Below are 60948 nucleotides of genomic sequence, written 5' to 3'. Positions count from 1 at the left end.
CGTCCGTGGTGTTATTCTGTATGAACCATACACCGTTTTGTAGTTAAGTTTCAGTTCTGTGACAGTTGTTGTGGAACTACTTTTTGGCGGAAGGCACAGTCCATATTAAATGAATTTCTTAAGTTCTTTGATTTATTTTCTTTATTCATTTTGTTAAAAAGAAACTGTTGTATAAAAGCAATAGAACACTCAAGGTCGTGTGTTATCGCGAATAACATCACGGCTGTGATGATCTACGACCGAATCACAGCCGTGATGTTATTCGTGATAACAAACTCCCTCTTGTGTTCTATTGCTTAATCAACATGTATCTCAAACAATTGCAGTACATTAAGAACATTTCTTTTGTTTTAAAAGTATTTAAAAAATATATACTTTACTTATATTTATTTTCCCCTCTCTAAATGACTTTAACTGCCCAGTAATGCACAAAACTTTGGATTCAAACACTACAGCTCTGCAAGTTTAAAAAACAGGTTTATTTTTATTATAAAATCAGTACAGTATAATAACTGGAGTAAAGCTTAAAGCGAGAAAATACTCTGTTCATGCTAAAATAAAAATGATGTCCACTTACTCACACACAAACGTACACACACACAGTTAAAAAAAACAAAAACAACAAATAATATCAAAACAGCAGCTTTACAGAAACAGGTAAAAACATTCTTTTTTGTCAATGGAAATCAATGCATCTGTCAGGTTACGAAGCAGGATCGAGACATGGAGACGTGAAGTGCGGACGCAAATGCGAGAATTTATTAAAAGAACACAAAATAAACGACTAGTAACTCAAGAAACAAAGAAACACTGAATACATGGAGACTAGAAAAAACAACGTAACACATAACCTGACTGACGTACAACCACGGACAAGTGAGACAGGAACGAAGAGAACTATTTATACACACAGAAGGGGACAGGAAACAGAAAAAGAACACCTGAAGGCAGGTAACGAGGGGGCGGAGCTACAAATGAACACAGAAAAGAGGCACGTGAAGAAACATGCACGAAGGGAAAAGGTAAACAAACACAGAGAAAGACGAGCACAGACGGGAGAAAACAGGGAACAGGGCAAGGACGTGACAGCATCCCTAACATGCCAAAAATCATGGGACAGTGGACAGCTCAGAGGGCAGTGATGGTGACCAGCGGTGTCTGGCTAGAACTGTCCGTTTGAACAGACAAGTCAGTGCAGTGTTCTTTTTTTACTTTCTATGGGACCTGGAAAAAGTCACATGACATGATACTATTGCCTGTACCATGACTTTTGGCATGGCAGTGTAAAAACATTTCTATTGGTCCCTTCATCATGAAATTCTCATACAATCTAAGAAACATCTGTCTGACCTGTTTGAAGTCAAAAAGTAAGAAAGAAAAACAAGGTTTGGATCTTAACTAGATGATATGATTTATATTATACAGATCACGCAGCACTTTATTTATCCAAAATCCTGTCATTCGTTTATCCTTTCACTCCTTCCCTCTCGTCCTGGAGGCAGTTCTCAATCAGGCGCTGTAGATCGGAAAAGGTGGGCCTGTCCTCACTGGTGAAGGCCCAGCACTGCATCATCATACTGTACACCTGAGCAACAGGTAAGAAGAGTGTATTAGACTTTGAACACTGAAAACTGTAAGAAAAGAATCTCAATCTTCTACTCTATACAGGCTGTACATTAACAGTTGGATGTAAGCCAGTCATCATATCTTTTTCATTTGAATGATCTATGGTCTAAGACAATTGCAATAAACCTTTTTTTATTATTATTGTATTTTTAAAACTACACTTTATATCACTTAAGACATTGACCTGGTAGAACATCTTGTGTGCTTAGGGTCATTGTCTTGCTGCATAACCAGTGTTCTCAAGTTTCACGCTTTGAGCGTGTGACACACGCACCTTAGCGAGTTCACACGCTCACACGCCACACATGGCATTTCTCACGCTTGCGAATCCATCAGTTGTATATTGTAGTGTACTCAATGTACTCAACAACTGAAGAAGAACTGCGTGCACCCACCACCTCCACCCCCCCCCCCCCGCCCCCCAATCTAACTCCCACCAAACTTCGAAACTTGAGAGCTCTGAGCATGACCCACCTTCACCATCCTTTAGAATTTCTAATACATTTTAGAACTCCGGTTCCATCAATGATGGCAATCTGTCCAAACCATGATACTCCCACCACCACGTTTCAAAGATAGGTCCTTTGTGACCTCGCCCACTATTACACACCTTGCTCTTGAAGTGTGATCTTGTGATCTTTGTTAGTCAAAAACTCCTGGGGAGGAACACAATGGTCGTGAAATTCCTCCATATGTAGACTGTAATCAGTCTTACTCTGGATTGTATTCTTTCAATAAAACAGCCTCCGCCCACTCACACCTGCTTGTCATTAAATTAACTAAAAAACACCTATCCTAATCCTAGAGGTTCACATACTTTGCCAATCACAAATTTGAAATACTGGATAATTTTCCTCAATAAAAAAATTCACCATTATAATTTTTTTTCCTCATTTGTTTAACTTGGCTCTCTTTATCTACAGTCATATGAAAAAGTTTGGGCACCCCTATTAATCTTAATCATTTTTAGTTCTAAATATTTGGGTGTTTGCAACAGCCATTTCAGTTTGATATATCTAATAACTGATGGACACAGTAATATTTCAGGATTGAAATGAGCCCATGATGCCACTCTTCAGAGGAGATTTAAATAGGAGAACAACTTGCAATTGGCCACCTTAAATACCTTTTCTCATGATTGGATACACCTGGCTATGAAGTTCAAAGCTCAATGAGGACACCAAACCAATTTTGTGCTTCAGTAAGTCAGTAAAAAGTAGTTAGGAGTATTCAAACCAATAAAATAATAACGGTGCCCATACTTTTGCACCGGTCAAATTTTGGTTTAATGCGTATTGCACATTTTCTGTTAGTACAATAAACCTCATTTCAATCCTGAAATATTACTGTGTCCATCAGTTATTAGATATATCAAACTGAAATGGCTGTTTCAAACACCCAAACATTTAGAACTAAAAATGATTAAGATTAATAGGGGTGCCCAAACTTTTTCATATGACTGTACTTTTAGGACTTTTAGGGTAGAAACATACTTGCTGTTTGCCCATGTGTTCGCATAGACAATCGGCTGCGTTGTGAATGTGACTGAGAACATGCTAGGTGTTTTTTACCCTCATTGTGTTTATAGCTTATATATTATATATGAGATTATAAGGTGCAAAATCAATAAATGTCTATTTTATAGTCTATTTACATAAACAACATAAAGCATTTTGCGACACTAAAAAGGAACAGGGCTGTCGCCATGTTTTTTTCTTCTTCTAAATCAGTAGGTTTTGCCAGCTAATTGCTGATGTTGCTCCAGCAGTGCTAGCCCGGGCTAGCAGCAGGGTACAGGCTGACAATACTCACCTCTGAATGGCAAAAGAGCTAGCGCTTAGCATGGTAAGCAGCTAATGCTAATGCTGCTCCAGAAGTGCTAGCTGGGGTAAGCAGCCAGTTAGAGGTCGATAATACTCCTCTGAATAGCAAAAGAGCTAGCGCTTGGGACAGTTAATGCTAATGCTGCTTCATCAGTGCTAGTTAGCAGCAGGCTAAAGGTTGATAGGTTTAATAAATAATTATCTACCTTTACAGACGTCTTCTCCTTTTTCGTACATGACAACTGCATTAGACAAATCTAGACCTTGTCTATATTGCACATTTTTTCAAACACAACAATGAGCAGTGTTGAACAGACCCTATTCCTTATTATTTAAGATTTAAGATTAATAGAAACTGGAACAAAAGAGTTCCTATATCTATTCAGCTGGCATCTAGTCACCTGTACCTTCTACCCGAGGAGGAGGAGTTGGTATTCATGGTAAAGTACATGAGATGGATTATAAGGTGCATTATGTGACACTAGTAAGAAATAGGGGGGTCGCCATGTTTTCCTTCTAATTCAGCAGGTCTCACTGCTGGGTAATAGTTCGCAGCAGGGCTACAGGTCGATAATACTCACCTCTAAATGGAAAAAAAGAGCTGGCACTTAGCGAGGTTAGCGGCTAACGCTAATACTGCTGGAGAACTAAACTGAAAATTCAGTATAGCGCTGCACTTCAGCAGAGTGGCTTAACTACTTATTACAACAATACTGGTAAAATTCAAACAGGTAAGGTTTTTAAGTGCACCTTTTAGTGTAAAAAAAATACGGTAAGCCCCTTTGTTTCAGTGCCACTAGTCGAGTCTTTTGTTCGCCTTCATGCCTGGTTTGTGTATTTGGATTTTTTGTATCCATACTATTTTTATTCTAATTCTTTGTTTGCTTTGTGTATTCCCAGTGTGTGTGTGTGTGTTTTTTAAGCTCCTAGTCTGGTTTCAGTTCTACTGTTTCTTGTTTTTTTTAGTTTTGTTTAATCGATCCACAAAGACTAGCCTTGTCTTTGTAGTTTAGTTTGCTTTGTCTTCTTTGATTGTTTTTACGTTTCTCTATCCGTGTTTGCTTTCTGTTTTGATGTAGTTTATCTTGTTTGTTTAATAAATGATTGTCTGCGTTCACGTCCGTCTTCTCTGTTTTCGTATCCTAGTCCATGTAAATATTGCACATTTTCTTAAACACAACCATGAGCTGTGTTTCACAGATCCTATACCTTATTATTTAAGATTTAAGGTTTAAAAAAATTGGAACAAAATAATTCCTATAACTTTTTAGCTGGCATCTAGTCATCCTATAACTTCTACCCGAGGGGAGGAGTTGGTATTTATGGTAAAGCACACACTGTAAACCCAGAAGTTGTTTGAACTATATATAAAATATATATTTCTAAATATTACTCAACTATTTTGAGTTAACTGAACATCTGTGAGCACGTATACTTTTAAACTGAGATCTTTGAGTTGAACCAACTTATAATAACTGAGTTCAATCTGTTTCCATTGGCAGCTTCTTTTCCATTGGCTTCTGTCACAATCTATTTGCATATTGGGTGTGTTCAACAGTTTCTGACAGACACTCACCATCAGTGTGTAGTGATTCCCCCCGGGTGACCTATTATGATTAGCTGCTTGGATTATGAGTATTTAGAAAAATAGTTGAATAAAATAAAAAAGAAGACTAAATACAAATCTACAATTTTTATTCACCTGACCATCATATTCAAAATAGAATTTTTATGCAAAGCAATTGATATAAAAAAAAAATAAAATACTATCATATCATATATGTATATGTATTTGTAGAGTTCACTGTACTTGAAATTATATTACATGAATTTAAAATGAATTAAGTAGCTGGTTACAAAAGTTTTAAGTTTAATCAAATTAATGGGTTTTAAAGATGGAGGAAGATGGAGATGTTCTTTTTCCCCTTAATCTCCATAGCAGTCTTGACCACATACGTGAGCTGAGATTTTAACTTCACTGAAAGATTACCATACCATGACTGTATCCCATAACTGACCACACTTTCTAGAACTGCTTGATAGAACAGTAGCATTTTTTATATTATATAACTCCATAGCACCAAACTTTTGAGACTACATTCGAGATGAGGGCTGTCTAAACTATTGCTTTAAGGCCTTAAATCTTGTATATCAGTGTTTCTCAGTCCCGGACCTGGCTTCACCCTGCTCTGCACATTTTAAAGCCCTAAGGTATTTTAGAAATAGAATGAAAGTTGGCCCGCTGAACGCTAGCTGTCAGAAACGGGCCAATGAGTCTAAAAGCGGAGAGAGTGCGCAGTTCTAGTGCAGAAAAACAGGCCAAAGAGTCTAAAAGCGGAGAGGGTGCACAGTTCTAGCGCAGAAAAACAGGCCAAAGAGTCTAAAAGCGGAGAGGGTGCACATTTCTATCGCAAAAAAACAGGCCAAAGAGTCTAAAAGCAGAGAGAGTGCGCATTTCTAGCACCAAAAAAATGGGCCAAAGAGTCTAAAAGCAGAGAGGGTGCGCATTTCTACCGCAGAAAAACGGGCCAAAGAGTCTAAAAGCAGAGAGAGTGCGCATTTCTAGCACAGAAAAACGGGCCAAAGAGTCTAAAAGCGGAGAGAGTGCGCAGTTGTAGTGCAGAAAAATGGGCCAAAGAGCCTAAAAGCGGAAAGGGTGCGCTTTTCTAGCGCAGAAAGCGGGCTAAAGAGTCTAAAAGCAGAGAGGGTGCGAAGATTTAGCACAGAAAAACGGGTCAAAGAGTCTAAAAGTTGCCGTAATTAAGGAGTTTAATATTAGGAGACATCATGAAATTAAACATCAATTTGAAAAATCTTAGTTTACACAACACTGTCAAAGATAGATAAACATAATAAGTCAAGTAAAATGGTGTGTAAATGAAATAATCAGAAAAATGTATTATTTAAAGTGGTATATTTCATTATTAGTTTTATTACAGAGTCTGTGGCCCGTGACTTCAAATATATTTCTCCTTCTGGCCCCCAACAAAAAAAGTTTGGACACCCCTGTTTTAGAGGATTCCCAGCTTTAAAACACACCCTCTCACTCAGAATGTTCTGTGACTGAGCTGATTACATGGATGAGGTGTGGTGGGTGAAAGGACAGTCAGTAAATGTGCAGGACAGGATTGAGGTACAGTGCTGTATGCTGTGTGTGACTCAGGTGATATCAGGTGGTTTATAAGGTGTGTTTAGTGGTTTACTTTTGGTGGGCAGAGGGACGGTGCTGGCAGCCTCCAGTGCTCCTTCAGGACGTTGAACAGATGGACCGCCATCATGGGGCCATGGATGTCACTGCCTATCCTCTGAAGGGAGAGCTACACACAAACAAATACACATACACACACACACACACACACACACACAGTTACACATAAGGAATCATGTAGTAACTTAAGAGTAAAAAAAAAAACTAAATACTGAGGCTGGTAACACTTATAGTATCATAACATTTTCCATAGTCTTAGCGACTAGACTTGGGATACTTTTTGGCAATTTTTCTAATTGACCTTTATTTTTTTAAGTATTTTAAAACTATATTTAAAGTATATTTCAAAGCTTTTTAAACACCATCCATTAAATAAGTTTTAAAGCTTGTGTACTTTTGCCTTTTTTTTCTTACGTACTCGTTTGGGGTTCCGGCTCACTTCACAGAAGGAGAACAGCTCATGCAGAACAATGCCAAAACTCCACACGTCCGACTTGTGGGAAAATTTATACTCAGAAATGGATTCAGGCGCGTACCTGGAGGCGGAGCAAACACAGGTAGAACATTAAAACCCTGCAGTAATAAACTAATAATGGGTAAACACTGGAAAAACAGCTTTTGTTTTCAGTATTGTTTTTATAACATAAAACACTAGTTTAACCATTTAGTTACCTTTAATTTTGGGTTCAATGGCTTTGACTACACAGCCTACACAGTAGATTTGTGTTCTCTGGAATGATGGAGTTCCATCTAATACGTTTGGCTAGGATGTGTTGCAGAGTTGGGGTGAGTTGGGAATGTGTTGGGGAGTTGGAATTGAGTTGGGGATGTGTTGGGAATGAGTTGGGGTTGAGTTGGGGATGAGTTGGGTAGTTGGGAATGAGTTGGGCATTTGGGAATGAGTTGGGCATTTGGGAATGAATTGGGAAGTTGGGGATGAAATGGGAAGTTGGGGATGAAATGGGGAGTAGGGGATGAGTTGGGTAGTTGGGGATGAGTTGGAGATTTGGGGTTGTGTTGGAGAGTTTGGAATGACCTAGGGATAAGTTGGGGATGAGATGAGTAGTTGAGGATGTGTTGGGGAGTTGGGAATGAGTTGGGGATAAGTTGTGAATGAGATGGGGATGAGATGAGTAGTTGCAGATGTGTTGGGAAGTTGGGAATGAGTCGGGGATAAGTTGGGAATGAGTTGGGGGTTGGGGATGAGTTGGAGAGTTGGGGATGAGATGGAGATTTGGGAAGGAGTTGTGGATGAGTGGGGTAGTTGGGAATGAGTTGAGAAGTTGGGGATGAAATGGGGAGTTGGGGTGAGTTGGGGATGAGTTGGGTAGTTGGGGATGTGTTGGAGAGTTTGGATGAAATGGGGAGTTGGGGTGAGTTGTGGATGAGTGGGGTAGTTGGGAATGTGTTAGGGAGTTGGGGATGAAATGGGGAGTCAGGGTGAGTTGGGGAATTGGGGATGAGTTGGGAAGTTGGGTATGAAATGAGGAGTTGGGATGAGTTGGAGAGTTAAGAATGAGTTGGGGAGTTGGGAAAAAGTTGGGGAGTTGGGGATGAGTTAGGTAGCTGGGAATGAGTTGGGTAGTTGGGGATGTGCTGGAGAGTTCGGAATGAGCTGGGGATGAGTTGGGGATGAGATGAGTTGTTGGGGATGTGTTGGGGAGTTAGGAATGAGTTGGGAATAAGTTGGGGATGAGTTGGGGAGTTGGGGATGAGTTGGAGAGTTGGGGATGAGATGAGGAGTTGGCAATGAGTTGTGGATGAGTGGGGTAGTTGGGAATGAGTTGGGGAGTTGGGAATGAGTTGTGTATGAGTTGGGGATGCCACGAGCCAACTGAAAAGATGAGACTGATCAAAGAGCCTCAACCCACTGTAGCAAACTAACAGCTGGTTGAACCCCCCAAGTTTTCAGGTTGAAGTTTAGTAGTCCATCTGACTAAAATACAACTAAAAAACAACTAGAGCATAGTAAGGTTTAGTCACCAGAAGATGGGGCTTTCTCCAAACTGCGAGACCCGGTAATATTCCTTATCGTATGGGATGATCTTTGTCAGGCCGAAATCTGCGATTTTCACGAGCGTGTCGCTGGCTACCAGGATGTTCCGGGCAGCCAGGTCACGGTGGACGTAGCGCAGACTCTGCAGGTACTCCATCCCCTAAACACACACAAATGAGTAAAGTGTCAACAGAGTGTCCACATGCACAATCATCTTCCCTGAATTATTTATTTATTTATAAAGTATTGAGTAGATGCAACAAGCTAAATACTGACCTGTCTCCAGGATTTCACAGTGTACTTACAATTTTTTGGTTTATATAGATAGGGGCATGTGCAAGTTTATACCTTACAGATCTGAGAAGCGAACAGCAGCAGTCTCTTGGCGCTGACAGTGATTTTACACTTCTCCATATACCCAATCAGACTTCCGTACGGCAGATACTCCATCACCAGCCTCATACTCAGACGACCTGCAGCCGGGGGGAGGAGTCAACTCACTTTACTTCATTTACACCCAAATCAACTGATCTCTTTATTTCTGCTGTAGACTGAAAACATTTGGGTTTAACATTAAAAGATTAATATGAGACAAAATATTAACATTTCAGTTTTTATTTCCAGGTATTTACCAGTAAAATACCAGTAAATACAACAGAGAGACAGGGGAGGAATGTAAACTAAAGCTCACCAGAGAACCATAATGGTTATATATGTATATGTATATTCATTATAGTTCAAACTATCACACAGGCCAGATGTTTCATGCTTGGGGTCCACTTATTGCCGACCCCTGCCACAGAGCATGCATTTTACCTGCATTTTAAAGAGGAGACTGAAGGGAGTAAACCCCCAAAACAAATACAAACTAAAACAAGCTGGGAAAGCATCACATAAGAAGAATGCAAAAGTTTACTGACATCAGTGTGTCACAAGACTTGATGTTTACGTCTATTCACACTTGGGCTGCCAGCTTTATACATTCTTACCACTATAATGATAAGATGAACTGTACTGATATAAACACATGACACACACTTTGTGCGCGGTCCTCTAGATGTTATCTTTCATAATAATGAATCCTATCATGTTGCACAACATTTTACAGAGAGGCAGAACTGGTCTGGTGATATGTAAGTTATGCCTCAAATATTCACCCTCGGGTCCGCCAGCCTCAGGCACTCTTACCCCTGTTTTTTTTTTACAAGGAAGAACTGCATATCAATATAGTATCAATGAGTACAGTAATACAGTACTGCTTATGGATTGTTCTGTACACTGTAAACCCATACATTGCTTGAACTCAAATGATTTAAGTCTGTTTTACATAAAATTGGATATTTCTAAACAATACTCAACTATTTTGAATTCGTTGAACATTTTCGGGCACATATAAACTTTCAAACTGGGATAACTGCTTTTGGATAACTTTATGCCTTTACTCCTGGTGCACACATTTAAGCAGTTTTTAGCTTGTTTTGATGGCTTGTGATCATCCAGCTTCCTCTTGATTATATTCCAGAGGTTTTCCATTTGGTAAAATCAAATAAACTCATCATTTTTAAGTGATCTCTTATTTTTTTTCCAGAGCTGTGTATACGTATATTTTTGTATGTCAGATACAGTCACATGAAAAAGAATTAGCACGCTCTATGTTTAACCTTTATCTTTTTGGACATATATAAATATGTGGATATTTGTTTTTCAGGTGACTGTAGGTACATGTTATTTAGACAGGGGGATGTTAAATGTTGTATAGGTGGGTGTATTTGGAGCTGACCTGCACTGTAGCAGATTCCTCGGTACTGGACGATGTAGTCGCAGTGCAGAGAGCTGATGGTCTGGATCTCCTTCTGGAAGTCACTCATGTTGGTCTGCTTGTTGGGCTGCAGCTGTTTTACAGCCACCAACTCGCCCGTATTATCACCCAGCGGATCATAACGGCACAGCTCCACAGTGCCAAAGTTACCCTACACACACACACACACACAGACGCACACATACACACACATGCAAGCACAGTTTAATACTAAAATCAGGATAAATCAGGGTAAAAGAAGCACACATTTCACGGAAGCACAAGGTATAGAAGGTCTTTCCAATAGAGGCCATGCAGTGAAAGAAAGAACAAGGTACAGTAGGTGTTTCCAATAAAGTGGCCATGCAGTGAATGAAAAAACAGGCTACAGTAGGTGTTTCTAATAAAGTGGCCATGCAGTGAGAGAAAGAACAAGGTACAGTATGTGTTTCCAATAAAGTGGCCATGCAGTGAATGAAAAAACAGGCTACAGTAGGTGTTTCTAATAAAGTGGCCATGCAGTGAGAGAAAGAACAAGGTACAGTATGTGTTTCCAATAAAGTGGCCAGGCAGTGAGTAAAAGAACAAGGTACAGTGTAAGTATATTTTATTTTAAATACCGTGCTGCCCTCTAGTGGTGGCCAGCTACTGTACAGAAGGTGTTTCTAATAAAGTGGCCTGTGAGTGGAAGAACAAGGTACAGTAGGTGTTTCTAATAAAGTGGCCAGTGAATAGAAGCAGAAGTTATAATAGGTGTTTCTAATAAAGTGGCCAGTGAGTGAAAGCACAATGTGTTAAGTAGGTGTTTCTAATAAAGTGACCACTGAGTAAAAGCACAAGTTGTAGTATGTGTTTCTAATAAAGTGGCCAGTGAATGAAAGCATAATATAGTTAGCATGTTTTTTCAGTAAAGTGGCCAGTGAGTGGAAGCTAAAGTTAGAGTAGGTGTTTCCAATAAAGTGGACAGTGAGTGGAAGCACAGGTTATAGTGGGTGTTTAGAATAAAGTGGCCAGTGAGTGGAAGCCTATGTTAAAGTAGGTGTTTCTAATAAAGTGGCCAGTGAGTGGAAGCACAATGTAGTAAGTGTTTCCAATGAAGTGGTCAGGCAGTGAGAGAAAGAACAAGGTACAGTAGGTGTTTCCAATAAATTGGCCAGGCAGTGAGTAAAAGAACAAGGTACAGTATGTGTTTCCAATAAATTGGCCAGGCAGTGAGTAAAAGAACAAGGTACAGTAGATGTTTCTACTATGTGTATGCACTGTAAGTATTGTTTATTTTAAATACGGTGCTGCCCTCTAGTGGTGAATGCAGACTATTGCATATGTGCCCACCTTGCCCAGAGGAGATATAAAGCGCAGGTGTCTCTCCTCAAACACGTCCTGCTCCTGCTGTCTGGGCATGCTCAGTGCCCTCCAGAAACTGTCTCTCTCTGGCAGAGTGCCTGACGCATGCAGAATCTCGTAATCTGCAGGATTCAGAACTTTATGTCAGTTTAATTTCTTTTTTTTAATATCTTTATTTGCACAAGCAAATTGTGTGTGTGTGTGTGTGTGTGTGTGTGTGTGTGTGTTTGTGTGTGTTTTACCGGAGGTGATGAGGCTGTTGAGGTGGCGGATGATGCTCCTGGATGAAGGTCTGAGCTCAGGCTGGTACTCCATACACTGAGCTATGAGGTCAGCTAGCTCAGTCCAGTCCAGGCAGGGCAGCTGAGAGCGTCGCTCATAAAACTGCAGCTTCTGCTTAAACACAGACAAACCAGCCAATCACACACACTGCTCACTGATCAGCCAATCACACACACTGCTCACACAACCACTCGCTGCTCAGCCAATCACAAACACTGCTCACACAACCACTCGCTGATCAACCAATCACACACACTGCTCACACAACCACTCGCTGATCAGCCAATCACACACACTGCTCACACAACCGCTCGCTGATCAGCCAATGACACACACTGCTCACACAACCACTCACTGATCAGCCAATCACACACACTGCTCACACAACCACTCGCTGATCAACCAATCACACATACTGCTCACACAACCACTCGCTGATCAGCCAATCACACACACTGCTCACACAACCGCTCGCTGATCAGCCAATGACACACACTGCTCACACAACCACTCACTGACCAGCCAATCACACACACTGCTCACACAACCACTCGCTGATCAGCCAATCAGAGATTACTGACCGACCTGTTAAACTGATCAACCAACTTATGTTTGCACCAGAATAAATCCATCCATTCAATTCATATAGCCTGCCTGCTTATGGGGTCCATTCTTATAGATAGTTATAGAGTGTGTATAAATGTGTAGTGTTATAGAGCATTATAGAGTGTTACAGAGCATTTTAGAGTGTGTAGTGTTATAGAGTGTGTATAAATGTGTAGTTTTATAGAGCATTATAGTGTTACAGAGCCTTATAGAGTATGTAGACTTATAAGGGGTAACAGAGCATTACAGTGTTATAGAGTCTTATAGAGTGTGTAGTGTTACAAAGTGTTATCAAGGGTTACAGAGCATTATAGAGTGTTATAGAGTGTGCAATGTTATAAAAAGGTGAGTGTTATAGAGTATTATATAGTGAGTAGTATTATAGTGTAATAGAGTATTATAGAGTGAGTAGTGTTATAGTGTAATAGAGTACTATAGAGTGTGTAGTGTTGTAGAGTGTTATGGAGCGTTATAGTGTGTGTATGGGTGTATATTGTTATAAAGTGTGTTTGAGTGTGTAGTGTTATAAAGTTTGAATTAGTATCTAGTGTTATAGAGTTTGGATGAGTGTGTAGTGTTATAGTGTGTGTAGTGTTGTAGAATGTGTATTAGTGTGTAGTGTTATAAATTGATTATGTATAGGGTTTATGTATAAGGTTTATAGTGTATGAGTGTGTCGTGTTATGGACTGTGTAGTGTTATAAAGTGCGTAAGTGTGTGTAGTGTTATAAAGTGTGTATTAGTGTGTAGTGTTATAAATTGATTATGTATAGGGTTTATGTATAAGGTTTATAGTGTATGAGTGTGTCGTGTTATGGACTGTGTAGTGTTATAAAGTGCGTAAGTGTGTGTAGTGTTATAAAGTGTGTATTAGTGTGTAGTGTTTTAAATTGATTATGTATAGGGTTTATGTATAAGGTTTATAGTGTATGAGTGTGTCGTGTTACGGACTGTTTACTGTTATAAAGTGCGTATGAGTGTGTAGTGTTATAAAGTTTGAATTAGTATCGGGTGTGTTGTGTTATGAAGTGTGTAGTATTATAAAGTATATATTTGTAAGTAGTGTATAAAATGGATTATGTTTAGGGTTTATGTATAGGGTTTATGTATATTGTTTATATATAGGGTTTATGTATATCGTTTATATATAGGGTTTATGTATAGGGTTTATGTATATCATTTATATATAGGGTTTATGTATAGGGTTTATGTATATCGTTTATATATAGGGTTTATGTATAGGGTTTATGTATATCGTTTATATATAGGGTTTATGTATAGGGTTTATGTATATCATTTATATATAGGGTTTATGTATAGGGTTTATGTATATCATTTATATATAGGGTTTATGTATATCATTTATATATAGGGTTTATGTATTGGGTTTATGTATATCGTTTATATATAGGGTTTATGTATAGGGTTTATGTATATCATTTATATATAGGGTTTATGTATAGGGTTTATGTATATCATTTATATATAGGGTTTATGTATAGGGTTTATGTATATCGTTTATATATAGGGTTTATGTATAGGGTTTATGTATATCATTTATATATAGGGTTTATGTATAGGGTTTATGTATATCGTTTATATATAGGGTTTATGTATAGGGTTTATGTATATCGTTTATATATAGGGTTTATGTATAGGGTTTATGTATTGGGTTTATGTATTGGGTTTATGTATAGGGTTTATGTATATCGTTTATATATAGGGTTTATGTATAGGGTTTATGTATAGGGTTTATGTATTGGGTTTATGTATAGGGTTTATGTATATCGTTTATATATAGGGTTTATGTACTGGGTTTATATATAGGGTTTATGTATAGGGTTTATGTACTGGGTTTATATATAGGGTTTATGTATAGGGTTTATGTATAGGGTTTATGTATAGGGTTTATGAATAGGGATTATAGTGTATATAACCTGTCTGGGGTCGAGGCGCTGAAGAGGAACCTCCCCACCGTTAAACAGCTCCCACAGCGTCGTCCCAAAACTCCACTTATCACTCTGCTGACCCAGCTCCAGCGTTTCCAGCACCTCCGGCGCCACCCAGGGGATTCTGTCTAACACCACTGTACACACACAAACACACACACACACACACACACACATATTCATATTAATCTATAGATATGCAGAAGATATAGTGTCTTTTTTATTATTTTTTATTTATCATTATTTATCATTAGGTATCATTGTATCATTACCCTCTCTTCCCAGCATGGCCACACTGATGCCCGGGTCACTGAGCTTGATGAAGGGCGAGTTTTCTGAGTTTGCATCCCCTTCTCGAACCAGCAGCAGGTTCTTAGCGCAGATGTTCCCGTGCACAATGTTCTTCTCCTCCTGAAAACACATCGTAATATCCATATTATAGAGGAGAATCAGTCCGGATACTTTGATTCATAATCAAACTGCACTGAAAAAATTAATGCGTAAAATTATTAATGCAATTATTAATGCAATTATTAAAATTATTAATGCATACTTAAAAAAAAAAATCGCAACTTTCTGCATTTGCTTTTTTTAAGTAAATTTAATTTCATGTAAATTTAAGTAAATTCAACTCAGTTTCAAGAGTTAAACGTTACACAAAGTAAATAAGTGAACTGAACTTCAGTCAATCCTTTCTTTTAGTAAACTTTACTACAATATACAATATAACCTAATTACAATAACTTAATTTCTACAATATTATTATATATAATTTTAGTTAAAACACACATTCAAATATTTACACAATCTCAAAGATTTATTTTGTAAACAGACCAAGTCTCATTGTCTCAACACATGGATGGCATGTAATACATTCTTTTTAGTATACTAGTATAAAGAATGTATTACATGCCATCCATGTGTTGAGACAGTGTAATATGTGTGTTTTAACCAAAAATATTTAAATTTCAGGAATTATAATATATTATGTATCATAAATTATTTGAGTAATTTTGTATAAATTAAGTAATTGTAATTAGGTAGTATTGTAGGCAGAAATTAAGTTTACTAAAAGAAAGGATTGATTCAGCAAAAATTAATTAAGTAAAGTTTAATAAAAGAAAGGACTGACTGAAGTTCAGTTCACTTATTTACTCTGTGTACATAAACTGAGTTAAAGTTACTTAAATTGATCTGAAATTGAATTTACTTCAAAAAAGCATATTTTTTTTAGTGTACTATTTTAATTTCAGTATAGAATGATGGAAGGATGGATTGTGGATGGTACATGCAATTCATTAATTCATTAATATGCATTTGTGAGCTTTCTCCTCACCAGGAAGTTGAGGGTGGAGGCCAGCTGCTTGGCCACGTCCAGTTTCCAGCTGAGCGACACTGACGATCTCTTCAGGTACAGATCCAGAGCTCCATACTTCACGAACTCCTGAACCATGATGTCTGCAAACACAGCACACTGGACCTTACACAGGGGTCACCACTCTCAGACACTCTGAAGTGCTGAAGAGGGTCCTCCAGACTCCTGAGAGCTCTGACGGGTGGCTGAAGGCCACGCCTCCTTTCTGCTCTAGTTTTGAAGTCACTAATCAACAAACACCTTCAGACCAAACACCTTCAAACCAAAGAGGTCCAGCCTGTTCATATAATAAAACAACAATTGGATAATAAACAAACAAAAAAAATATATAAATGAAAAGAAACGACTGAGGAGAGTCCAACATACTTTTGGATTTGTGGACGCTCACTCCATACACCAGCAGCAGATGCTTGTGGGAAATCTGGCTCATCAGACTGGCTGCTTCGAAGAAAGACTGAAAATATATATATATATATCATCAAAGCTATGAAAAACCTTTACTGTACATTCAAAAACATAATGCATTAAACAAACTTAATATGACGATGGACCGTTCACAGGTGCACCACTGACTGAAATGAACCTAGGCAGAATTCAACAGTCAAATTGGCAACACAGGTGTCTCCTTAACACTCATACATCCTCGCTTGTTACACACACATGAACACACAGCATTGCATTCTGCTGAGACGCGTTGGACAAGTCCAGGTAGCTGCGCCCCTGAAATAGCAATCCGCCAAAACCAGAGCATATCTGGCACTTAAAGGGAATGGCAAGGGAAGCGCTGAATGTTCATTGCATGTCACACCCCATACACACCCATGATTAGAGAGAATAAGTACATGCCTTTTGCACATTTCAAGCTGCGCAAGTTGTACTTTTCCCATCGTTACGATAGCAAAGACACACTTACATGCCTCCTAAATCAAGCTGCATGATGCACGATTTATGGCTCATCTAAAGATCACTCAAATAGGTCTCTTAGAGTGTAACTTTGGGCTGTTTTCAGAATAAATGGGTCCACACCCAGGACTGATTCTGGGCTTGTTTTTTTTTTACACACACAAGAACTCCATCAATTCGATGCATCACTTTTCTAAGTGTAGGATGGCTAAAGTTCTGACCATTTGATGTTTCTTTTATGAATACTTAAGCAGTGAGGATCAGTGTTCAGGTATGAGAAGATGTTTCTCCATGCAGGCAGAACTCAAGAGTCCACAAAAATTTCAGGAGAACCAGAGACCAGTGCTCTGGATCACTCCCAGGCTCCAAAACAACCAAAAACAGCCAAATATACCAAACCCATGAAAACATCCTTAGATGCCATATTCTGCAATGAGAAAAAGTAATCACACACCTCCCAGCTGTTCTTATGTTCTGCATCCAGAACCTTCAGCAGGACCTCGGTGGTGTATGTTTCTCCATCCCGGTGGTGCGTTTTACAGCCCCTGTAGATGTGAGTGAAGGAGCCCTGACCCAAACTCTCCTTCTGCACAGAACAGAGAAGAACATCAGACACAGCTTCTCAAAAACAATGTTTAAGTAGCAGCTTAGTAAAAAATCAGACTGATCATGATTGATCTCTAAACCAGGATTTATTGAATAAGTTAAAAACATTTTTAGTATGTAACAGGAGATGCTAGGCTAATTTTGCTAATGCTAATAAACACTGGAAACACCAATACTGTTACCAATCTCAAGCTCAAGCATGTGGGATATGCAATGCTTTTCAAGTTTCTAATATGTAAAGGGGCGTGGCCTCAGAGATCAATCTTGCTCAATAGATTTTTTTGCTGAACCGATCCTTTAATAACAGTTTAATTTGTTAATTAATTGAATTTGAGTTAATCTCAGTCTTTGAATGATGCAGAGAGTTTAGTTTAGTTTAGTCAGGTGTGTTCACACTTTTTATTCAATATAATGTGTGTGTGTGTGTGTGTGTGTGTTCTGACCCAGATTAACTCCTCGTGTTTGATCATGTGGAACTGGATGTGGCTGGGTCGGTGTCTCTGCAGTGGGGGGGAGCTGGGGATCTCGGACACGCTGCTGTTCCGGATGATCACCAGGTTCGAGAGTTCTGCAGGAAACACCACCAAGCAGGACATCATTACAAAGACTCACTGTATATTATGCACTATAAGGCTCACCGTATTATAAGGTGCACTATTAATGATGGAGCACCAGCTTATGTATCAGGGGGCATTCTGCAACACTACACTGTAAACCCATACATTGTTTGAACTCAAATGATTTTAGTCTGTTTTACATAAAATTAGATATTTCTAAACAATACTCAACTATTGTAAGCTAGTTGAACATTTGTGGGCACATAAACATTCAAACTGAGATCTTTGAGTTGAACCAACTTATAATAACTGAGTTTAGTCTGTTGCCACTAACAGCTTCTTTTCCATTGGCTTCTGTCACAATCTACTTGCAAATTGGGTGTGTCCAACAGTTTCGTACACTTACCATCAGTGTGTAGTGATTCCTCCTGGGCTACCTTACAAATAAATCAACTTCCCCTTTAGTTGTAATAACTTTAATTTATGCTAACTCAAGTTTTTATTCCTGATTATTTAAAACATTTGAGCAAATCAGCTGCCTTAAAAAAAGTTAAGTAAAATCCGGTCTTAAAAAAAAATTAAATCAACCTCCCCTTTAGTTAACTTGATGTTCTAAGTTATGCTAACTTAAGTTTTCATTACCCATTACTTAACTTTTTTAAGGCAACCGGTTTCCTCAAATTTTTTAAGTAAACTCAACTTATCCGGTCTTACAGTGTAGTAAGGAACAGGGGTGTCACAATGTTGCCCTTCGCCTAAGTAAACAAAGTAATTCTTAAAAAAAAAAATTAAAATCAGTCAAGTCAAATGAGCACTGGAAATCTACACAGATTTTTCTCCTAAGAACTCCTTATTTCGGTGAGTAAAGAGCTTTATTTATTTAAAATAAGCTTCGATTTCCAATATTTTACAGGCTACAGGCCGATAATACTAATCTCTGAACAGCGAAAGAGCTAGCGCTGTGGTAAGAGGCTAATGCTAATACTGCTCCAGCCTTGGTGCTGGAGAAACTTTACTGTAACTCCTGTATAACGCTGTACTTCAGTGGAGTGGCTTTACTGCTCCTTAAACCTGACTGGTAAATTCATACATAAGGTGCACAGGATTATAAAACGCTCTGATGATTTAAAGTGTGCCTTTTAGTGCAAAAGTACCTTAAAGTAGCATTTTTATAACTTTAAAGAGCTTTGGGTGCCCATGACCCTTTCATTGGTTCGTTTGTTGCTCTTCACTGCAACAATTTATGTACTTTCTCACAAGGAAACACCAGGAACCAGGAACATCCCACAAGACCTGCCTGTTGTGGAGAAGTTCTGAAAATGTTGGTTGTTACGGTGTTGCTAAGTAGATGCTGTGGTACCCCATGTGCAGTAGTTCCTATTGCTGCTATGTTATCACTACGAGCTTAAGATAGTTACACTCCCCTTAAAAAGTAATGGAACAGTAAGGCCAATTTTAATCACTGTTTTTTTTTTCAGTTGGTGTTTGTTTTGGTGGGGTTAGTCCCTTCAGTCTCCTCTATAGAGATTAATTCTAGAGTTTGTCTAGGGATGTCTTTGCATCTTTTGCTGAAGCCTGTGTAGTTTTGCTCATTAAGTTTTGAAAGTTAGGGTTGTTTTTTTGGTCTATCCATTTAACACCTGTTACTTAGTACACCAGTGATGACTTTCTTCTTCAGGACTTTCTAAACAACTGCATTGACTATAGCCTATATTTGCACTACTGCATGTTTTTTAATCTATAGACAGTTTGATGGTTATGGTGTAACTGATTAGATGTTTGGTACAGTGTGTGAGTAACAGCAGGTTCAGTAGACATACTACACCTTTGGCTTTGGGTGGACAGCACTTGCCCAGAGTTACGGGTATGTCGGACAGCAGCAGCGTGTTTTGGCGGTAGAAGTCTGTCAGGCCTCTCAGGCTGCAGAAGGAGCTGTGGATTCCCGCCAGGTGAAACTTTTCATTCTTCTCAATCAGACAGTCCTTATAGTCCACACCCAGTGGCGTCTAAAAAAAACACAAATAAAACATGTAAGAGAAAAATGTTCATACTTACTGCTGCTTTCGTTATCAACTAGCTCTTTAGCACACTAACATATGAATAAATATACTGTATAAATGTAAAGGATGGGCAACTTTTAGAGCGGGTTTTATATCCATACTCCTGACACCACTAGCACCTCCTACTGGGTGATGCTGGAAACTGTCTGAAAACAATTTTACTCCAGACATGACAAGTGTGAGGCATAGCGTGCTGCACCAATCCACAAGCATTATAACACTCTGGAAAAAAAAAAACAATGAAGTGCTTCACGTGTTGTGCTGGTACAAGTGAATCAGACACGGCAGTTATCTTATTCCCATGCCTTAGTAAATCATGGCCACGCATAAGGATGTTGATACCATGCCTTACATAGTCGTGGCCATGCCTTAGGATCTAATTCCCATGCCTTAATAAGTTGTGGCCATGCCTTATTATAATTTTTTTAACATGGTGTCACCTTGTAGGCTCTGTATGGAGCAGTTTGGTTGGAATGTGTCAGGCCAGCCACTTCCTGTCTGCCTGCCATGGACGCTAATTCAGTGACTCAAAACTACACTTCCCAGAATCCAACTGTGCTCTCTCCCTGGTTTCTGCCACTGCGTCTCATGAACCCTAAGTGACGTTAAAAGTGGCACACAGTGTTAAATGTAAACAGAAGGGAAGGGAAAGTTATAACGTGAAATCTGCATGTACAGTATGTGCAATATGTTATATTATGCACTTTATAATATAGTATAGTAAATACCCAGCAAGTGCGAGGTGCAAGTGCTACCTGTAAGCAGACCATGAGGAAATATTTATCAAACTCCTTGGGACTGCGGCGCAGGAGGAACATGCCGTCTTGGGCTCCAGCCTTCCTCAGCTTGTGCACGGCAAATTCTGACCTGGAGACGACAAACGTTTAAAAAATATACACCATTAAGTCAGTCAATGGTGGGAAAAACTTCATTGGTCACTTTACTACTTCAGCTATCATTAAAAACATATATTTTTGAAAAGGGAAAGTATTTTTTTAGGTCACTTACGTGATAGGACCATGACAGTGGCTTTCGAGGTCCTGCAGAAGACTGGGTGGAGCAACCTCCGAGCAAAAGTAATGACTGGAGTCTGTGGTCAGTCTGAAATAGCCGTCGATTAGCGATACGAAGGATAGTGCCTCTGCCAGGGTCTGAAATTCAACTTCCTGTTCAGGAGAGACAGTTATGTTAGTTCAGCTGAAGAATTATTGCAGTTTATACCTTACTGATAACTAATCAGCAGTGAAGGTATAGCTAATGTAGCGAGCAATTAATAGACGTTTATAACTCAGCAATTGGCAGTGAAGCTATGTAGCTAATGTAGCAAAAACAATACAAGCTTATACCCTGCAAATCTGCAATGATTCTACGCTCATGTTCTAAGCCAAGCTCATGTACTTAAATACATTAGAAACCGAATCCCCTACCAGTTAGCATGATAGCTTTAAGGCTAATGTATCTTAAAACCAATGAAAGCCTTTACTCCACCAATTAGCACTGAAGCTACAAAGCTACTGTATATTGGAAGAGTATAATCCACTGATTAGCACTGAAAACATGAAGCTAACCAGCAAAGGAAACTTATACATCACAAATGAACACAACGCTAAAGCTACAAGGCTTAACACACCTCTCAGTTATTGGAAGTTTGGCATTATTGGCATTAATTAACACTGGAGTAATGATGCTAATGTAGCTAACAAACAATAGATTCTCATACCATATCATTTAGCACTAGAGCTAAAAAAAGACAAAAGTTAAAGATGAAACATTCTTTTTTTTTAATTTCATTAAGACAACCGTACACAGCATACTTGTGCTGGTTACAGAATACATTTGGCCTCCTATATTAACTCATCCCTGCAGTGTACACACACATACACACTGGTGAGTACACTCAGATCACTCACACAGTGAGGTTGTTACGACACGTGCCCGGAGCAGTGGGCAGCAATGAGGGTTCAGGCCCTTCTCAAGGAACCAACAGTGGTGGACCACCAAACCCGGATATTAAACTTGCAAACTTGTAAATTAACATTTTGCACATATTCTGTGACACTTTTTCATTCCGGCAATTCTGCCCACACCATGGACACACCCCCATCTATGAACACACTCTCAGTCTTGCTGAAGCCTACAACACTATTTTTACAGTTCTACCCTATTTTGTACTAGTAGTTCACTCACTAGTTCATTCATCTACTGTTTATGTATCTTTTGCACTGCTAAATTTAAATTATTATATAACTGTGGATTTGCACTTTCTGTATGGCTGACATCAGTTATCCTCACTTTATGCACATCAACTGGTGTTCACTCTCTATTGTGTTCAACTGCACTATCTCTAACTGCACATCTCTATAATTCTCCATTACACACACACACACTAAAGACTGTACTTTTATACTTTTAATTTTAATTGTAACTTTTATCTATCTATCTATCTATCTATCTATCTATAGAAATGGACCCGTGTTTACACTGAAAATAGGGTTCAGTGCATTTTTAACTAAACAAATTCATTTTAGGATTTGCAGACACCCTGTGTATGTGTGTGTCAGAGATAATCTGTGTGCTGACAGTTAATATCCACTGACCAGGCAGCGGTCGTCCTGTCGGGTCAGAGTGACCATTCGTCCTTCTGCAGGGAGCTGCTCCTGACCCACTCGCTTTATACTGATGTCTGTAATCTGAGGGAAGTCACAGAACGTCTGCCAGTCCTGACAAAACCAACAACACTGAGAGTTAGACAGGTCAGTTAGACTGGTCAGTTAGAAAGTTCTGTAATGGAAGTCCCGCCCATTCAGTCTACAGCAGTTTAGCTTGACCAATGTAGACTACAGTGTGTTAACTCCACCCATGCCACCTACTACAGTTGTATCCCACCCATTCAACCTACAGTAGTGTAGCCCCACTCATTATGCCTATAGAAGTTTAGTCCCACCCATTTAGCCTACATCAGTTCAGTCCCACCCAATCAGCCTACAGTAGTGTAGTCCCATCCTTTATGCCTACAGAAGCTTAGCCCCTCTCATTTAGCTTTGAAAAGTTAAGCCCCATCCATTCAGCCTACAGTAGTTTATCCCAATCCATTTTATCTTACAGCAGTTAGCTCCACCCATAAAGCCTACAGAAGTGTAGCCCCACCCATTACAATGAAAGTAAAGTTTAGCAACATTTACTACACCTATAAAAGTTTAGCCACACCCATTCAGTCTACAGCAGTTTAGCCTGACCAATGTAGACTACAGTGTGTTAGCTCCACCCATGCCACCTACTACAGTTGTATCCCACCCATTCAACCTACAGTAGTGTAGCCCCACTCATTACGCCTATAGAAGTTTAGTCCCACCCATTTAGCCTACATCAGTTCAGTCCCACCCAATCAGCCTACAGTAGTGTAGCCCCACCCATTATGTCTACAGAAGCTTAGCCCCACTCATTTAGCTTAGAGAAGTTAAGCCCCATCCATTCAGCCTACAGTAGTTTATCCCAATCCATTTTATCTTACAGCAGTTAGCTCCACCCATAAAGCCTACAGTAGTGTAGCCCCACCCATTACAGCGAAAGTAAAGTTTAGCAACATTTATTTTACCTATAAAAGTTTAGCCACACCCATTCAGTCTACAGCAGTTTAGTCTTGACCATTCAGCCTACAGTAGTGTAGCCCCGCCCATTATGATTACAAAAGTTTAGCTTCACCTTTACAGATAACAGCAGTTTAGCCCCACCCTTTGAGCCTACAGTAGTGTATCGCTGCCCATTATTCCTATAGAAGCTTAGTTCCACAAATTCAGCCTACAGCACTTTAGACCCACCCAATCAACCCACCCATTTAGGCAACAGAAACTTAGCTCATGTAGCTTAGAGAAATTTAGCCCCACCAATTCAGCCTACTGCAGTTTAGCCCCACCCACTCACGCTGAAGTTATTAGGTGTGTTTCAACCCAGAATGCTAAATGACTGAGACGTAACACAGTGCTGCAAATCAGAACAGAGCTTATTTACATAATACATTTACATCTGTCTTAAAGGTACAGTTCAACCACTGTCAGAATTTTCTCTAGTAGAATATCTCCTAAATTGTTTATGAAAACTTTGATTTAGCTACCTGGCCCTCCTCGGCACGTGTTTGGATTCCTCCCTCTCCAGACACTCTGACCACAGTGACCGACTGCGTGCCGGAGCGCTGCAGCCACCTAGTGAAGCGTTCTGATCCGTAATTGGGCTCCACAGCGCTCAGCTCCATCAGATACTTCAGCTTCAGGCTGCGCTCTCCGGCCGAACACTGACCCAGCTTCTGCAGGAAGCGCTTCAGAGTCTTTCGGATCTGATATCGGGCCAGACGGCTCATTCTCTGGATGTCCTCTCGGTGCGTCTTTGGCAGACATGACTTATAGCTGTAAAACATGAAGATATGATTTATTGGAAACACGATAACATGGGTGGTGGAGGAGAAGCTGAATCCTTATACAATGGCTTCTTTAAGGGTTCTTTAAGGGAAATTTACAAGTTCCCAAGTAAGAAATTCTATCTAAAACACCAGTACAAGTCTAAATCCTACTCATAAAGTCGGGAAAGCCTCAACAATGCCAAGCTTAGAATCCAAGATGGCTGTCCCACACATTCTTAATCCTTGTGTGGTGTTCATATTTTTGTTACTCGTTTACATTGTTACTTGTATTTAATTCAGCAAAATTAAGCAATTTTACATTAAAATGCTTTACACATGCTTGCTTCACCTAAATTGCAAGCAATATAAACAGCTTACATGGTTAATATTTGCCCTTTACCTTTCTTATGTTACATTTCTTTCAAAAAGTGCTACTCTTATTTTATTAGTTTTTTAATAAAATGTAACAGAAAATGAATTAAACTCAAGATATGAGTAGAAAATTTGTTTAGTTTCAAATGTACAAATAAAGCAATGTTTATTAACCCGTTGCCAAACATACTGTATGTAATATAAATGTGTAGGGGGGGGTACAGTGTGTGTTTATCGAAAACGCGTTTTGATATATGTTTCTCACAAAAAATTAGCCAATGCTAATGAGTCTGAGTTATATTTGAGTTATATAAAATATTTTTTAGTATCATTTGATGAAAAATGAAAACCCGAACACCACACAAGGTTTAAAAGCAGTAAAAGCAGTAGTACTGTCCACAAAGTGCTGTCTAACATCTACAGTATCTGTGGACGTGTTTCCATGCTGTTTGTACGCATGTACATAATACTGAGGTGTTCAGAGTACCTGACGGTCTTGCACACTTCTCTGGGGCTGCGGTTCCTCTCCTTGGCCTGTCTCCACAGATCCAGCACGGCCAGGCCCAGACACTCCTGCATAGCACCGAGCGGAGGATTCACCCCGCCACGGCCGGACACGAAGTCACTCCGAGACTGCAGAACCAGTACAGACCATTTTAGAACCGGCACAGCATTATTGGCAGCTGATAACTTAAAGGAACTCATGGTATGTGATTATAGTTTGGTAAATTAGGATAAATATCAATTGCAAAGGTTTTGGGTCACTAAGGTTCACCCCCAACACCTATGTTATCTAATCCAGGGGTTCTCAAATGCTTAGTAACACAAAACTCCTTGATGGGGACACTTCAATGAACCAGCATCAATTCATCATACTGTTGTTATTGTTTTTATAGTGCAAAAACATTATTATTCAATAAAATAATTTTACTGTCAAATAAATGGACACCAAATGACAGACCCAGAATCTTTGGTTTGGTTCAAGGAATTTCGGGGGTAAAAGTTTGTGCACCCCACTTGGAACAATGTGGCATACCAAAACAACCTCCTATAAGAAACACCCTAGAAACCACCTAGCAACCATGCAACTAGCACCCTGTCCACAGCAAGGGTCCTGGGATTCTGTAGGGACTACTTAGCACACAAATACAATACCTACTTCTTTTTAACTACATCCCACATCAATGTTTATATTAAGCTCTATCCAGATGGGATTAGTTTCTCAGGGGGACGTCTGTGAAAAATATTTCCCATTTCTACTGTTTTAGTGAACTAAAAAAACAGCGAACTGAAAAAAATAAACTGAAAAAACAGGAGGACCAGTGAGTTTTTTTGGCTTTCTCAGTGGCATGACATCACATTAGTAGCCCCACCATTTCCACTCTCTGTTGTGTTTACATGGATATCCATGGAAACGTGCACCCAAAGTGTAATTACAGTGCATGTCAGTGGACAAATAGCTATTTTGTTAAACGCGAGGTGATGAATTTCAGAGATGTCAGTCCGGACAGGAATAAAATTACCAGAGAGTTTAGCGAAAAACAGTACGTAATTCAGCCTGTAATTTTCTCATGGTCGTTCTGGATGGGAATAAAATCACAGACGACCCCTCATAAAAGAGAAAATTACCCCCTGAGGACCCCCTGAGAAACGAATCCCGTCCGGATAGGGCTTTAGTTGAGTTAATAAAAATCACGGACCCCATCAGGACTTGTGTGTGTGTTTGCGTGTCTGTGTGTGTGTGTGTGTGGGTGGGTGGGTGTGAGATGTACCTGAGCAAACAGGTAGTCGATGACGCAGTAGTCCAGCACAGCGCAGATCCTACCTGTGGTCAGACTGTAGCGGTACGAAGCTTTGGACCCCTCACCAAACCAGCTGGAGAAGAAAAACCTGCACACACACATACAAAACTTTAATGGTTACAACACAGTGTTCCCTATAAACACTGGCTACCTTTGTAAAAAAAAAGTAATATATTTAATTAGAATAATAGTGTATTTGAACTATATGTGGAATAATTTAAGTATATTTTTCTATTTTATAAGGTTTGGTTGTGCTAATTTTGTACTGGTGATGCTTTTCACTCTCAAAGTGTAGTTTTAACTTAATGAAATTTAAATGTGTTGGAGTTATTTGACAGAGTTTGACCAAATAAACCCAATAAGTACTGGCCAACTGCACAGAGATTAAACTAGCTACTAGTTTAGATTAAATTAAACTCCGCCCAATTGCATACAAACATACTTAAATTGTACTTAATAGTGTTGAGAATAGCATTTGACTAGCCTACTCAGTATAAATGTAATGACAGCTTATATTTATATTTTAGTTACAAAGTAGTAATTAAGTACAAAATAGTGGTTCCAAAATAAAATAACTTAACTACAGACCTAATTCAGCATAATTTACGTATACTTTTTTTTTTCACATGAACGACAGACATACAACCTCAAGCTGTACATCATAGGACAGGAAATAGTATTGTCTATCATACTTTTAGCATAATTTTTTTTTTTAAACCAAAGAACACTGCACTGATCTGTGGAATATGTGTGTACAGTGTGCACTGCACTGTCCACTGTGGGAGGTAAATGCTTTCTATGACGTATTCTTGGTACACATGTGGCACCTCACTACAGCTCCCATAATTCATCTGGTCTCACCATGAGCACGCTCTGGCCAGAAATATTGTGACATATTAATATATAGATATGTGTAGAATTTATAATACATATAAAATATAGTGTATTTGTTGTTTAAAACCTGTGTGTGAGTGTGTGTGTTTGGTGTGTGTGTGTGTGTTTGTACTTACCGCACTCTATAGTGGACAGTAATGTTTTCCTCACTCTTGAAGACGTGGGTCGGTGGGTACCAGAATGAAAGGTCTTCTGATGCCAGAGCGAACAGGTGATGAAATACAGGTAATATACCTGCAGCAGAGCCAGCATGCAGTTATTAATACAGAAAACAATAATACTGAAAATACAAAAACGACAATACTAATAACAATATTGACAGTAATATTAAAAATAAAGTGCTGTGTATTAAATGGTGCCCAAAAAATATATATATATTTGACAAATGTTGTGAAACGAAGACAATAAAGATGTAAAAAATGGTATATTTTTAAATAATAGTTATAAACTATAGTTTATATTGTCGTATCAAAACAATGTATTTTTAACAGTAAAAACTGAACAAGCGATAACATTTTTGCTGTATTAAATACTGTAGATAGAGTGCACTACACACTATTAAAGCCAAAACAGGTTTTAATCATATTCACCATATTCTCATCAAAACTAATGTTTATATATTAATAATACAAAAAAAACATGTCAATATTATGATCAGGATTAATAATTGCATGCACTGTCTGATAAAGATTAACTTCAAAGATCTTTAAAAAAAAAAAGAATTATTGTCTATAAAAAATATAGCCTGTTTTTTGTTTATTTGCAGCAGTACCCAGTCTTTTATAAATAAATATACATTTATGTGACACTGGAATATTTTTTTTATTATGTTCTAATAAGCTGTTCCTTTAAAACTAAGATGAGCTTGATGAGCACAGCTTGTTAGCACAGTTAGCCTAGCATCTCCCGTTGTAAATGGGTTGTTAATGAGCTTCTTACCGCTGTTCTTGGCGGCGAGGACACAGATGCTCTCAGCGGTCACATGACCGGCGGGTATGGAGAGTGTGCTCTCGCTCTTGGACGTGGGGCAGTAGTACAGCTGGACGGTCACGGCAGAGTCACAGCTGGACTTGTGACTTCCTGCTCGTTCACTGTTCACCAGCGGCATCGTCTCCTCCTCACTCACGTCCATCTGCAGAACCAACATAAACACAGTGTAACACCTTAAACCCTTAGTACCTGTACTTGTACCTATACTAGAACTTAAACCCACACTTTTGCCCATACTTATACCTGTACCCATATTTGTCTTTGTACCATACTTGTACCTGTATAACATTTTATTTTTGCATATTTTTGTATATTTTGAATATTTGTCTCATCTATAATTTTCAAAAGAATTACAGTTTTGCAGTCCAGTTTTTTTTATCCCACACGATAAAACCCACTGGCTTAAGTAATTTGCAGGTGGTTGTTTGTGAAGTTACTAGACCGTTGTTAGGCTTTCCATGATGTTTCCAAACAGCTGATTCCTCCAGAATCCACCTTATTCACCTTATAGTTAGTTGCAGTGGCTAACTAACTTAGTGACTGTAAAAAAATACCTTGTAGCTTGTCTAACTACAGTCCTTCTTACAGGCTTCACTGAACTATCTGTCCACAGTATCTTTCTTCAAGTTTCACATTCTAATCAGTGTCATAAAGAAACACTTTTCTACAAAAAGTTCTGAACTTACTTTTGTGTCCATGTTAATCTGTATGATCAAATCAGACATAAAATGAATGTTAAAACGACCCTTAAATATAGACAAATACAGTTCAGATAAGCATGCAAGTTTACACTACTCTTGCAAGACCACATACCCAAGGGAGGATATTAAATAGCTAGCTAAGCAGGCTACTCTAAAGAGCTAAAAAAAAAAACACAGACGTAGGAGCGAAAATGAATGAAAGCCCAGAACAACATTTGCTGAATTACAGTTAATCAAGAAATCATTTTTTTTCTGTGCTTCTGTTTAAAATTAGTTAAATCCAACCAAAGGTCATTTTACAACCTAAACATGTTACTCTACATTGCATTTACTATTGTTAAAAAATATATATGCATGCAATGTTTGAATTGTATACATATGACAAAAACTAAACATTTATCACCTAATATTTAAAATAATAAAAACAACAGATTTGGTTATTATTATTATTATTATTATTATTATTATTATTATTATTATTATTATTATTATTATTAATAAAGTTTTCTTGGTTTTAACTTTAATTAGAAAATGAAAATACCCAAGGTACTTTAGCAAATCTCAAATTCAACACCCAGCCTAACCTGTAAGAAATAAGGGAAAAGATTTCAAACCATTGTGTCATTTTTATCCAGCTATTTCTGATATTGGCTGGGAAAATAAGCAGTTCAGGGTAAATTAAGTTATAGCTGGAAAAATGTTTTTTTGCTAGCCTGCTGTGTCTCTGCTAACATTCATCTGACTAAATTGGCTGGGTAATATTAATATAGCTAGCCTTAGCTAGCTAGCTAGCACAGTAACATACATCTGAAGCAGAAATGGTGATCTCTACTGATATTCACACTGATAAATCCATTCACAGTAAAGAAGTTTATTTAGGAACGCAGCAGTGAGGCAGCTTTGCTAGTACCCAGCAGTACATCACTACTTCCATACCCCTCAGCCTCATTTTGGTAGATGATGGTGATGTAGGGGAATAAATTATATGGTATTGTAAGTGGTTGATATGGGGATTCCAAGAAACTGCTGTGCTGTTTTGAGTGGTTGGTGTTTCTAAGCAGTCTGAAAGTGGTTTTGCTGTTGTGCCTCTAAGCAGTTGCTATGCCATTGTAGGTGTTAGCTGCCTTGTCATTGGGTGTTAATTAATAGAATACACTTTTAAAGGATTTGGCAACCCTGGAAAAGGCCTAGGACTCAAATCTCATCTGAGCCTCAGACCAGGCCTTTTACTGCAGCTAATTATGGAGAGTGATGTTCTTGAGGAGCATCTCGAGGGGATTGTGGTTATTATCTCTCTATTGTTAGGTCTTTTTCTGCACAGCTGAGCTTCAGTCAGTCTGTATATCCATCATTTTAACATTCATCCGTCAGCAGAGCTTGCGATCAGTGCCAGTCAGCGTGTAATTTCTGGTAATTCTGGTTTCGCTTTCTGGTCTGGACTTTTCAGGGCCTTTTTATTTGGTGTGGTGAATTCCCAGAGTCTACAATTACACAGTTTAACATGAGTAACATAGCTCAGAACTGTGCAGCTGATCTAAATGTAAAGGTTAAACCTGGGTAAGAACATCTTGTTCCTCTGCTGTCGGGGTGAAGGAAGTATAACGCAATAAATAAAGTGAATCTGTCATATTCATCACACATACACTTCCTTTCACTCGCTACTCCAGCTGTGATAAACAATTACATAATATTTTTTGTTTCTCCTATATGTCTATCTATCTATATATCTATCAGACTATCTGGCTGTCTATCTATCTAAATTGTAACCAAAAGTGTTAATCTAAAAAGGTTGTATATTTATTTTTATTTTTTAAATTTAATCTGCCAAATTCACATTATGGAAAAATTTACCTAACATGTAATAACCTTCATATTTCATATCTTATACAAAATGAATTATACTATTGTAATGCAGAATATAAAAATACTGTTCAGTATACCCCTACAGTGCTGTAGTTTAACTCTATTTCTGAAACACCTCCTCTTAAACCCCATTAGAACTCATTAAACTCTGATAAACCTCATTTAACCCCAGTAAACACAGAATAAAACTCATTTTAAACTTCAATTAATCTCAATAAACACCATTAAAACCAATTAAACTCCAATAACCCTCAATAAACACCACTTAACTCCAGTAAACACCACTAAAACCTATTTACCTGCATAAACCTCTTTTTAAACACCACTAAAACCCAGTAACCCCCCACTTAACTTTATTAAACTTCAGTCTATCTCATTAAATACCATTACACTCAAATAAGCCTCAATAAACTCCATTAAACCCCAGTAAACAACGACCAAAACCCAATAACTCCCATTTACATCTTTAAACACCACTAAAGCCCATTAAACTGCAAAAAAACTCAATAAACTCTACTTAACCCATGTAAACCCAAGCTTTAATCTAATTAAACACCCTTAAACCCCATTAAACCCTCACTTATTCTAATAAAACTTCAATAAACTTTATAAAACACCATTAAACTCAATTAAACCTCCAATTAACCCAACTGAACTTACTTCAATACATATCATTAAACCTTATTAAACCTCAGTAAACCCCCTACTTAACTATATTAAACATCAATCAATCTCATTAAACACCATTAAAACCCATTTACATTACATTACATTACATTACATTTCATTTGGCAGACGCTTTTGTCCAAAGCGACTTACAATAATGAAGTACAAAAGTAATAGGAATTTAGATAGCCCATTTTTAGATAGGGCTTAAAGGAGGTCGAAGGGAAATAAAGGGATAGAGGAGTAGAGGAGGGGAAGAAGGAAATGGGGTTAGAAGTAGTTAGTGTGTTAGAGGTGTTAGGAGAGTAAGTGCTCTTTGAAGAGCTCTGTCTTCAGGAGTTTCTTAAAGATAGCGAGAGATTCTCCTGATCTGGTAGTGGAAGGTAGTTTGTTCCACCATTGGGGAACTCTGTATGAGAACAGTCTGGATTGCTTTGTGTGAATGTTTGTTTGGCAAAGCGAGGCGACGTTCATTGGAGGAGCGCAGCGGCCGGGAGGTAGCGTAAGCCTTCAGGAGTGAGTGCAGGTAGGAAGGAGCCTGTTCTGTCACCACCTTGTAGGCGATTGTAAGAGTTTTGAATTTGATGCGAGCATCAACTGGTAGCCAGTGGAGCTCAATGAGCAGCGGGGTGACATGTGCCCGTTTTGGTTGGTTGAAGACCAGACGTGCTGCTGCATTCTGGATCATTTGGAGTGGTTTTACTACGCAGGCTGGGAGGCCAGTTAGCAGGGCATTGCAGTAGTCAAGGCGTGAGATGACAACTGCTTGTACCAGGAGTTGGGTGGCATGTTGCGTCAGAAACTGTCTAATTTTCCTGATGTTATAAAGCGCGAAGCGGCAGGATCGAGCAACCGAGGCCACAAGGAGAGCTGGTCATCAACCATAACACCCAGGTTCCTAGCAACCTTTGTCGGTGAGAGAGAGAGAGAGTCGATGCTTATAGAGAGGTTGTGTTGAAAAGATGGTTTTGCTGGTATGACCAGAAGTTCAGTCTTTGAGAGATTTAATTGAAGGTGATGCTCCTTCATCCAAGAGGATATGTCATTTAACTCCAATAAGCCTCAATAAACACAATTAAACCTCAGTAAACCTCCATTAAACCCAATTAAACTTCAATACATCTTATAAAACACCAGGAAACACCATTAAACCCCCACTTAACCCAATGTAACTTCAATAAATCTCCTTAAACCCCATTAAACCTCAGTGAACCCCCTACTTAACTATATTAAACGTCAATCAATCCCATTAAACACCATTAAAACTCATTAAACTCCAATGAACATCAATAAACACAATTTAACCCCTGTAAACCCAAGCTTACACAGTTAAATCACATTGAACATAATTAAATCCTATTAAATCCCCACTTAAACCCAATTAAACTTCAATAAAACTTATTAAACACACTATTAAACACAGTATTTACAAAAGTTGTTGAGGAAGTAGAGTAAATCCAGCTGTTTACCTCTGGTCGCTGTGATGGTAGAGCTTGTGTTTATGTTAAGTTAGCGAGATGGCGAGAGCTTCCTGTACGCTGTGATGGCTGTGTGGGGGAGGAAGATGAGATCGGCTGGTTTCCGGTGGCAGCGTAGGTACTACCTCTGGTTCAGACACCCTCTCATACCTGCAGCTCCATTCAGTCTGTACTTCAGCCCTGTGAAATCAACCGTCCTCAAACTACTGAAACCACCACGATTATCCTCTACCGACTCTCACTTCCTTCTTACTGTAAACTACAGCTGATCTTTAAAGGTTTTCTCAAACCCACACTCTGAACAAGTTCATCCCAAACTCTCACTCTGAATTAGTTCATCTTCACCTTCACTCATAATAGATTAATCTTGAACACCCACTCTGAACAAGTTCATCTCAACCCCCCATTCTGATTGAGTTAATCTCAAACCTCCACTCTGAATGTGTTTGTCTTAAACCCCAACTCTGAATGAGTTAATCTCAAACCCCCACTCTGAACTAGTTCATCTCAAACAAACCCCCACTCTGAAAGAGTTCATCTTAAACCCCAACTCTAAAAGAGTTCGTCTTAAACCCCCACTCTGAATGAGTTAATCTCAAACCCCCACTCTGAACGAGTTCATCTTAAACCCCCACTCTGAACTAGTTCATCTCAAACAAACCCCCACTCTGAAAGAGTTCATCTTAAACCCCACTCTGAAGGAGTTCATCTTAAACCCCCACTCTGAAAGAGTTCATCTTAAACCCCACTCTGAAAAAGTTCATCTCAAACCCCACTCTGAAGGAGTTCATCTTAAACCCCCACTCTAAAAGAGTTCGTCTTAAACCCCACTCTGAATTTGTTCATCTTAAACCCCCACTCTGAACGAGTTCATCTCAAACCACCACTCTGAAGGAGTTCATCTTAAACCCAGACTCTGAACGAGTTAATCTTAAACCCCCACTCTAATCGAGTTCATCTCAAACCCCCAGTCTGAACGAGTTCATCTTAAACCCCTACTCTGAATAGGTTAATCTCAAACCCCCACTCTGAATGAGTTAATCTCAAACCCCCACTCTGAATGAATTCATCTTAAACCCCCCCTCTGAATGAATTCATCTCAAACCCCCACTCTGAATCAGTTCATCTCAAACCCCCTTTTGAAGGATTGCTTATTATACTACATTATTAGGTATTAGATATAGTTTTTTTACATATAGTATTACTGCTTTTATCATTTTAAAGTGTGTAATCAATGATTTCCATCATTTAAACAATATATTATTTTAAAATAAAGACAAAACAAGCTTATGTAAATACAAGCCTAAGTATATATTACAGTACTGTTAGAGTGTGTGTGTGTGTGGGTGGGGGTTAATAGAAGTAGAAGCTGTGGTTTCCTCTTGGCTCTGAGTTTTAGTTTTTGCTCATTTCCGCTTTATGAAAAAAAGAAAAAAAGAAGTGGTTTTCTGTGAAACCGAACAGAACAGTCCTCGTTATATAACTCCATCATGCAGCGTTTAGACACTGTGAAGACAGAGTGTGTCTCCAAACTATGTACTAATTACCACCACTAATTAGTGTTTAAGTACTCTATTTTTGCATTATAAGGCACATTTAAAATCCTTTAATTTTTTCAAACATCGTCTGAGCGCCTTATAATCAAATGAACCTTATATGTGAATTTTACCAGTCAGGTATTAAGAAGCAATAAAGCCACTCCGCTGAAGTGCAGCATTATATAGGGAGTTTAACTGAAGTTTCTTCAGGTTGGAGCAGCATTAGCATTAGCCGCTAACCGCAGCACTAGCTTGTTACCTGTTCAGAGGTGATTAACGTTATACCTGACTGTAGTTTGCGTGTTTATCGTGTTTAAATAAGCTACGAGGGACAAACCGCTAGCTAATATCACCCTGGGTTACCGGATCACTCAGCCTTCCTCAGTGCTATCGACCGGCATTTACTAGCGCTAAGTGCTCCTAAGAGCTGCTAACCACGGCTAGCGCTGCGGCTAACCTCGCAGTTGAAAATGTTGGAAATCTAAACTTACTGTAAATAAACAGAAGCGCTTTACTCACCCAAATAAACAGTTTTCAGGAGAGAAATATACTTAACAACATGGCAACTCTAGGGTGACCAAACGTCCGTATTTCCCGTTTTTTTTTTTTTTTTTTTTTTCAAAAAGTGAGGAAATGTCTTGGTTTTTAAATTACCTTCAAAATTGGACCATTAAATTTACAGGCACTAGGGCACTGCGCACGGTGCTGCGTGTGACATAATCCCTGAGCCGCCTCAGTGAGAGCAGCCCTGTTCTTAATCAGAATGTAGACAGTGTGACTGTCAGTCAGTGCTGTAAATATAACTGTCTTCAGTGTGACACGAAAAAAAACATTGAATGTAACTCACACAGTCTCAGTCAGTCTCTCACCACATTCACCACGTAGCCTGTCACTCACCTCCTCCACAGAGTCTGCCTCTTTGTAAAAAGCTAAATATCTATTGAACCATTTATCAATTTGTCTATGATAGCTTTAAAAATAAAGAAAGCGTAAAAAAAAATATAAAATAAAGCAAACAAAAACCCTAAAAAAAACGTAAATTAACACTTCCGGCTAACTGCTGCTCTAACATATTTAGGATGTTTTTTACTCACTTTTTTCACTCCCACGACCTTAATCCTTTACAGCTTCAAAAACATGAATTATGCAAATTAGGTGTTGACGTCATTTAGCGACAACGACTCCCCCCCCCCCCTCCCCCCCAAACCAAACACAAAATGTGCAGAAAAAGTTTGACCAGCATGTCCAATTAGAACTAGGGTGTCCAGTCTTTTTCACATGACTGGGTAAAATATTTTAAATATTCCACTCAAATATTCGAGGCTCTTTGATGTGCTGGTGGAACAAACTGTTCAGGTGTGGTGGTGATTAAGGGTCAGGTGTTTGATGTGGTGTGTAAAAGTGAAGTGTGGAATTTTATTGAAATTAATTCAGTTTATCAGAATAATCTGGATTCAGATGCTGAAGCTGCAGGTGGGGAACAGGTGCACAGAGTTACTGAAAGATTACACACACACACACACACACGCTGCTTTGAGACCCAGTACAGGAATGATATTCGGAATGTGTGATACAGCAGTGAAACAGAGGGGTTTAATATTGGCTGTTATGCAAGAGCCAGTCCAGTTTTGTATTATATATATATATATATATATATATATATATATTAAACCTTATCACATATGTGTATATGTTAAACCTTATCACATAACTGTTCATTCGCCCAGTCCACACACTCATATCTGGAAAATAAAAGTCGTGTTTGAATTTACTTGCATTGTGATGTCACAAAAAAACACAATTTACATCCATACTTCCATACACATTGTAAAAAAGGGTTTATCTATATGTTTGACATATAGAAAAAATATATATTACTCATTATTCAATAATAATAAGACAAATTGCTTCTTACAACATTCTACTACTTTCAGATACTAGGATTTCTCATTTTGAGAAACTTTCTCTTTTGAGAAACTCTTGTTGAAACTATTGTCTCAACTTTGAGATACTATGTCATTGTTTTTTAGCGAATGTCTCTTTGTTTTCAGATCTCTGTTTTATCTCTGTTTTTGAGACACTATCTCTTTGTTTAAGGCATGATCTCTTTGTTTTGAGACACTATCTCTTTGTTTTGAGCCTCTATCTCTTTGTTTTGAGACACTATCTCTTTGTTTTGAGCCTCTATCGCTTTGTTTTAAAACACTTAATATATTTTATATCATTATTTTAATATATTTTCTCATTGTTTTGAAAAAAAAAAATGTCTTTGATTTGAAAAACTATCTTGTTATTTTTGAGACATTATATCTTTGTTTTGAGACACTATCTAATTATTGTTAATATACTGTCTCATTGTTTTAAAACAATATCTCTTTTTTTTATCTTGTTATTTCTGAGACACTATCTCATTACTCTGAAACTTTTCCCCGACATTCTGAAATGATGCCCAATCAGAACACATGATTTGGCTCTCAAACAAAAAGTCTGACTGTTGGAAAGGAATAGGTTGAGTATAAAAGCAGACATTAGATTTTATTTTAAAACATTGAAGACATTTGTGAATCTGGTTTACAGCACACATTCTCACTCTCAAAGAACAGAACCACGTTTCGGATCTTCCTGGTTGATATTGAATACGATCTTCTCCTGCTCTTTCTCAGGGTTGAGAGGGATTGTGGGCGGGGTCATTGTGTCGCTCTGGGGAAACAGAAGCAAAATTGATCACAGTGTGAACAGGCAGAGAGATATTAAAGTGGTTTGAAGGTTCAGGTGTGAATGTACCATGTTCTCCTGAGGAACATGCCGAGTCTTGGGTTCCAGATCCCACCAAATCAGACCCGGACGGATCGAGCTTCTTTTAGTCGGTCCTTCAAAAACATCATCACAACAGTCAGTCATGATTAATCACATTATAAGATACAGTTAGTTGTGATTAATCACCTTGTTTTCTGCGGACAATCACAATTAATCTAATTTGTTTATTTGCTCAATTTTAACCCTATTGAAAGTTCTGCGGTTGGCTCATCTGCTAGGCTGATATTGGCCACCAGAGGTAGACAAAAATGACAGGAAAAAAAGTACAAATTTAAATGATAATCATTTTGACACACAGTTTAAATTTAGTTACATACAGCAGGTCATTTAACCCTCAACAGAACCTCCCATGGCCTAACCAAAACAAATCGGCTATTTAAAATAAAAACAATCACCACATAAATAATAAATGTATTATTCTCTCAGTCCTGACTCTGTCAGTCTAACTGCTCTGAACTCTGAACTACTTAACAAAGACTCCACTTCCCAGCATGCACTCAACAAAGACTTCCCTCACTCTGCTGATCACGTGCTGATTGTTTCCACCTGGCCTGTCTTAAATAAATACCCCAGTTTTTGCTCTGTTCCCAGCCGAGTATTGAAACTAGTTATCTAGTTCTTCTAAAACACATGTCCTTTGTTTATTGCCTTTGTTACTGACTCGTTTTTGTTTTTAGGATGCCCTCTCTATTGTTTATTTCCGCTGTCCATCCATTTTTGTATTTTTTACCACATTTTTGCCTTTGCCCTCTCCTTGCGGGATTTATAGTGTATGACCCTGTTTTTGCCTGACAGCTCTCTGGTATGTTGTTTATATTTGCTGTCATATTGTTACTGACCCTGCCTGTCCCTTACTACTCCTGTAAGCCAAGCCCCTTTATTAATAAACTGTGTGATTGGTAGCTGCAATTGGTGTCTGTTGTGTGTCTAGCCAGCGAGACACAATACTCGCCCAACATGCAGACGATGGATACATCAGGCAAAAATTGAGGTTCGAAAACAAAAACAAGGCAGTACCAAAGGCAATAAACAGGGGAAATGCGTTGTAAAAAAGCTAGATAACTAAATTTGAACTGAGGGGTATTTATACTAGACAGGCCAGGTGGAAACAATCAGTAACTGGGGGAGCGGGAACACCATAGCGTCACATGTTCAGCAGAGTCAGCGAGGTCAGGTGTAAGTGCATGCTGGGAATTGGAGTCTTTAAGTAGTTCAAAGTCAAGAGCAGGCAGACTGACAGTGTCAGGACCTACAAATTCCTTCAGCTATTTTTTTATAATCCACCAGCTGGACTGTTCTATGCCAAGAATGGGTTTCCCAAAAGGTTCTTAGCACTAAGGTGCTTAGGTGGTTCTTAAGATTGATTAAGGTTGAGCAAGCTTCACACTGAGCACTCTCTCTCTTCTCTCTTTTAATACTAAGGTGCTTTTTTGAAACTGGGCCCAGACCAATAAGTCAGCTTGGCTTTTTTACTTTGTAAAACATAAAAAGAAGAAAAAGAAATATGGCCGACGCCCCCTAATCATCATAGTTTTATGCAGGTAAATGCGACTAAGCGGTTCTCACCTGTTAAACAGCTGACCACCAGTCCCACTAGAACAGTCACACTGGTGGATAAGGCTCCGAAGTACAGGTAGGACATGGAGTAGAAATCCTGAAGCCCATGCTGACTAAACATGAAGAGAAGATGTCAGACAGAAGCTGTCATATATTTCATATATTGTAGCTTTGTCAGAGTTTTACTGTACTGGAGGAGTCTGTTATCTTGTCTCTGAGTTTGAAGGACCTATAATTGGCGAACTGGGGAACTGTAATAATACAGAAAAGTACAAAATTACAGTGCTTAGAGCAACATATGCTGGCTTTAATACCACAGTGGAGTTTAGAAATATATCTACTCTAATGGGCTTGGTGATCTGGAAGTGAGGTGTGTTGAGGTAAATTTCAGGCGTATTGCTTTCTTGGCAGTGGAAAACATAGGTGCTCCACTGACTGATTTAAACCCTGACAACAGTAAACGGTCAGATGTTCATTCCTATCTTGGCACTCCCGCTTGTTACACACAGCAGTGCAAAAACACAACTTTTACATTACCAATAAACAGAATACAGAAAAAAATAATATTACTCTTCCTGTAAATGACCTGCTTGCGTACCTATACAGTGTGAATAAGCAGCTTAGTTTCCTCTGCTGAGAAGCACAGAAGCACTGCGCAGTTAAAATATCAATCTGCCAAAGTCAGAGCACAGCTGGCTCTTAAATGGAATGGCAAGAGATATGCTGATTGGTTTATTTCACCTTGTGCCCAAAACACACCCATGGTTAATGAAGAGAATTAGTACATGCCTTTTCCAAGTTTCGAGCCACACAAGTTGTACTTTTCCTGTCGTTACGATAGAAAAGACTGTGCGGGGTGCAGTTTGCGGCTAAAATATATCGCTAAAATATGATCTGGGAATTGGGGGGTGGGACGAGACATTTTGGGGGTCAAGCCATTTATGCTACATACCTGAAATTAGTTTTTGCAAGGTGTGTTGTCTGAAAAGCAGTCCACAAACTTTTAATGGTCAGTGTTCACTTTGTCTCACCTGTGGTGTTGTGGGTGGAGGATGGATAATGCCGGTGATGTAGGTGAGGGTGTGGGGGTGTGTGTAGTGTTAGCTGTAGGGCAGTGGTCGGCGTTGGTGGGTAACACACCCATCCTCTGTCGGGTCGGGGGGTAGACAGAGCTTCCAATAGCCAGCCAAACTGCCAGAGTAAAACCTACAGCCACGCCCCCAAACACACCCTGCAGGAAGGGAAGAAGAAGACAGGAAGGGAATAAATATATTATAAAATATCTGAACAATGGCTTGTTGATTTGGTACATTTTTACTCCACATTATGCACAACTGAGGTCAGTAATAATTGGACTGGCTGTTTCTTACAGGTTTGTTGGTGGCCGGGATGAACATGCCCAGGATGAAAGCCCCCAGCAGGGGGCCGTTAACCACGCCCATAACTGTGAATGAGCCCTGCCAATCAGAACAGCAGGAAAGAGACTTGAATACCAGGCAGCAAAACCCTGGTGTACACTGGATTTACTGGAATGGTCATTGAGCATCTAAAAAAAAGTTGCTATAAAAGTTACTTTATTTCAGCAAATTCAGTTCAAAATATAAAACTCATATATTATATAGATGTATTACACAAAAAGTGATCTATTTTACGTGTTTATTTATTTTATTGTGGATGATTATGGCTTACAGCCAATGAAAACCCAAAAATCGTAGAAAATGTTTATATTATATAAGACCAATTGGTACGTTTGGTAGTGTGGGCAGTGTGCCAAGTCCTGCTGAAAAATGAAATCCGCATCTCCATTATCCTTGAATTTATTGGTTTCTAATACTGTTATGTACAGATTTATCAATGTTGTCCATGGGTGTCTCGTTTTTTCAGTGGGTTTGTCATTGTTTTCTAGGGGTTTACCATTATCTGTGGGTTTATCAATGTTATCTATTATGTGTCTATCATTGTTATCTAAGTTTATTGTTGTTTTGTATGGGTTTCTCATTCTCATTGGGTTTATAATTGTTGTCTATGGGTTTCTCATTTTCAGTGAGTTTTTCTTTTGTCATCGTTTTCAATGGTCTAACCATTGTTGTCTAGGGCTTTACCATTATCTGTGGGTTTATCATTGTTGTCTATGATTCTATTATTGTTATCTATATTCTACCATTGTGGTCTAATGGGTGGGTTTATTATTGTTGTCTATGATCTACCATTTCTGTAGTATCATCATTGTTGTCTGTGAGTTTATTATTGTTGTCTATGAATTTATTCATTTCTGTTGGTTTACCATTGTGGTCTATTGTTTTATCGTTATCCATAAGCTCATCTTTGTATGTGTGTATGTATCTACCATTGTGTGCATACTGCATTGTTGTTTATGGGTTTATTATTGGTATCTATGGGTTCATCCTTGTTATCTATGGGTTTATCATTTTCAACTATGGTTGTAAGGGGGGGTGGGTGTTGACTGTGTACCTGAAGAACTCCCCAGTCCAGCAGGGAGCAGAGCGCCGCTGTGGTCACACAGCCGACCCCGTACATAAACGCTGTATATCTCACATACAGACACACACACACACACACACACACAGTCAGCAGCAGCACCGCAGTGTAAAACACAGTGATAAGACACAGGAAGTTGGGGGGGTTGTTGTGCTTACACAGGGCTTTGGAGAGCAATATCTGTTTCCTCTGTGAAGAGCCAATCAGAAATGGCTTTAGCAGGTCCTCCATGGTGACCGCGGCCATGGCGTTGATGCTGGTGGAGACCGTGCTAGAAAAAAAACAGATAATTAAATAAAAATGATTATTATTATTGTTATTATTATTATTATTATTATTATTATTATTATTATTTATAATAATAATAATAAACCACTTTACCTCAGAGTCCCGCTGTAGGCACAGGCAAGGAAAAGACCAGGGACACCAGGAAGGTCTCGAAAAATGTCCAGCACCATATATGGCATATACTGCAACATCAATCATACAAACCACCATTCAGAGATTTTTTTTTTATTATCTATGGGTTAATCATTATTTATGGGTTTACTATTAACTACAGGTTTACGTTTAACATGCCATTTTTGTTTTAATAAGACCTTATATTTCAGTGGAAGTCAATTTTACAACATTTCTATTGGTCCATTAATTATTCATTCTCACACAGTGTTAATATTAGGTTTACTATTGGCTGACCTGGTCGGGGGCGGAGATTCTGCCAGATTTCAGAGGGTCGCAGTGTGAATAAAGTGCAAACATCACAATACCACATATAGCAGCACTGCTCACAATCACACACAACCCCAGCTGATTCACAAACAGCGCCCTGAAACACACACACAGTGTGGTTATTACAGTGATGACGAGAAGATGCTGTTTTGATAATTATAAATATTGAAGCTATGATGATGAAAAAGGATGTTATGGTGATGAAACATGAGGACACTGTTATAGTCCCAAATATGGTGATTATTGTGAAGATGAGATTAAGACAGAATGTTATGGTAATGCAAAAGTAGGTTATTTAAGTGATGGTTAAACAGATATTTTGTTTTTTCTCACCACTGTGCGTCTCTCTCTGTCCTGCAGGAGATGTAACGCTGAACCTGAGCCTGATTGGCTGCGTACATCGACAACCACACCATCGTCCCTCCCACCGTAAAACTCCAGAACGAGTACCGCCTCTGTGGGTCCAAACCAAAACTGCAGGAGAGAGAAAGAGAGAATAAAGTGAGAGGCAGATGTAGGGCAGTGTTTTAAAATTAATATTTCTATTATTATCATTACAAAACTCATTAATGTGACTAATGAGTAGGTAGTAGGTTAAAGCTTTACTCATTAAAGTTAATGCGTGATCCATTGGTGGCGATCTCCAGCACCTCGGCCACGCCCCCCACCAGCATAGTACCATGGGTAAAAACAGCGATGAAGCCTGAGAGCATCACCACCACCTGAAACACATCCGTCCACACCACTGCTTTCATCCCCCCCTACACACAGGACACACCCATCATCATCACACTCATCGTCAGCACCCACCCTACAGATAGGACACACCCACCCTTACTGAGCTCATCATCATCACTGGGCCCTGTTTTAGCAAACTAAAAGCGAGTTGTTAACCGCGCACTGTGCAGCTTGATTTAGGGCTATCGTAACGTCGAGAAAAGTACACCTTATAAGCTCAAAACACACAAACGACACAAATGTACTAATTCTCTTAATTAATAATGGGTGTGATAGATAGATAGATAGATAGATAGATAGATAGATAGATAGATAGATAGATAGATAGATAGATAAGGAGGTAGGTAGATAGATAGATAGATAGATAGATAGATAGATAGATAGATAGATAGATAGATAGATAGATAGATAGATAGATAGATAGATGTTTCTCACCAGAGCAGTGTAGAAGGTGCAGATTAAGCCAGTGGAGAAAAGGGACGCCCACATATTCAACCCTGTAGCTGCAACATACACACACACACACACAAACACAAAAATATTTCAATTTTATTATAAAAAAATGAGTTACAGGGGAAAAAATACCCTGGATACTACATTCTATAAAATTGTAAATCAATAAAACACAGAAATAAACGATGAAAACAGAAAAAGAGTAACCATTAATAAATCATTGTGTATGTGTGTGTGTGTGTTTGTGTGTGTGTGTGTGTGTGTGTGTGTGTGTGTTTGTCATGGTGATACAGGTTTCCTTACCCTGGTTGAGAATGAGAGCAGGAGCTAAAATTACGATTCCAGTGTAGAGCAGCTGCAGAAAGAGATGGTGGTGGGTGGAGTTATAAAGGAGCAGATCAACAAAACACAAATTTACAAAGTCATATAATCCATGCTTCTCTATATAGAGTTCTACAGATGTATAGTGTCAGAGACCAAATAATCCAGTCTATTATAGATTAGTGAACAACTCCTCATGTTGTGCTGGTACGAGTGGATCAGATGCAGCAGTGCTGCTGGAGTTTTAAGCACTGTGTTTAATTACTTACTGTCCTTCTTTCTATTAGACACTCCTACCCACACTAGTTGCTCCACCTTGTAGATTAAGTAAAGTTATAGAGATAGAAGCTCTGAATCTGTTGCTGCACACTTTGTGAAAGGAGAATAACAATAAAGTATATGATAACCTTTATGATCAGTGGAGCTGAAAAATGGATAATGCGTGTAAAAACAAGGATGATCCGAGTGTGTCGATACAGTTTACCCTGCTAAACCCACACTATTAATACACTGCCTGGCCAAAACAAGGTAACACCTGGATTTAACTAAGTAAATAACGTGGGGTTAATGTAGTTGGTCAGGTTTAGGTTCAGCAACAGTATGTGCTGAAAGAATGAGGTCAGCTGACTACCTGAATATACTGAATATAGACCAGGTTATTCCATCAATGGATTTATTTTTTCTTCCCTGATGAGCACGGCCATATTCCAAGATGACAATGCCAGGATTCATGAGGCTGGAATAGTGAAAAAGTGATTCAGGGAGCATGAGATCATCATTTTCACACATGGATTGAGAGAGAGTTCACCACAGAGTCCAGACCTTAACCTCATTGAGAATCTTTGGGACGTGCTGGATGGAGAAGAGCTGCTTTGTGCAGCGGTTGGTCAGACTCTACCATCATCAATGCTGCTGCAAGATCTTGGTGAAAAATTAATCCAGCAACACTGGATTGAAATAATAAATCTTGTGACATTGCAGAAGCTTTTCAAAACAATGCTGGTCCAACAAAATATTATAGTGTGTGACCTTTTTTTGGTGGTGATTTTTTTGGCCAGGCAGTGTATTCGTATACAGGATATGCCCTACTGTATATTAGTCTGTAGTAAATGTTGTTGATGCCAAATTTTCCTTACAAATCAATAAAGTCTACAGTCTATAGTTTTGTGTGGAATTACATTGAAGTAGGTAGTTTATCTCACCGTCGCTATTAGAAACTGCAGACTCCCCAGCAGCTGCATTCCCCTGCCAAACCTCATTCTCAGATACTGACACACACACACACACACATCCACACACACACACACACACACACAGAGAGAACGTTTGATCTCATGCTGCAGAGACAGTTTCACTCCTCGTCTCTAAATGATTCTGCTGTCAGCGTGTTCCTCTGATCCCCACAGTGTGATAATCAGCCAATCAGCAGCCGGCCTGAGTCTGTTTACACATTTCACCAAAATAAACACTTTTACCCTGCAATCAGAACCACTGTGATTATATGAGAGCTGTAATTGTTTTAAAGAGCAGTAAAAAAAAATATATAGAACAATTAGCCAAAACATTAGAACCACTGCTAGGTAGTGAATAAGTGAATGACACTGATAAACTGGCTTTAGAGGCTTCTGTAATGAGTTGGATATAGAGGTTCTGGTAGAACTTAAAGTATTTACCCCTACAGATTTCTATTATTTTTGCTTTTTTTATCATACAAACTGATTTTAATATCAGAAAAAGATAATTAGTGGTTTTAAAATGATAATTTAATTTATTAAGGGGAAACAATCTATTTAAACCAATCTAGCCCTGCGTGAAAAAGTGTTTGCCACCTAAATCAATAAGTTGGTTGTGACAAACTTTGTGGCAAATATTGCAATCAAGCATTTGTAATAACTGGCAACGAGTCTTTCACATCTCTGTGGAGGAATGTTGGTTCACTCTTCTTTACTTATTAAATTGTTTTAATTCAGCCATATTGGAGGATTGTCCAGCATGAACCATCTGTTTAACCCTTGTGTGGTGTTCATATTTTTGTTACTCGTTTACTTTGATACTTGTATTTAATTCAGCAACATTAGACAATTTTACATTAAAATGCTTTACACATGCTTGCTTCACCTAAATTGCAAGCAACATAAACAGCTTACATGGTTAATATTTGCCCTTTACCTTTCTTATGTTACATTTCTTTCAAAAAGTGCTACTCTTTTTTTTATTAGTTTTTTAATAAAATGTAAAAGAAAATGAATTAAACTCAAGATATGAGTAGAAAATTTGTTTCAAATTTACAAATGAAGCAATGTTTATTAGCCCTTGGCCAAACATACTGTATGTAATATAAATGTGTAGGGGGGGGGGGGGTGTACAGTGTGTGTTTATCAAAAATGTGTTTTGATATATGTTTTTCACAAAAAATGAGCCAATGTCAATGAGTTTGAGTTAGAAAAAACATTTTTTTAGTATCATTTGATGAAAAATGAAAACGGGTCCCACAGAGCCGAACACCACACAAGGGTTAAATTCATACCACACCAAAACCATTCAGAGTTGGACTTGCTGGTGTGTTTCAGGTCATTGTCCTGCTGCACAACCCAAGTACGCCTGGTCTTAATGTCACAAACTGATGGGATGGACTTTTTTCTTCAGAATTGTCTGGTAGAGAGCAGAACTCATGGTTTTTAATCAATTACAGCAAGTTGTCCAGGCCCAGAAGCAGCAAAATAGCCCCAGACTATCAACCTACCACCACCATGTTTGACTGTTGGTAGGATGTTCTTTCTCTTAAATTATGTGTTCATTTTACATCAGATGTAATGGAACACACACCTTCCAAAAATGTTTGGACAACTTTTCTTTTCCCTAATAAAGGAAATCATCATTTAAAAACTGCTTTTTGTATTTACTCAGGTTATCTTTGTCTGATATTAAGGTTTGTTTGATAATTTGAAAAAATGTAAGTATGACAAAAACAAAAGAACAAAAGGGTGACATTCTATTTTTTTACAGTACTGTACATTTAAATTTAATGCTGGAGACCCCACACATATATTCTATATCTCCCTCATGGGTATATATGCCTTACAGCTACAGTATAAACCCTGTACAGCATGAGTCGGCAATTGTTTGAACTATAATGTGTCACGTCTTAGCCCTGTCTCATGTCTCTCTGTGTGTCCCACGTGACCTGTGCCCCTGTGTTCTGTTTCAGTACTTTTCCACCTGTGTCAATTTGTAGCTCCGCCCCTAGCCCCAGGTGTTTCCACTTCCCTTTTGTGCTATAAAGCCTTCCTTTGTCTCTTGTCCTTGGTTGGTCTTTGCACCTTCCCCTGTTGTTTTGTCTCTCTGTGTTTCTAAAACCCTAGCTCCGTATTTATTCCTAGTTTGTTTCCTGTGCTCCTTATTCCGTGTTTTCTCTGTTTACCTCTAGTTCCCTGTTATTTTCATTTTTGTTTCCTCCCTTGCCCTGCTCAGTTTAGTTTTCCTAGTCTTGTTTAGCTTCTTGTTTATTTCCTTGTATATATTTATCCCTGCCCAGTTTAGTTTTTGTATTTATCCAGTCCCTCGTTTGTTTCTTTGTTTATTTACTCCCTGTTTGTTTATCATTAGTACTTCTTGTTTGTTTAGTTTATGTTCTCTAGTTTCACTGGTTTGTTTTGGTTTTTGGTTATTTGTTTATTTAGTTTTAATTTATTTGGTTCACTCCCTTGTTCCTTGTGTATATATCTCCCTGTTTTATGTTTACGTGTTTACTTGTTCCTTGTTTACTTGTTATTTATTTATTAAATTATTATTTATTGATTTCACCCTACCTGCACTTGTGTCCGCTTTCCTCGTCACCCTGCCTGGGTCATCCACCCTTCCTGACATAATGAATGATAATGGAAAATAAAATGCTTCTCTGGTGAGCTTTTGTTTACATCCCGCCCCTGTCTCTCTCTCTGTCCAGCCGTGTCCCAATTCACTAGCTGGGGCAGCAGTAGTGTATTGGACTGCGACCCTGGCGACACGGGTTTGATCCCGCGTGAGGAGCGGTGTGTTTATTTATTTATTTTTTCCTTTCTTCTTGGTTTTACTTGCTTTCAGATCAACTGTTCTGCAATTGGGTTCAACAACCCTCTGGTCTGGAGAGGTACTAGTCTGTAGTACTCTCCCATTACAATTCATTTTCTAAAACTATTTTTTTTTTTTTTGTGGCCCGCCACGTAATGGCTTGGAAAATATACTATATATATATATTATATTATTATACTTATTTGCCAACCTCTGCTGTAAGTTTAAAAGCCTATGTGGCTTTTAAAATCAATTTATTTTGAGTGCAAATAAAAGCATGATAATTACTTAAAATTAGGAAATTAAATTGTGTGCTGTTAAATATACATAAATAGTATAAATCTACACTGTTTCAACTAATCAATTACCATTCAGAACAATTACTGTGTGGTGAGAGAGAGAGATACCACACCTGGTTGGAGCTGGTGATGCCCAGCCGATAGTAAACGGGCACAAACAGCAGGGCAGTCAGCAGGGAGTTCAGCGCTTGACCCAAACACATGTAGAGGAACTTCAGGCCGTACAGGTACGCCTCAGAGGGGACGCCCAACACCTGCACCGCCGACATGAAGCTGGCACACAGGGACATGCCAACGGGCACAGCGGGCATCCGCCGACCTCCAGTGAAGAAATCATCCACCTCTGAGCGTTCAGCAGTCTTACGCATAGACTGGAACAGCCCTATAGCCACGGATACAGCCAGCATAGCCGCGAATACAGCGTAGTCCACCAGAACAAACCCCGGACTGTCCACCGCCGCATCCAGTCTGCTGCTGCTGGTCATTCTGGTCCTCTGTGCTGGTCTGAGCGCGTCCGGCAGTTTTTGTTCCAGAAGATTCCACCTGTAAAAACAAGAGTTTTGGAACTGGATTAGCATTAGCATTCTTTATCAACCCCCTGCTTTTATTAACCACAAACACACTGTTATTTTATTCTAAAGATAATATGAGAAAGGAGAAAAAAAGAGAAAAAATTAAGAAATTCCTCATGTGAAAAATATGCCTTATAGGGTTTACAGTATAAGTCTTAAAAGGCATGCGATCCTTATGTTCGCCTTGTGAGCCTTATATAAAGGCACACATATATATATATATATATATATATATATATATATATATATAGAGAGAGAGAGAGAGAGAGAGAGAGAGAGAGAGAGAGAGCTCGGGAAAATAATTAAGAGACCACTTCAGTTTTATTCTATAAACTACAGACACTTCTGTAGTTCCAAATAAAAATATTGTCATTTAGAGCATTTAGACCTCAAATAATGCAAAGAAAATAAAGTTTCAAGAGTTCAGAAATCAACATTTGGTGCAATAACCCTGTTTTTTTAACACTTTTTATGCATCTTGGCATCATGTTCTCCTCCACCAGTCTTACACACTGCTTTTGCATAACTTAATGCCACTCTTGTCAAGTCAAGCAGTTGATGATCATTCATCTCCCTCTTGATTATGATCCAGAGGTTTTCAATTTGGTAAAATAAAAAAAAACTCATCATTTTTAAGTGGTCTCTTATTTTTTTCCAGAGCTGTATAAACACTGCTATATCTATAAATCTATAATGTGCGTATTCTAAATACTGTAGATCTTAAAGCTACAGAATATACTCCCTCCAGGTCTTAAAGCCATAAGACATTAACTCTTTATTGACCTGTTCTACTTATTTATAGGCCTTCAGGGCATTTATACTCTATACATTATGACATGTACACCTAATAGACCTTATAGACCTTTGGTTAAATGCGTGCTCTCCCTATTACCCTTAAATATATAATTCTAATAGGCCTTACAGCTGTGCAGCATGTACTCCTTAATGTACACTTTAATGGCATACAGTATTTACTCTGTATATGCCTTAAACAAACTTAATGACATGATGCAAATTCTCCATATTGGCATTAAAGCTATTAGGCATTTTCTTTTTAGATCATATATTCTCAATATAATATATTAAATACCTAATGCATTTACTTCTAGTAGATATTAAAACTATAAAGAGCCTTTACACTCTTCAAATTAACACACTATGTATATTCTGCTTATTGACCTTAAATGCATGCATTTAAATACAGTATGCATTAAAGTTTCAAGTCATATAGCTCCTCGTAGGCCTTAAGGGCATATATACGCTTCGAAGGCATTAAAGGCATATACTCTATGCTCTTTATAGGCCTTACATTTATATATTAATTAATGACCTTAAGCTTAAGAAAAATGAAGACTTTATACACCTTAATGTCATGATGCATGTATTTCTTTAATTGCATAAAAGCTTTAAGGCTTAAAAGCATTTAGAACACCTAATATAGGCCTTATTGTTATATCTTTGTAATAGATCTTTAGGCTATTATGCATGTTCTATATGCTTTGTTAGCCTTAAAGGCATATACTCCTAATCCTTAGGGCCTTAAATGTATAGTCTTTAAGATGGTTTCCCCATTATTTCCCTTTACTATATGCACTTTAAGGGCATATATACTAGGCATATATATGTGTGTTCTGATTATTGGCCTTAAATCTGTAAGGCTACTATTGTGCTCAATATTAGATTAAATACACATGCACTTATTTGACTTTAAAAGCATGCTTACTGATTATGTGCCATATGACCATATATCCAGTACTTTATGTTGGCAATAAAGACATACATTGTATGCTATTTATAAGGCTTAATGGTTTATAATCCTTATATAAGCCTACAAGGGTCCTCTTAAGCCTTTAAAACATTTAGTTCTTATTGACCTTAATGGAGCTTAATGCAACAAGGCATATGTTTCAGAGAAGATTTAATGCTGTAAAAAATACATTTTATAAATCTTTAAAAGGTATAATAAACACCTTTTCTGCATTATATACATATTTATTAATATATATTTTTTTGCTATAAACAGACTTTTTTTAAGTAATATTATTTATATTTTCATGTTAGTTTTCTATATATATTTTATGTTCTAATTTTGTATAGTATTTTATTTATTTAATGAAACAATATAAGTGATTTTAATATGAGAAGTTTTAGAAGTGGATCTTACCTCTGTTTGATCTTCAGGAGTTCTGCTGCGGGTTCGGCAGCTGGAACGAGAATATTATCTCAGTACAAGCCTGAGGAGGTCTAGCTGCTCACACACTTGTGTGTGTGTGTGTGTGTGTGTGTGTGTGTGTGTAAAGGGCTCTCTCAGGTGGAAGTGAGCCACTTCATGTGCTACCATTGTTTTGTTAGAGGAGACAGACAGAGGGTCAAAAGGGGACAAAGGGGGAGGAGCCTGTTTTGATTGATTTCATCAGTGATTTGTTTTTAAATCATTTGATTGCAGATATACATATTTTTCATTAATGTCTATTGAAAAACAAGCATTTTGTTTTTTGAATGTTTTAATTTTTAGTTTACTACATGATTTAAACATACAAACTGTTCCTTACATTGTGTCACTGTAGAATTACCTGAAATTAACTTTTTAAATGTACTGTACGTGGTTTTAATTGGACAGCAACTGTATATGTTTTGAGTGGAAACACAAGTTATAATAGTATAACAATAAAAAAATTAGCCATTGAACACAGGCTATTAGGTGAGATATATATTGCATAATCCCTTTAACACCGCATATTTATCAGAGATGCCTTAATGCTGTAAATATACAATTATATAAGCTTCAAATGTATTATGCACACCTTTTCTGCATTAAAAATATATATTTATATATATGTCCTCATGGTACTGCACAATACCTAGACAGTACTATTTAAGAGCTTTCTAGAAACTGCAATAAACAGCTTGGTATACTGTAATTCTGAGCACAAACTGTTGTATTCTTTTTTTTACCTTCATAGCATTCTTGGCCATATAATAATATATGGATAAGCTAAGATTTTAAGATTTTACTGAAAAATTACATACCATGAGCATATTCTGTAACTGATCAAGCTCTCCAAATCCACCTAGTAAAACAGTAACATTGATTTTGATAAAACAGTAACAAGATTTCTGACCCAGCCCATAATTAGCTTTCTTCATGTTTCCACATATAGGCACTGGTGGACTCGAGTGGGTAGCGGGGGTGGGGGGTGGGGGGCCAGCTGCCTCTTTCCTCCTTCCTACATGCCCTAAAGTGCTTCCTATACTGTGGCAGTTCTTTCCTACGTTCTGGCCGTTCTTTCCCCCTGCATTAGGTGTGAATCTCTTCACTTACGAAAACAAACAAAAAAAAACTGCACATTAATATAAATAATATTAATAAAAACTTTCCAGTCTGACCCTTTTTTACTGCTGCGTCAAACGTACCCCATACCCCAACGCGTACATCCCCAAAAAATTAATGTTAATAGCATTGCAAGGCATAAAAAAGCTCTTAAGAGCCCTGTTTCTAATAAAGTGGCCAGTGAGTGGAAGCACAATGTAGCTAGTAGGTGTTTCCAATAAAGTGGCCACTAAGTAGAAGCACAAGTTGTGGTAGGTGTTTCTAATAAAGTGGCCAGTGAGTGGAAGCACAATGTAGCAAGTAGGTGTTTCTGATAAAGTGGCCACTGAGTGAAAGCACAATGTGGTAAGTAGGTGTTTCCAATAAAGTGGCCAGTGAGTGGAATCACAATGTAGTTAGTAGGTGTTTCCAATAAAGTGGCCAGTAAGTGAAAGCACAAAGTAATGGAAGGTGTTTCTAATAAAGTGGCCAGTGAGTGGAATCACAATGTAGTTAGTAGGTGTTTCCAATAAAGTGGTCAGTGAGTGAAAGCACAGGGTGATAGCAGTAGGTGTTTCTAATAAAGTGGACAGTGAGTGGAAGCTAAAGTTATAGTAGGTGTTTCCAATAAAGTGGTCAGTCAGTAGAAGCACAAGGTACAGTTGGTGTTTCTGATAAAGTGGCCACTGAGTGAAAGTACAATGTAGTAAGTAGGTGTTTCTAATAAAGTGGCCAGTGAGCGGAAGCTAAAGTTATAGTAGGTGTTTCTAATAAAGTGGACAGTCAGTAGAAGCACAAGGTACAGTAGGTGTTTCTGATAAAGTGGCCACTGAGTGAAAGCACAATGTGGTAAGTAGGTGTTTCTAATAAAGTGGCCAGTGAGTGGAAGCTAAAGTTAGAGTAGGTGTTTCTAATAAAGTGGCCAGCGAGTGGAAGCACAATGTAGCAAGTAGGTGTTTCTAATAAAGTGGACAGTGAGCGGAAGCACAGGGTGATAGCAGTAGGTGTTTCTAATAAAGTGGCCAGTGAGTGGAAGCTAAAGTTAGAGTAGGTGTTTCAAATAAAGTGTCCAGAGAGTGTAAGCACAAGTTATAGTAGGTGTTTCTAATAAAGTGGCCAGTCAGTGAAATCACGGGGTGATAGCAGTAGGTGTTTCTAATAAAGTGGCCAGTGAGTGAATGCACAAGTTATAGTGGGTGTTTCTAATAAAGTGGCCAGCGAGTGGAAGCACAATGTAGCAAGTAGGTGTTTCTAATAAAGTGGACAGTGAGCGGAAGCACAGGGTGATAGCAGTAAGTGTTTCTAATAAAGTGGCCAGTGAGTGGAAGCTAAAGTTAGAGTAGGTGTTTCCAATAAAGTGTCCATAGAGTGTAAGCACAAGTTATAGTAGGTGTTTCTAATAAAGTGGCCAGTCAGTGAAAGCACGGGGTGATAGCAGTAGGTGTTTCCAATAAAGTGGCCAACGAGTGCGCTCTCGAGCAGGTCGCTGTAATGTCAGTACTTGGCCACTAGATAGTGACAGAAGGTGTAGTAAGTCCAGCATCAGCATTCAGAGAAGAAGGGCGAGCAGCGGCGCTGGAGCTCTGACAGGTCAGTGAAAGTGGATGAAAAACATAGTTTTATGATAAAAAAAACGGTTTATTTCAGGTTAATGATATAAATCACAATTTAGTCTAATTTACCATCTTATTAAAACGTTCTGAACGTATTTATACTATTAAACAGAAGCAGGATACCCGCTGTTTAGCCTCTTAGCCAAACAAGTAGCTATCAGCGATGCTAAAGCAGCTCCTTATTAAACACAGAAACTAAACCGTGATTAAATGATAAAACTAGCTGCTTCGTTTTTTGTATATTTAATGTTAATTGATTGTTATCAAATATGTGTATTACTGAGAATATTAGGATTAGTAGCCGGTTTAAAAATGAAGCTGGCTACTTTTTGAATTTTTCCGTTCCACCTTAAATGGTGCAGCAGTCAGACTGTAATTGGTAAGGCGCCAGAATGAAGCTGCTGCTGCATTTAAGGTGGATGAGACAATTCCAAGAACGATGCTATTTTCTCCTATATATTTTTTTCATAATTTTGGTGTAATATAAATCACATAAAACTCTAAATTGAGACTCTTGTGACAAACCGGATTTCTGTGTAAATTACAGATTAGAGCTGGAAAGTAAATAAATTGTTTTCCATATCGTAATAAATATTCTTATTGGATCAATAAAAAGCATATTGAGGAAAATTACCAGTGCTTAAAGAACACCGACCCAACTGTACATTTCATTACAGAGAGTATAAAACATTGTTTAATTGGATGATGTGCAGCAAAAACAAAATAATCACTATAATATTCATAAACGAGCATTTGAATAGCAGAATAGCAGAACCTGCCACGCTGATGCATTTTGTCTGCGTGATAAATAAATAAAATGCTGTTATAAATACAGTGTATTGTGAAAATATTGTTCTATTATATTTTTACCATATTATCCAGCTCTCAATGCGTAATTACATGCAGCTCTGTAAAAACATTAAAAGACTATTTTAGTTTCTGATTCAGTTTCTCTGATTTTGCTATTCATAGGTGTATGTTTGAGTAAAATGAACATTGTTGTTTTATTTTATAAACTATGGATTATGGAATTTTTCCCAAATTCCGAATAAAAATATTGTAATTTAGAGAATTTGTTTGCATAAAATGAGAAATGGCTAAAATAACTGAAATAATGCAAAGAAAACAAATTTATATTCATAGAGTTCAGAAATCAATATTTGGTGGAGTAACCCTGATTTTTAATCACAGTTTTTATATGCATCTTGGCATGTTCTTCTCCACCAGTCTTACACACTGCTTTTGGATAACGTTATGCTACTCCTGATGCAAAAATTCGAGCAGTTCAGCTTGGTTTGATGGCTTGTGATCATCCATCTTCCTCTTGTTTTGAATTGAATTTGTTTTAAATTTGGTAAAATTACAGAAACTCATCATTTTTAAGTGGTCTCTTATTTTTTTTTTTAGAGCTGTATAGCGCTGATGCTTTTATACTGTTCGTATTCATATTGGAATTGTCTTATCGACTGAAATTATATCATGATATAGATCTTGATAACTTGTCTAGGCCTGATTAATAAATATGTATTAATCAGTGCAGATGACAAAAGCATCTATTACTCTTTTAATTACTTTACACCAAATAAAAAAATTAAATGGTTTCCACCCACTGCTTTGTTTCACAGATTATTTTTCTCTATTTAGCATTTAGCATTAGCTTAATGGTAGCTGTGTTAAAAATATCAATATCATATTCAATAGTATATCCTAAAATATTTGTTTTGTTTACATTTAAAGATTGGTGTCAGACAGTAGCTCATTTACAACCACTGGCAAAAAATATGGAATAATCACTCTTGCATTAAGTTCTTTCAGTTTTTCCATTTTGTAGAAATAAATTATAGATTAAAAATAAATATAATTGTAAAAAAAATACAGGGTAAAAATGATTAAAAAGTAAAGGGGAAAAATATGGAATCACTCAATTCTAAGGTAAATATTATAGAATCATGAGGGAAAACGCTGCACCATTAGTACCACCTCTGGCTTCTGTAACAGCTTGAATTCTCTGAGGCACAGACTTAACTAATGACAGTAACTAATGAAATATTCATCAATCTGGCTCCAACTGTCTCTCATTGCTGTTGCCAAATCAGCTTTGCAGGTTAAAACCTTGTTATTTTAATTGGATTGAGATGCAGGCTATTTGCAGGCCATGCCACTGACATTATTGTCATCTTTTGCCCTGGTAAGATGCATCAAAATTACGCAATCATCATCCAACATCCTTTCAGCTGATGGAATAAGGAAGGTGTCCAATAATTCAGTGTAGACTTTGGCATTTATTGAAGATTTAATGATTGTTATCTCCCTTTACCGGACATGCAGGCCCATGTCAATCAATGACTGTGGAATTCACAAACTGCCCAATGCAGACTCATAACCATAGATTACTCTAATCCAGTCATTCACAGTCCACAGCTTGTTTTTTTTTTTCTTTTCAGGTTTTAATAATGGCTTTCATTCGGCTTTCCTGTATGTAAAATTCCATTTCTTTAAAGCAATATCTTACAGTTCACTCACAGACATAGACTTCGGTTTCCTGGGTTTTTCTCATTTGTTTATTGTGCATTTTCTGTTTCAATACATGATGCTTTAAGGTTTTTTATCTTGACGTTTTTGATGTCTTCCTTGGTCTACATGTATGTTTCTCTTGTAAAACCTTCCCATAACCAACACCTTATGTAACATTCTGTGATGCTTTATGATCCTTTCTTGTGTTGGAGCTTTTGTGTCAGTCTGCTTTGTGTTTTTTAACTGAAGACTAATTAGCAGATTTGATTTTTATCTGATGCAAATTACAGAGATATTTTTATAATATATTTTTATTGTTGTTTTTTTTTAATGCCAAAATGTTGGAATTTTGAAGGTAGATTTGTGACATGTCTCCCTGATAATCTTTTTCTACAAAATTAAACAAGTGAAAGAACTTTCTCCAAAAGTGCTGATTCCATAATTGTTTTACTCTCTTTGTTCTGATTGGAAAGAAACTAAACCTTTCTATAACTTATGATATTGTGTTTTTATACTATAAGTTTATTTAAAAAAGGTATATAAACAAGCTGTGGTTGTCTGACGTACCCTATCATTGCTGGTATGCTAAAAATGCCCCTGCCTGCAGTTCTGTCCACAGCTACACTGAGGATTCCTCTCTTTATAGGTCACGACCTTCACCCTGCATCGCCTCTCGTTCTGGAAAAGCTGAGTTTAGGCCGGAATCAGCAGCTTTGACTGTGACGGGCTTTTGTACGTTCTCTCGTAGGCGTGTAAACAGATGTTTAAACGGTCAAAACATGATCAGTTCAGGCAATATTAACAAACAACTGTTGGCTCCACTGTTGTTGTTGTTGTTTTTTTTTCTTTTGTCAGCTTGTCAACAAATGCATGTGAACAGCTGTCCTTAAGGGGGGACTTAAAGAATGATTTGTATTCACTGAAGTGGAGGTAAAGTAGAAAAAACTGAAAAATTATGTGTCTGTGTGTGTTTGTGTGTATAGGCCAGGCCTAGGGATGCCTAAGAAGTTCCAGGGTGAGAACTCCAAGTCTTCGACTGCGAGGGCACGGAAGGCGGAGGCCAAAGCTGTCGCTGATGCCCGGAAACAGAAGGAACTGGAGGATGCGCTCTGGCAGGAGAGCGATAAGCATGTTCTGAAGAAAGAACAGAGAAAGGTGAGGAACTGTAGTGAGGATAGCATTGCAAACTGTTCACTGTTGACTAATCGTTAATTTGTAACACTACACAAAGTACTGAGGACAGATACACAATGGGAGGAGGGTGACACTCAACTCAGCCTACATCCCTAAAAGTGCAACAAAACACCAGATTACACATTTCCTTACTTAATATCAGCATTTCAAATTTAATGGGCACATTAAAAATGTTCTAGACCAGGGGTGTCCAAACTACGGCCCGCGGGCCATTTACGGCCTGTTTTCTTTGTTGGAGCGGCCCGCGAGGTATTTTAGAAAAGAAAGTTGGCCCGCTGTTAAGCAGGTTTTTATAATGTGAGATTCAAAGTTTGAACGCTAGGTGTCAGGAACGGGCTAAAGAGTCTAAAAGCGGAGAGGGTGCGCATTTCTAGCTCAAAAAAACGAGACAAAAGAGTCTAAAAGGGGGAAGGTTCGCATTTCTAGCGCAGAAAAACGGGCCAAAGAGTCTAAAAGCTGAGAGGGTGCGCATTTCTAGCGCATGAAAACTGGGCAAAAGAGTCTAAAAGCGGAGAGGGTGCACATTTCTAGCGCAGGAAAACTGGGCAAAAGAGTCTAAAAGCGGAGAGGGTGTGCATTTCTAGCGCTGAAAAACTGGCCAAAGAGTCTAAAACAGGGGTGTCCAAACTACGGCCCGCGGGACATTTACGGCCCGTTTTCTTTTTTCCGTTTTCGGCCCGCGAGGTATTTTAGAAATAGAATGAAAGTTGGCCCGCTGTTAAGCAGGTTTTTATAATGTGAGATTCATAGTTTGAACGCTAGGTGTCAGGAACGGGCCAAAGAGTCTAAAGCGGAGAGGGTGTGCCTTTCTAGCGCAGAAAAACGGGCCAAAGAGTCTAAAATTTGCCGTAATTAAGGAGTTTAATATTAAGAGACATCATGAAATTAAACATCAATTTGAAAAATCTTAGTTTAAACAACACTGTCAAATATAAAGACAGTTAGTAAAATGATGTGTAAATGAAATAATCAGGAAAAAAAATATTATTTAAAGTGGTATATTCCTATTATTTGTTTTATTACAGAGTGTGGCCCATGACTTCAAATATATTTCTCCTTCTGACCCCCAACAAAAAAGTTTGAACACCCCGCTCTAGAGTTTATACGTTTTCTGCTTTACATCACCGCATCTGACGCTTTACGTGATGTGAGGCTTGCATGGAGATGCTCATTCATGGTAACCCATTCCATGAAACTCCCTATGCACTGTTCTTGAGCTAATCTGAAGGCCACATTAAGATTGAAGGTCTGAGGTTCAAGCAGAGGTGCAGGAGGAGAGCCTACAGTTTCAGTGCTGCAGGTTTATCAGTGACCACTAGGGGGCACCAGAGACTGTTTTGTCTTTCTCCATTCTTTTCTACTGATCCCGGTTCAGCTACTCCAGGTTCCTCACATTAAAATCTCACAGTACAGCTGTGTGTTTCACTAAAACAGAATTGAGAACTCATAGCTAAAACATGAACTCTTTCTTCTGCTTCAGTCAGAAAAAAAAAATTTTTGTATTTTTATTTGGTTTTTATTCATCCCTAGTTGTGCAGAAAATGATAAAATGATAATGATCACTCTCTTTCTATGCTTCTCTTTCTCCCTCTTGTCACTTCGTTATCTCTTTCTCTTTTCTCTTGCACTCTGTCTCACTCTTTTGTTGTGTCTCTTTACTTCTCGTTCTTGCAATCACTCTCTCACTCACCCCTCTTTCATTTAGTATTTTGTCTCTCTCTCTCTCACTCACTCACTCTCTTTCTATACTTCTTTATCTCACCCACAGTCTTTCACTCTTTTTCTTTACGTACTTCTTTATCTTTGTCTGTTTCTCTCTCTCTCTCTCACTCTCAATCTTTTTTACCTACATATGTGTTTTACTGTTTCCGTTTCCGTAAGCATTTGTTTTTATTTTTTTTGCTCTGTTGTGTGTGTGAGAGAGAGAAAGAGAAAGAGAGAGAGAGAGAGTGTGTGAGTGTGAGTGACTGATCTCTTTGATTGGCCCAGTTGTCTTTGCTGTGTGTCCTGTGCTTTGACGGGACTCTTTCATCTCAGCAGTTCGCAGCGATTGGCCTATTTTTAGATTTTCTAAGCTTTGGTTGGTCAATGTGTCAGACGTTTGCTGTGATTGGCCAATAACTGTATGTTGCGTTGGATTTGTGTGTGTGTGTCATGTTTATCCTCTTCTGTGGGGATCCTGTTCGTCTAATAAAGCGCTTTATAATGCTTATATTATTGATATGCGTGTAGCTCATTCTGATATGAGGCATTGCAGGACCCCTGATGTCATCAGTTTACTCCTGCCCCCCTCCCCCTCACACTTCTCGGGCAGCAGCAGCCTGTCACTCACACAGACACAGAGACAGCACTGTTCACTCAGAAATTTACAACACTGTGTATTTACTTCTTGTGTCAAGAATCAAAAGGTGCAGCATGTTGTGTTTGATTTAATTGCCTTAGGTGACATTGCACGTCCTGTCGTGACTATTGTGCATGCACACATCGCAATGAAGATGCTTAAACAATTGTGTATATTGTGCAGCCTTAGTAGAGGGCACTCTGTAATGCTTTATATTGCTCACATAATCTACACGCTCATTCTGACAAACTGCAGTACACTGCAGGAAGCATAGGGGGAGCTCTATAATGTTTTATGATGACCATATCATCAACATGCTTATTCTGACAGACTGTAATACACTACAGGAAGCATAGAGGGAGCACTATAATGTTCTATGATGGTCATATCATATCACACTCATTCTGACAGACTGTAATACACTACAGGAAGCATAGGGGCACTCTATAATGCTCTATAAGGTTTATATGACCCACACTCTCATTCAGCTGGTCTCAGAGTGTACTGGAGGTTTGTGGTGGTATGTAATTAGTAAAGTGGCAGCGCTGGTGGCTCTGGGGCAGAGGGCCAGTGATGGATCAGGTGACGGAGTCCAGCAGAAGCAGGTTGACAAGGAACAGTGTGGAGCTTCACTACACTCTCGTCTCTAAACACCAGCAGAACTTGCCAACACCGCGGCCTCACTCTGTGCCAACACACTCTCAATAATGCATCGGACAGCGAGAGGACGGAAACTCATTCACCTGTAGATAACATGATAAAGATTAACTACGCAGGTGTCACTGACCCTGTTCACACCTGCCTGTTACATGTAAGTATAGATTCTGACCTTATAAGATGTAAACCACATTGGGGGTTTGTATTACAATCTGTCAGATTAAGTGTGTGGATCATAAAACAATTACGAAGCATTATAGAGCACCCCCTACGCCTCATGTAGTGTATTACAGGCTGTCGGATTGAGTGTGTGGATCATAAAACCGTTACGAAGCATTATAGAGCACCCTCTATGCTTTATGTGGTGTATTACAGGTTGTCAGAATGAGTGTGTGAATCATTAGCCATTACGGAGCATTATAGAGCGTCCTCTATGCTTCATGTAGTGTATTAC

General features: G+C 38.4%; 3 protein-coding genes across 9 annotated transcripts in view; 1 reads left to right on the top strand and 2 right to left on the bottom strand.

The window, feature by feature from the left end:
* Positions 1–458: 458 nt before the first annotated feature.
* Positions 459–35584, bottom strand: jak3 (Janus kinase 3 (a protein tyrosine kinase, leukocyte)). Of its 6 annotated transcripts, none has more exons than XM_022670842.2 (25): positions 35485–35584; positions 33284–33472; positions 28534–28726; positions 27711–27828; positions 26671–26788; positions 25386–25531; positions 24245–24533; positions 22731–22853; positions 21142–21299; positions 20889–21000; positions 19899–20079; positions 17960–18084; positions 17365–17496; positions 16374–16461; positions 15969–16090; positions 14905–15043; positions 14621–14769; positions 12038–12188; positions 11784–11917; positions 10434–10623; positions 9002–9126; positions 8641–8813; positions 7076–7193; positions 6653–6766; positions 459–1585 (listed from the first exon to the last, which is right to left on the bottom strand). In XM_022670842.2, the coding sequence occupies exons 3-25, from the start codon at positions 28724–28726 to the stop codon at positions 1466–1468; spliced, it is 3318 nt and encodes a 1105-aa protein (XP_022526563.2). In that variant the 5' UTR covers positions 33284–33472; positions 35485–35584; the 3' UTR covers positions 459–1465. The 6 variants fall into 6 exon arrangements, with proteins under 6 accessions (XP_022526563.2, XP_022526562.2, XP_049341736.1 ...); XM_022670841.2 differs by lacking the exon at positions 35485–35584 and adding an exon at positions 35350–35460; XM_049485779.1 differs by lacking the exon at positions 35485–35584 and adding an exon at positions 33922–34340 and having other exon boundaries at positions 33284–33721.
* A 1762-nt stretch (positions 35585–37346) lies between these two features.
* Positions 37347–51158, bottom strand: slc5a5 (solute carrier family 5 member 5). Of its 2 annotated transcripts, XM_022670844.2 has the most exons (16): positions 51030–51158; positions 48407–48836; positions 45147–45212; positions 43927–43978; positions 43606–43673; positions 43039–43193; positions 42766–42906; positions 42400–42529; positions 42085–42173; positions 41862–41974; positions 41677–41747; positions 40575–40661; positions 40236–40435; positions 39214–39317; positions 37615–37700; positions 37347–37530 (listed from the first exon to the last, which is right to left on the bottom strand). In XM_022670844.2, the coding sequence occupies exons 2-16, from the start codon at positions 48776–48778 to the stop codon at positions 37423–37425; spliced, it is 1842 nt and encodes a 613-aa protein (XP_022526565.1). In that variant the 5' UTR covers positions 48779–48836; positions 51030–51158; the 3' UTR covers positions 37347–37422. The 2 variants fall into 2 exon arrangements, with proteins under 2 accessions (XP_022526565.1, XP_049341899.1); XM_049485942.1 differs by having other exon boundaries at positions 41677–41974.
* Positions 51159–53658: 2500 nt separating this feature from the next.
* The window catches only part of ccdc124 (coiled-coil domain containing 124), a 17679-nt gene continuing 10389 nt past the window's right edge, over positions 53659–60948 (top strand). Inside the window, exons 1-2 of the mRNA XM_022670845.2 lie at positions 53659–53765; positions 57286–57457. Coding sequence (XP_022526566.1) covers positions 57299–57457 — 159 coding nt within the window. The 5' untranslated portion in view covers positions 53659–53765; positions 57286–57298. The remainder of the gene's footprint in view (positions 53766–57285; positions 57458–60948) is intronic.

The sequence above is a fragment of the Astyanax mexicanus genome, chromosome 12 (genome assembly GCF_023375975.1).
Source record: "Astyanax mexicanus isolate ESR-SI-001 chromosome 12, AstMex3_surface, whole genome shotgun sequence".
In the NCBI taxonomy this organism is placed as follows: domain Eukaryota; kingdom Metazoa; phylum Chordata; class Actinopteri; order Characiformes; family Acestrorhamphidae; genus Astyanax; species Astyanax mexicanus.
Note: the sequence above shows the minus strand (reverse complement) of the source record. Positions and strands in the feature narration are given on the sequence as shown.

Bases quoted from the DNA above. Each gene is read 5' to 3' on its own strand.
- jak3 (XM_022670839.2), bottom strand. From the start codon at position 28,873: ATGTTATACAGGTACAAGTATGGTACAAAGACAAATATGGGTACAGGT. The intron at 20,080-20,888 runs GTAGCACTTGCA...TGTTTTTTTTAG, and splicing joins TCCTCATGGTCTGCTTACAG to ACGCCACTGGGTGTGGACTA. The intron at 11,918-12,037 runs GTAAAACACACA...TGAATCCTGCAG, and splicing joins CAACAGCCTCATCACCTCCG to ATTACGAGATTCTGCATGCG.
- slc5a5 (XM_049485942.1), bottom strand. From the start codon at position 48,778: ATGACCAGCAGCAGCAGACTGGATGCGGCGGTGGACAGTCCGGGGTTT. The intron at 41,975-42,084 runs GTAAAGTGGTTT...TTTTTTTTCTAG, and splicing joins GCCTACAGCGGGACTCTGAG to CACGGTCTCCACCAGCATCA. The intron at 37,701-39,213 runs GTGAGAACCGCT...ATGTTTTTGAAG, and splicing joins GGTGGTCAGCTGTTTAACAG to GACCGACTAAAAGAAGCTCG.